The sequence below is a fragment of the Myxine glutinosa genome, unplaced genomic scaffold (genome assembly GCF_964187855.1).
Source record: "Myxine glutinosa unplaced genomic scaffold, kmMyxGlut1.1 SCAFFOLD_2598, whole genome shotgun sequence".
In the NCBI taxonomy this organism is placed as follows: Eukaryota; Metazoa; Chordata; class Myxini; order Myxiniformes; family Myxinidae; genus Myxine; species Myxine glutinosa.
Window position 1 is genome coordinate 3,255 of NW_027618692.1, and position 61,050 is coordinate 64,304.

Sequence of the window (61,050 nt, forward strand, 5' to 3'; positions counted from 1 at the left end):
CGTCCTTCATCCTTAAAGCTGTGCGCGCTCTTTCGTACATTGCCATCACCACTCCGATCAACCATTCCTCCACTCTTAACTTCCTCAATGCCCATGTCACTACTTCGTGTGGGACCCTATCGAACTCTTTCTCCAGATCAACAAACCCAAGAAACACTTCTTCCTCTTCTCCATGTACTTCACCTGCAACTGCCCTGCAATAAAAAGCATGTCTGTCGTTCCTCTTCCTGGCATAAATCCAAACTGCATTTCGTCGATCTTCACTTTTTTGCTTATCCTCTTCTCCAACACCCTTTCCAATACCTTCATTCCATGCTCTTATAACTTTAGCCTGGTGTTGGCTTCGCGTTAGGGTGCCGGCTAGGGATCCTAGGATCCTGGGTTTGAATCCCGGTCAACAACAACCTGCATTTTAAAGGCCATTTTCCCTGCTAGAGCGGGGGTTAGCCCGATCGATAAATATCGATGGTTAGCCCATCACATCTCTGCCGGTTTGAATCCCGGTCGATCGCTGAATTAACTCCAGGGGGGTTGACTCAGCCTGTCATCATTCTGAGTTCGGCAAATTGAGTACCAGCTCACTGGTAATTCCCTGTGTGTCGCAAAAGGTGACTAACAGGGTTGGTGGCAGGAAGAGCATCCGGCCGTAAAACATTGCTTCAAAAAGGGGACCACGGTGCCCAAAAAAGGCCAACCCCTGCTCTGTGGGGAAAAATGGCCTCTAAAGGTGGTTCTTTCTTTCTTTCTTTCATGCTCTAATAACTTTATCGCTCCATACGAACCACAGTCCAGAAGCTCACCTTTCCCCTTGTATAGAGGGACGAGGGTACTCAGTTCCCAATCCACTGGAATGTGGCCTTCTTTCATCACCAGATTACAGATCTCTGTCATTCTTTTCACACCCCTAACTTCCCACTGCCTTCAACATATCTCCCACAACTCCCGTCGGCCCTCCCGCTTTTCTACTCTTCATTGCTTTTATCGCTTCCTCAACTTCCTTCTCAGTTATCTTCTCTGCCGGTCCTAAAACTTAGTTACTCTCGATGTTGCCATCCCATTCATTCTCTGCATTTAACAGCATTTCCATATATCTCTTCCATCTTCCTTTAAGTCCATCTGGGTCCACAACGATTTGTCCCACTTCGTCCTTCAAGCAACTCGCCCCTATCACATCACACCTCTCTTTCGCTATCTGCTTTGCAATCCTGAATACCGCTCTCTGACCCTCTTCCGAATCCAAGCGTTCTCCGAACATTTTCCTACATGCCTCCTGCGCCTTTGCTACCTCTTTCTTTGCAGCCTTCTTGGCTGCCTTATAACTTTCATGCTCTGCATTTTCTGTCCCCGTACCCTTCGCGTTCTGCCACTCCTTGAACTTCTTCCTCTTCTCGTCAATCCTCTTTCAAACTTCATCATCCCACCACCATGTTTCCGAGTGCCTTGGTGGTCCTTTTGTCCATCCACATCCCTCACCAATGGCTCCCAACAGACTATCTTTCATTGACATCCAACCACTTTCAAGCTCAACCACATCATCCTCTACAACCAACTCAGCCTCTCTTTTAATGCCTCCCTCACTGTCACCTCTTTCAACCTCCACACCTTCATTCTCGGTTGTTACTTCACCCGCCGAGCTCTCCTCGCACCTGTCACCCTTATGTTGCAGACAACCAAGTGGTGCTGTGAAACAGCCTCCTCCCCCAGGATCACCAGGGAGGTCTCGCCTATGTCTCGCCCCTGTCTCGCCTATGCACCATCAGGTAGTCAACGGTTGTCGTCGACCCACCTGATGTGTATGTAACAAGCGTATTATCCTCTTTCTGGAACTGAGTATTACAAATCAACAAACCAGCTCCATCAGCAAACTTCAAAATCCTTTCACCTTCTCCATTCCTCACACCATATCCGTAACCCCCATGAACTCCCTCAAAACCGTCTATACTCCTTCCCACATGTCCATTTAGGTCTCCTCCGACCACAACTTCCTCATCTTTCACGTTTTCCATCAGTTTCTCTATTGCACACCAGAAATTTTCCTCCTCTTCAACCATCCGACTGACCTGCGGAGCATATCCCGCGATGACGTTCACCAAGAGCTTTCCAATCATCATTCTCACCATCATCAACCTTTCACTCATTCGAGTCACACTCACCACACCATCTACAAACTCCTCAGAAAACAGGACACCAACACCATGCACGCCTTCCGGGCAACCTTGCCACACAAACTTGTATTTCTGTCCCTGCCTACCCTTCACCATTCTCACACCACTTCCCTTCCGTCTCGTCTCCTGTACACAACATATGTCCACTCTTCTTCTGACCAATATTTCCACCACTTCTCCTGTGATCTTCCTGTCATTGTCCCTACATTCCATGTCCGAAACCTCAGAAACCGATCTCCACGTCGGGCATGAGACGTTTCATCATAAATGGAGTCATTTCCACCCTTGCTTTGATCGGGTTCCCCACCTCCATTTTTGACGAGAGGGGGTGACGACCCCCACGGGGGTACCCTGCCCATATGTAATTGTATATGTCTTGGTTCCCTTTTTGAGGCAATGCTTTATGGCCGGATGCCCTTCTTGACGCCAACCCTTTTAGTCGCCTCTTACGACATGCAGGGATGCAGTGTACCTATTCTAAACCGGGGTACACACCGGGAAGTTGAATCCGAACATGATAAATAATTGGCACACTATGTACTAGCATTTTGGTTCGGATGTTCCCGTGGGAAATCACGCAAATGGTAAAATACAGAAGCATAAATATACATTTAGGCATGTAGCCTTCGTCAAGTGGAATTGATTAATAAGTAGCAATTCGTTATAACAAACAGAAAACATTGGAGCGGATTTTCTTTACATGGAATCAGTAAAGTGCTCCAATGGGTTAATCTATGTGTGCATGGATGGGTCTAACTTACTTCTGCACTTTCCTTTGTCGAGAACGTTGTATTTTGAGAGATGTTGAATCAAATCAAATAATAAAAAATGAACAAGAAGACGTCATACGGAGCACGATACTTGCAAAATCCGCCCAGCACCACCAAGAAAAAAAATTCCATTGATGCAGCAAATTGTTCATTTCATCAAGATTAAAATTGACAATCTTGATCAAAGCTCAGGTCAACAGGAAGAAAAGTGACGATTTTTCAGATGAAAAATGATGATTTTGGAAGGTTGACCTTGAGTTGACCTTTGACCTTTTGACCTCAAAAATATTTTGTTTCCCTATTTAGTGACTCAATGTGCAAGTCCTCTTCAAATTTCAAGTCAAAAAGATGAAACTTGAGGATTTTAGAAATGTGGCCCATGTTGACCTTTTGGCCTATGTTGACCTTTTGGCCTATGTTGACATCAAGAATACTTGGTGGTTGAATTCAGTGACCAGATATGCAAGTCCTCTTCAAATTTCAAGTCAATTGGATGAAAATTGAGGATTTTAGAAATTTGGCCTATGTTGACCATTTGGCCTATGTTGACCTCAAAAATACTTGGTGGTTGAATTCAGTGACCGGATATGCAAGTCCTCTTCAAATTTCAAGTCAATCGGATGAAAATTGAGGATTTTAGAAATTTAGCAAAGTTGGTGACCTTTTGACCTATTGACCCCAAAAACAATAGGCTTCTGGTTTTTGACCAACTTTACCGTTTGGTGAAGTTTTGTGAAGATCGGTTGAAAATTGTGACCTGTAGGCCGGTTACAAACAAACAAACAAACAGACAGAACTTGGTGGTTGAATCTTGAATGGTTGAATCAAACTCCCCCCAAGCTCTCCCCCTCCCACACATCTCCCTGCTCTCAAATGTTATGTTTTTGTGCTTCCCCTTCTCTCCCCATCTTGTCTTCCGCTCCCTCTTTTTATATATTTTGTTTGTCTGGTTGATTTGTTTGTGAAATAAATGTTAGCTCTTTCACGAGCTTCGATTCAGTATACAAAAAAACAAACAAAAAAAACCCCACAAACGGAACCGACCTATATACTTGAAAAATCTTCGATTTTGCAAGTAATAAAAAGTACTTTCTTGAGCTCAAGGTGGTAATGTGTTTTTAGTTTATGTAACCATGCTCTAAAACTTGCTTGCAAGCTCAGTTTTGTTTTCCCCTCTTTCTTTTTCCGACCACCTCTATCTCTCTATCCCGTCCCTAGCTGCACTCCCCGGAGCAGGGCATCAGTGTGCTCAAACAGGTCATCGCTGCATTGGCTGTTGCAGAGGAGACTCTGAAGTTTGAGCACAGGTGTGTTATCTGGGGCGGTTTGGTCACATCGGTTCAGTAACGAGTGTACAAAAATGATGGGGGTAAATTGAGAAAAAAGTGTTGGCAGGGAAAGAATAAGCAACAAGTACAGATACATTCAAAGTACACCGCCCCTATGCCAAATAAATAAATAACATGCTCTAGCACATGCAGATTGTATTGGGAGGGAGAGGTATACAATAAATTGATTGATTAATTGTGAAATTAAAATAAATATATTATAATCGTAAAATACCACCAGTGGTATTAAAATAAAAACCACCAGTTTCATCCGAATCTGTAGCTTTTTGAAAACTATATAATTCAATTAATCAAAAAATAAATAATTAATCGATTAATTGACTAATCAATAAATAAAATTAATTGATTAATCAATAAATCCAAAATATCTTTTATAGCCCTGTTGTGGAACTAATTTAATTTAGCCTTGAAATGATTGACAGACTCAAGAATTAAATTGTCCCAACTTTTCAGAAGATGATTGACAGATTTTTAATTCGCGTGGAGGACTTTGCTTGGGTTACAAGGAAGATATACGTCAAATAATCCAGAAAACCACTTGGCAAGGATCCAGATCCAAGAAGAACACACACAAAACAATTCCTAAGCAAAAATCCTAAAGCATAGGTGCAGCACAGTCTTCTTATAGTTTTGTGAAGAACAGAGAGAGAGAGACAGACAGACAGACAGACAGACAGAGACAGACAGACAGAGACAGACACAGACAGACAGAGAGAGACACAGACAGAGAGAGACAGACACACAGAGAAAAAAAAAAAAGAGCTCATTTCGGGGGATGGGGGAACGAGATAAGAAAAGTTGCAAGAGATTCAAGAAACTTTTTCAAATTAACAATGAAGGCAGCAGCATTTTGTGGTCTCTCAGCGCCATCTGTTGGATCCATCCATGGTACTGCAGGTCTTTCCATGGTCGTTATCTCTTTTTCCAGCCATAAATGTCAAATAGTGATTGAAATGTTCAGCAAAGAATCTGGCTTGTCTTGCAATTCAGTACAAACAGGGTCTACTACTCTAAAGATAACAACTCGATTCCGTGACGGAGGCCATCTGGTTTATCCCAATCTCCTTTCATCTTGGGAGAGATTTTGGGTTACAGAAAGTACAATTCTCAGTTATTGTGAAGGTGCAGTTATATCTTAATGCATTTCCCATTTTGTCTCAGAACATTCCCATAACTTGTATCAAATTAATAGAGCATGAACCCACAGTTGTGTAAGCCGACAAGAGAAAGTGTGTGATTTCCATTTAAACAGGGAACTCCCACTGAATTGCCAGGCAATTATTTATTCTCAAAGGGAGAAAATGTTTTAATCAGTTACAATTGCTGACACCTTGCAATATAGTTTCAGAACTGCAATACACTTGCTCATATTCCTAAATAGAGAAATTTGTTGTATATAAGTTGAATCATATGGATTATGTGTAGTTAAACTTGAAATCATGAAAGTAAATATGAAAATCTTTTGGAGAACAAAGAATGCTTATGAAACTTTAATTATTGGTTCGGTACGTCATGCAACACGGATTGGACCTTCATAAACTTGATAAGAAAGTATTAAATATTTGTCCTACGACTACTTAATTAAAAGAAACTATTTCCTTTATACTTCAAACTGGCCGATGCGCCGATAAGCCAACCTCAGACGAGCAGGCTGGTCGCTCCAGGGGTTTGCACACGAGCCAGCCCTGCGAAAGTTTGTCAGCTGCAGACAGAGATCTCAAACCTTGTCCAAAGCTCTCAGACAAATAGTTGGACGGGTAGGTTTTATTAGAATACACTTAATGCTGATTAATATATGTGTTAATGAAGCTTAAGCAAGCAATTAAAACTATTAAAACTTAAGTGTTTGCAACAAATGGTGGAGGCTCAAGAAAACATCCACTCAGTCACACAAATTAAGCACACAAATAATTAATTTTCTTCCACAGCCCCATCACTTGGTCACTATCGTGTCCAAATATCAGCTTCATAGCTCAAAAGGCGCCTGCGATATTTCCCAGATAAAGAAACCACCTTTAGAGGCCATTTTCCCCCTCAGAGCAGGGGGTTTTTTTTTTTTTTTTTTTTTTGTATACAAGATCGAGGCTCGTGAAAGAGCGAGCATTAATCACACAGAAAGACAAACAGACACACAAAACAAGTAACATCGGGAGCGGTAGACAAGATGGGGAGAGAGGGGGAAGGACACAAACACAACATTTGAGAGCAGGGACCGAGAGACATGGAGACATCGAGAGAACTGTGGGAGGGAGAGGGCTTTGGGGGGAAGGCATGGGAAGGGGGGGGGGGGTGGGAGAGGTATAAAACATATGGACACTGCCAAGACTTCCAGGAAAGAAGTTGGAATTTCAAACAAGGTGGATCTGGGGTGAATTAGTGGGGGTAGAAAAGATCAAGGTTTTGGATGGGGGAAGATAAGAGATGGTGGTGAACAGCTGTTTTGAAGACCTGGAGGGAGGAGTGTGATTGAAGTGAGTGTGGGAGTTTGTTCCAGAGGCGGGAGAAAAGAGGAATGAAAGAGTGAAGGTGAGCAGAGAGCCGAGATTTCGGCAGTTTAACCATCAGAGGGTGGCTGGCAGATCTTCTGCGACCTGTAGGAATATTTGGGGGACAGAGCACAGAGAGAGCTGGGGGAGCAAGGCCGGAGATGAGTCGGTAGAAGACAGAAAGACCACCTACCTGCCTGCGGTGAGTGAGTGAAAGGCCCTCAGAGATAGCTTCATCGCGGGAGATTCCAATGATTCTGAAAGCTTTGGATTCAACAGCGTGAAGCCGAGCCAGGTGTGAGGCAGGAGCACCAGCCCATAGGGGAGAACAGTATTCCATTGAGCTGCGGATGAAAGCCTTGTATGTGGTGAGGAGCTCAGGTGTGCCTAGGAGGAGCTCAGGTGTGCTCAGGTGTGCCTAGGTTGGTCTTTTTCGGGCACCGTGGTCCCCTTTTTGAAGCAATGTTTTATGGCCGGATGCCCTTCTTGCCACCAACCCTGTTAGTCGCCTTTTGTGACACACAGGGAATTACCAGTGAACTGGTACTCAATTTGCCGACTTCAGAAGGATGACAGGCTGAGTCAACCCCCCTGGCGTTAATTCAGCGATCGACCGGGATTCAAACCCAGGATCCTAGGATCCCAAGCCGGCACCCTAACCGCTAAGCCAACACCAGGCGTAAATGAGAGGCCCAAATGAGAGGCCCAGATGAGAGAGAGAAAATAAATAAGTGATTAATAACAAAACTAAAAAATAATAATTGTAAAATAATTAAATTATTAATCTATTTGCTAATAGAATACCTAAACCACCATCGTTTCATCCCAATCTGTAACAAAAAAAAAAAAATTGAGTCATTAATCGAATAATTAAATAATTAATCGATTCATTGATTAAGCAATAAATCTAAAATATCCTTTACAGCCAAATCACTTGGTCATTGTCATGTCTAAATATCCGCTTCCTAACTCAAAAGGTGCCTCGATATTGCCCAGATGAGAGAGAAAATAAATAAGTGATTAATAACAAAACTAAATAAATAATAATCATAAAATAATTAAATTATTAATCAATTGGCTAATAGAATACCTAAACCACCACCGTTTCCTCCCAATCTGTAACTAAAAAAAAAAAATTGAGTCATTAATCGAATAATTAAATAATTAATCAATTAATTGGTAAAGCAATAAATCAAAAATATCCTTTTCAGCCAAATCACTTGGTCATTGTTGTGTCCAAATATCAGCTTCCTAACTCAAAAGGTGCCTGAGATAATGCCCAGAAGAAACAACAACAACAGGCATTTTAAGGCCATTTTCCCTGCAAGAGCGGGGGTTAGCCTTGCGGTCCCCATAACAATGTTCTCCATTTTGCCCTATTTTCTGCATCTCTCCTTGTTAACCGCCTTGCCCGCATTTCTTCTTCGACCATCTTTAGCCAAGTCTTTCTCGGTCTTCCCCGTCCTCTACTGCCTTCTACATTCATTTCCATCACTCTTCTCAATCAGTCACTTTCATCCTTCCTCAACACATGACCAAACCATCTCAACCTGTTCCTCTTCACAGCATCAATCACAGGCTCTATTCCCATCATCTTTCGCAATTCATCATTTGTCTTCCTCTCTCTCAACGATACTCCACACATCCACCGAACCATTCGCATTTCCACCCTTTCCAGCCTTCATTGCTGCTCTACGTTCATTAACCATGTCTCGCTCCCATAAATCATAACACTTCTCACACATGCAGCATACACCTTTCCCTTCAGCTTCAACTCTTCAGCCCCTCTTCGTCAGCACGCCACTCAGTTCCCGAAACGTCTTCCATGCACATCTCACTCGAGTAACCGTTGCCGAGTCTGATCCACCTTCTCCATTCTGCATGTCTCCTAGGTAACAAAATGTTTTCACACCTTCCAGCTTCATGCCGTCTCCAAGATCCAACTCAACATTTCCTCCATCTGCAGCTCCCTCTGTGCACACCTTACACTTGAATGTAGCTGCCACACTGGTTAATGACCCTCTCAAACCACTACATTTTTGATGAACCCACTCAGCGCACATTGTACATTGAATGGAGTTCACTCCGACACCCTTCCTGCACACAGCACACGGCCACTTCCCAGTTCTTTCCACCTCACCACATGCTTTACCACTTGCCATCACCTTCGTTTTTCCGATATTCACCTTCAGACCTTTTGTCTCCATACATTCCTTCCACTTGTTCATCTTCTCCTTCAGTCCATCCATACTTTCTGCAATCAACACCAGATCATCTGCATACAACTCCCACGGTAAACCCTCCTTTACGTTCCGAGCCAGCAACTCCATCACAGCTACAAATAGTAGTGGACTTAGTACCAACCCCTGATGCACTCCCACCTTCACCTCAAACTCACCACTGTTCCCGTCCTTCGTCCTTACAGCTGTGTGTGCTCTTTTGTAGATTGCCATCACTACTCTGATCAACCATTCCTCCACTCCTAACTTCCTCAATGCCCATGTCACTACTTCATGTGGAACCCTATCGAATGCTTTCTCCAGATCAACAAACCTAAGAAACAACTTCTTCCTCTTCTCCATGTACTTCTCCTGCAACTGCCTCACAATAAAAAGCGCGTCTGTCGTGACATGTCTTCTGCCCAGAAGAGAAAGGAAATAAACAAGTACTTAATAAATCGATAATAATTAAGTAAATAATTGATTAATCAAAAAACAAAAAATAATGTTTTTGCCAAAGCACTTGCTCACTATTGTGCCGAAATTTCAGCTTCCTAGCTCAAAGGATGGCTGAGATTTCGCCCGGACAAACAAACAAGAAAATACAAACAAGAAAACAAGACACCTGAGTGAAAACTCCCTTTCAGCACGCGTCATTGCCGGTACCCCTTCGTTGCCCGACGATGACGCCATGCAGCGTCTGGAGATGGCAAAGGAAAGGAGCGGTGTACAAAAAGCGTTAAGATGGGAATTAAAAAAATGTAAAGGGAACGTATGAAGGATAATGGACTGCCGTCAGGGGAAGGTGGTCAAAGAATACCATTTTTGCACAAATAACAAAATGAAAGGTTTACCCATTTGACAATCCCATACAAAGGCACACAGCTCATTGTGCTGGGATCTCAGGTTCGAATCCTATATAGTATATTCCATGTTGTTTCACCCATTGCAACATATCCCTGTATTCGATGTAAAACTCATCGCCCCTCCGGCCACCATCTCCCATGATTTTCACCCCGTCGTCTTGTCCATCTGCAGAGACCTGCACTGGGGTAACATTCTCATTCATGAGACTGACGAGGAAGAAACAGTGTTTGTACTCGGTGGTGAAACGCACACCATTGCCACACATGGACTCAAGACCAGGTTGATCGATTACACCCTATCCAGGCTCGAAAAAGGTTACTTCCTCTGTCATTGGGTATTATTGTCTTGTGTTTATCTCTTTGGTGTGCATTGTCAACTTTGGTCAAACTCTCGTTTCTCTCCCACGACCCACCTAGATGGTTTCACGGTGTTCACCAACCTTGCTACCGACGACACACTGTTCACGGGCCGAGGAGATTATCAGTTTGATATTTACCGCAAAATGAAGGCCGAGAACGGGTGAGGGATCAACATTCACAGATTCACTCTTTGAAGGCTCATTTGCTTTCGCGCCGTTATACGGCAGAGGAAAAGCGAGCTCGGCCGTTTATGATCGTGATCGTGGTCGTGCTTTGGGGTCGACAAGACACAGTGGGCAGAGTGCACAAAAAACTCAACTTGGCCCTGACTAGGCCGAATTGAAAGGTCTCAATGGGTTTTTTTTGTCCCCCGTCGCACCGCGGAGCCAAATAAAAGGGGGACTATGGTTTTCCCCTCCGTCCGTGTGTCCATCCGTCCGTGTGTGCGTGCTGGCATGCATGCGTACGTACGTACGTGCGTGCGTAAGCGAAGGATCACATTCGAATTTGGTGTGTGGGTGATGGTGGAACCCACGTCAAAATCCAAGATGGCCGCCACCATGTATGTCTGACGCCATGTATGTCTGAACCTTGTGAGCGGAATATCTTGAAAAATAAGCGAAGTACCAACTTCTAATCTGGTGTGTGGGTGTATCTCGGCATAAGGAAGAACGCTATTGAAAATGGGGTCGCCACGTCAAAATCCAAGATGGCCGCCACCCATATATATGTCTGAACCTTGTGAGCGGAATATCTTGAAAAATAAGCGAAGTACCAACTTCTAATCTGGTGTGTGGGTGTATCTAGGCATAAGGAAGAACGCGATTGAAAATTGGGTCGCCACGTCAAAATCCAAGATGGCCGCCACCCATATATATGTCTGAACCTTGTGAGCGAAATATCTTGAAAAATAAACGAACTACTAACGTCTAATCTGGTGTGTGGGTGTATCTCCGCATAAGGAAGACCGCTATTGAAAATTGGGTCCCCACGTCAAAATCCAAGATGGCCACCGCAATGTATGTCTGCCTTGTGAGTGGAATATCTTGAAAAATAAGCGAAGTACCAACTTCTAATCTGGTGTGTGGGTGTATCTAGGCATAAGGAAGAACGCCATTGAAAATTGGGTCGCCACGTCAAAATCCAAGATGGCCACCACCATATATATGTCTGAACCTTGTGAGCGAAATATCTTGAAAAATAAACGAACTACTAACGTCTGATCTGGTGTGTGGGTGTATCTACGCATAAGGAAGATTGCTATTGAAAATTGGGTCGCCACGTCAAAATCTAAGACGGCCGCCTTCCGTCTTCCACTTTGTCAACTCGCATCACTTCACCGACGGGGGACCTAGGCGTAACGCTTGTTTTGGGTTGAATCGACAATATTATAAAACTCCGTGATTATGTCCATCAAAACTGCTCTTAAACTCTTAAACGAGCCTCGATCTTGCAGACAAAAAAAACAACTGGAGGAAGGGGGTTAAAAAGGGATGACAGTCGCAATAGTGTATTCTATTAAACACATGAATAACATGATTGTTGTTAAAATAGGTACACGCTTGGGAAACGGGCCGGTAACTTGAGAAGCAATGTTTATTCTTGTGCTTGGAAAGATACTCATGATATGGAGGGAAAGTTTTAATTGATTTGAACAGAATCCAGCATTTAACGTGGCACTCGCAAAAGCCTTTGTAGCCTAAATGGTTGATCACAAGCGGGTCGGGATATACAAGAACCTATAGTATCCAGCCACTTGTCATGTGAGACTCCCCCCGCCGAACCCCCACCGTCCCCAAAATATCCAAACAGATAATCCATTTAATGACATTCTTTGGCCACTTGTTTTGTGGCAACCTACAAATGAAGAAGAAGAACCACCTTTGGAGGCCATTTTTCCCCGCAGAGCAGGGGTTGGCCTTTTTCGGGCACCATGGTCCCCTTTTTTGAAGCAATATTTTATGGCTATGAGCCCTTCCTGCCGCCAACCCTGTTAGTCGCCTCTTGCGACAAACACGGAATTACCAGTGAACTGGTACTCAATTTGCCGACCTCGGAAGGATGACAGGCTGAGTCAACCCCCCTGGCGTTTATTCAGCGATTGACCGGGATTCAAACCCAGGATCCCAAGCTGGCACCCTAACTGCTAAGCCAACACCAGGCTCTGCAACCTACAAATGAAACGTTCAAATTAACATAAATATTTTAGCACATGAGCCTCGTAACTCCAGGCCTGCGGCAGCTGTCCGTATGGATTTCTGACTTGCACTTGCAATACTGGATTCGTTCACCGCAAGAGGTAAATGCCCAACACCCGTCTTCACCCTAATTTCGTGTTCATGGGTTGCTCAAAGTTTGATACAATGTAATTTCAAGTCGAGCTTTTTTTCCGTTGTGCCTTATTAATTTGGTTCATTTATTTGTTTTCACAGGAATGAATGGTCGTCATTCCACCCTCACTCCAACGTGCTGTGGCTTCATTATCTAGCACATAAATTGGCCAAAACTATCAAGCATTGCAGCAAACAAAGTCGAACCCTTCGCTCTCGATTCACTGTATTCCTTCGAAATGGCTTGTCCTTCTCTTCTGCTTCGGATCTTCTGAGCGCCCCCATATTCAAGGATTAACGGACTTCCCAGCCTCCAGAGTTTATTTCCCAGTGCCATGTGGAGCGTGCGAGGACATGTATTCTGGTCATGTTCGTCCTGTGGCGCATACCTCGTGTACATTTTTAATGCATATATTCACAAAAGTCTTCAGTGTTATAACCTGCCAGTGTTGTTGACCATGACAGCTGTTTCTCTTTGGCTTTCATTTTTGATAATCCATTAAAATTTGTACACTTTTTCACTGTAAGCTGCCATGAGGGCATTTCGCACTTGTTGTTTGTCCCGTCACACGAAGTGCAAAACCGTGTGATCGACATCAACCTTAATACCGTTTTGACAACCTCCTCAGCCGATGGTGTCGTTTTGTGCATTAAACTTTTCTTTACCGGTAACACTTGCTTTCCGACTTATTTCCGTTCGTCTTATTTTAATCGCTTGGGAAGGGGTCTGTGAAGCATAAAGTAAATATACACTGCCTGGTTTATTTTTAATTTATAACAACCCAACAATTATCTATTTTTCTTGTCCTCACCCATTCCCCAGTTCTACCTGTTGCCAAATACATTTTATTCTTGAATTAAAGATGCTTGTACTTGTACTTACAAATTTGAATACCATAACCGTGATCAGCCTTTTTATGAAACCCCAATTAATCATTGGTATCTCCCGTGATGCAGCTGATTCTGATGGCCTTTCTCTCTCTCTCACTGCAGGCAGGTTGGTGGTCTTTCTGTCTTCTACCGACTCCTCTCTGGTCTAGCTCCCCCAGCTCTGTCTGTACTCTGTCCCCCAAATATTTCTTCAGGATGCACAATGTCTGCCAGCAACCCTTTTCTGGTGAAACTGCCAAAATCAAGACTCTGCTCACCTTCCCTCTTTCATTCCTCTTTTTTCTCACCTCTGGAACAAACTCCCACACTCTCTTCAATTCCACTCCTCCCTCAGGTCTTTAAAACAGCTGTTCACCACCATCTCTTATCTTCCCCCATCCAAAACCTTGATCTTTTCTAGCCCCGTTAATACACCCCAAATCTGCCTCTTTCAATCTCCGACTTCATTCCTGAAATTCCGAGTAGTGTCCACTTGTTTTATACCGTGCACCCCCCCCACTCCCCCACCCCACAGATCTCCTGATGTTCCTGTTCTCTACTGTTGTTTTGTTTGTGTGCTTCCCTTTGTCTCCTGCTCCCTTTATTATGTTTTATGTGTCCGTTTATGTTTTTTGTGTTTAATGCGTTAGCTCTTACACGAGACTCGACTTTGTATACAAAAAAATTTAAAAACCACTTATCCAGAACATTTGCAACATTATCATACTAAAAGATGCAATTTGGTGTCTGTCTGATGATTTTTTTGACTGCGATACATTCCGTCGTTACTTATCCAATCTCAACCAAACTTGACAGGATGACTAAGGGTTGCACAATAAAGGTTGTAGCGCATTCATTTGCCCCCCTCCCCGAGGGGGTTTTCTCCCGAGTGGGTTTTCCCCGCTCCCCATTGCCGTCAATTGGGTTGCGTGTTGAGGTGTATATCCATGTTAAGTTAACTTTATCGTGGCGATTTTCCAAAGACACTTTTAATAACAAAATTAATGATAATCGCATATTATTAATGTTATTACAAAACAATAACAATAGCGAACATAAGTAATAATAATAATTGGCAATAATAATAAGGATAACATGACTCCCCCTGCCGCTTTCGTAGTGAGCTGGTGTACTCGTAATAGCTAAATAAGAAATTACCTTTTGGTAAAATGTTACCCTGCAGTGCTGCCCAATGTCGAGGAAAATGATGTTTGTTAAATCAGGCTTGATCTGTTTCTAATGATGTTTTGAAAAAGATGGCAACTTATTAGGGTAAAAACAGACAGTCGTGAGGTAGTGTGAGCTCGTTATCACCGTCATAATATAGAGTTTGCTTAAAGTACCGCTTGCATGGTACGTTCCGGTAAATAAAAAGTGTTTGTTTGGTAAATGGTGCTTCAACCATCCCATTTCGGCCCGTTTCAAGTCAGAAGTTTCAAAGCAGATATGTCGAAGTGCACAGTCTACTCGGTGAAACACTTATGACGTCTGTGATGTAGTGATTGTTTATTAATGGACAGGTGCAGCCAGATAAGGCCAGGAAGCTTGATTTCTACCTGAGTGACACTGTGGTCTGGCTGAGGCCTAAAAACCAGGCCAATCTCTCAACAGTTGAGCTCAGTTAGACATCTTTGTATAAATGTGGCAAATATAAAAAAGTAAAACTTTTTTTGACAATTTGCAGTGTTAATCATCACAAGATTATTGTATTAGCACCTGAAGGTATTCTGTAGAAAGCACAACTGGTTCATCATTTTCTGAGTATGTCAGCATTGTATACTGTAAATAAGACAGATTTGCTTGCTAATATTACTGAGTAAGACTGGCTGGTGTGTATTCTGTTAAAAACATTTTACATGATTCATTTGCGTAGAGGCAGTGGCCAAATAATTTCTGGGAATACTGATATGCAGCTTTGGGCAGGAATTTGGGATTTGGTCAAGATGTCGGTGACAATCACCTCTGAAAGAGACCAATGCAGTCTTTGATGTAAACAAGTGGATGCTGCCATGTGATCCCAGCTCAACATCCTCCTGAGGGATGGTGAAGGTGTTTATGCGATGTACGATTAGCTCACCTACTCTTCCCAAAGGACACTGGGATCGATGATTGCTTTTGTGCAACTAGTAAATAACCGTCCCCTCTGGAAACCTGACTCTGTGAAGAAAGAACCTGAGATGTCCAACAAAGTCATTATGGGAGATGAATTGCCGTACCTACCCATCGCTTCGCTGACGGATTTAGTCGAAAGACAGCATGTTGCATTTCACAAAGATATTGCATATCTATCTGAGTCTCTGAGGATGTAAAATGAAATGTGTGTAAATTTATTTTTATAACAGTTCTTGCTGCTGTCATAGGGGTTGTGGTTGTTGTTTGTGTTACTTCCATATACCTTTATTGTTCTATTGCTTAGTTGTTCTGTATATAATATGTTCTGTATCCTCAAGTGTTCCTGCTGTCGTATAAATAATAAACGTCCCCTTTGGAACTGCTGCATTAAGTGCATATTCCTGCTTCTTCAATCTAAAAACACTTAAAATAGACAATTTTCTGATTAAAAGACATTTTTGTTGGAATCGGTACAGTATTAGCTTTCCAACCAATGAAATCGAGGACAGTCGGACCCCGACATTCACGGATCCAACGTATTCGCGGCTCGGTGCTTCACGTTTGCAGCTCAGTGCTTCGTGCATTCGCAGTTTTTTATGTGGGCAAACCCATCTCCCACCAGCTAAGCACATTACAGTTCTAAAAGCATCTAACACGTGTCACGCATAAAAAGCCACTGTAGGTGCGCAACCATGTGATTCGACATTATTTTCTCAGGCCTATTTGCGGTTTTTCTGATCTGCTTCTACATTTGCGGCCCTGTGCTTTGCGTATTCATAGTTTGACGGGATTTTTTTATTTTCCCCTATGAATTACGAACCGCAGGGAATCTATCCCCCTCTTTTCCCATTGAAACAATGCCCCCTATTCACGGATTTGACATTCGCGGCATTTTCCAGGAACATATCCCCCCGCGAATGTTGGGGTCCGAGAGTGTTAGCTTTCCAACAGTACCATTTTTATTATTCCACGACGGCAGAAGCTGCTACATTAAAACTCATGGCCTGTTCCTTCTTTTCCTGATGGACGAACAGACGCATCTCGTTTTAGTGATAGTAACACCCGTTTCCTCCAAGAGAAAAAAAAAGTTTCAATTCCCACTCCCTCCACCAAGAGTTAATAGTTCAGCCACATGCACTATTCTCTCTGTACAGGCAAAAATCACGTCTCCCCATTATCGCCAGGGGGTTGGGGGATTTTTTTTTTTCCATGACCTCACCCTAGGTAACCTGAGGATGTATGTATAATTTGAAGGCAATTGGCCTAGCCACTTCCGTTTCTATAATGATCAGAGATGCATACACACACACACACACAATTTCCTTATTCAAGTTTGGCATCCATGGCAGAAAGACTTCCATTGGGTTGGGCATGTAGGGTAGCCAGCTCATAGGCCTTTGTTGAAGTACACGTGGGAAACGGTATCGCCATATCTCTCCTGCACCACCTGACGCAACCTGGGCTCCAAGCTGGACACAGGCATGGAGCTTGTATGGTGCCAGGGAGAGGGATGAGAGGTAAAATACTTCAAATCAACAGGAACAAACAACCGTTTTCCAAATGTCTTGGTTAGCGATGCAAATTCAAAGCTGTAAATCAGACGTTCCAACAAGCACTATCAACGCGCAGATGCAGGACCATTCCAAATGGAATCATCCATTCAGCAAAAATGAAGAAGAACCTTTTTACTCCACCTTGTTTAATTCTAAAGTGTAATTCTGGTGGGTTCTAAAAGGTAATTTTAAAGGGTAATTATAATGGGTTCGAAAGGATAATTAATTCTAAATGTTTTTCGTTTCTCGGCTTTGCCCGTTTCATATTAAAAATCTCACCCATGTCCGAAGGAAGCAGTTCACTTTGGTATTTTAATAAGAAATATTTGGCGTCCCCAATTGAAATATGTACCTACTACTGGTCTGGTTGCTTTGACGGTTACCATGCCCAGGGAGTTGCTATAGCTGTGTCCAATAAGCTGATTCCCATGATAGTCGAGGTAACACCGGTCAACGAGCGTATGAGACTGAGGATTCGTCACTCTTGGTATTCCAATGCTGGTGCTGTGGCGAAGGAGATTGACCATGTGCTCATTGATGGTGGATGCTCTGGAACTGCAGGGTCTACTGGAGTGTTCAGTTCCTCAACAATGACCACAGGCTTGTTGTGGCAACTCTGAAGTTGCAGCTCAAATCCAAGAGAATGCTATCATCCCAGCCTCGGCTGGATGTGGGCAAGCTCAAGGAGGAGAGGGTAGCTGAGGAGTTTGAGCAGGTTGAGTGGGGTTTTGGGTGGGGGTCTGGATGCTTCGGGGGATCCTGAGGAATTGTGGAGTGCCTTCAAGAGCACCATCCTTGATGTTGCCGATAGCTGTCTTGGAACCCACCGTCAGGCGAAGAAGAACTTTGTCTCAGGAGACGCTTGATACCATCGACCAGTCACAGGGCCAGGTGTGATGGCAGAGCTGAACTGTTCCGGAAGCTGAGGCGTAAAACTGTACGCTCGCTGAGGGCGGACAAGGAGGCCTATGTGCGAGGAATCTGTGAAAGGGTAGAGCATCACTTGTGGACATGTGATTCTCGTCCTGCTTACAGAGAAATCTGTGCATTGTGTTCCTCTAAGCCTGTCTCTAGGTGTACTGTAGTTAGAGCAGAGGGTGGTGGCCTCTTGACAGAGGAGTCTGAAGTGAAGGCCTGCTGGGCTGGTTACTTTGAGCGGCTGTACCAGGCTGACCCACCGGCTGTCGAGTTGGATGTCAGGGCTGTTGCTATCCCAAATGCTGACCCCCCACACCTCCAATTAACTGTGAACCGCCTTTACTTGCGGAAACATAGGCGGCGGTGAACCGGCTGAAAGGGGGCAAAGCTCCTGGGATTTGTGGCATCCATGCTGAGCTTCTCAAGGCTGGTGGAAATGCTGTATTTGAGTCTTTGCATGCAGTTCTGTGCTGTGTTTGGAGCACAGGCATCATCCCAACTGACTGGAAGAGGGGCCTTGTAGTCCCCCTCTGGAAAGGGAAGGGTGATCACCAGGGCTGCAACAACTACCGAGGGGTGACGCTGCTCTTGGTGCTAGGAAGGTCTTTGCTTTGATCATTCTTGAGAGGGTTCGCCGCCATCTGCTCGAACACCAGTGACCAGAGCAGTCAAGCTTTACACCAGAGGTCAACGATTGACCATAGCCTTGCGCTTCGGGTCCTCACCGAACGCAAGCGAGAGTTTCGCCAGGGAGTTTCGCCTGCTGGCAGCCGATGTTGATCTCTGCAAAACATTTGATTTGGTGAATTGGGATGCCCTCTGGAGGATTCTTGGTCTTCGTGGGGTGCCACCAACGCTGATCAATCTGATCTCTGAGCTATACTCTGGTACTGAGTGCTGTAAGGTGTGGTAACTTCATCTCTGACTTATTTCCAGTTGTTACTGGAGTTCAGCAGGGGTGTGTACTGGCTCCCACACTCTTCAGCGCTTGTATGGACTGGATTCTGGGGAGGATGTCGGAGAGGTCAGGCTGCGGTGCATCGTTTGGGAGTGTCAATATCTCTGACCTTGATTTCGCAGATGATGCAGTCATCTTTGCGGAGACTCTGGATATTCTTACGGGGGCCCTCCAGGCACTGAATGAGGAGGCGGAACCACTGGGATTACAGATTTCCTGGGTCGAAACTAAGATACAGGCTTTCAATGACTTCTTGGATGCTGCTGTCTTGTCTGTGCCTGTTTGTGGCGAAGATGTTGAGGTCACGGAGAGAGTCACTTACCTTGGCAGTGTTATTTATGTCTCTGCATGTTGTGAGCCAGAGGTTGATAGACGTCTGGGTCGGGCCTGGGGAGTCGTGGATTCACTGGATCATGAGGTGTGTCGGTATATATACAGGAGGACAAAAGTCAGAGTTTTAAAGTCCTTGGTGCTTCCAGTCTTGCTCTACTGATGCGAGACTTGGACCCTTACCAAAGGCGAGAGAATGAGACTTAACTCCTTTGGAACCAAGTCTCTTCGGAGAATCCTTGGCTATTGCTGGTCGGACTTTGTGTCCAACGAGTGGTTGCCGAGAGAGACTCAGATGAGATTTGTTTCCTGTATGATCAGTGATGGCTGTATGGACATGTGGCTCGTGTTCCGGACGCTGATCTGGCTCACCAGATACTCTCAGCACGGGAGCCTCGTGAGTGGAGGAGGACAACGGGCCGACCGCGTGCCTCGTGGTTGCAGCAGGTTGATCGGCATCTCAAGGCGATAAGGATGGGCCAGGCATCACAGCCTGGGGGATGTCCAGACGGAGGCCCCTGGAGTACAGTCGGAAAGTATGCGGCGGCACGCTGTTCCGGTGCATGCTCCCATACCTGACCTGACCTTTCGAAGACAATGTAGGGGGTGCTCATCATAAATAAAAAAGTTATCAAGATGGCAGCGCACCATCTTCGTCAGGCGGCTGTCACCTCGCAGGGGTCTTAAGCCGCCATTTTGTTTCAGCCTGCTCAAAAATGCTTTGACTTGGAACAGGCCACAATGGTTTCTCTACGATAAAGCATTCAAAATTTATTTTTGTGCTTTCCTCACCCACATCATCGAATGCCTGATCTGCATACCTAGTCATGGCCAAAAATATTGGCACCCTTGCACTTTTTTCAAATAATGTACCATTGCTTCCAGAAAATTGTTGAAATTCAAAAATATTTTGGTATCCACAAATGTATTTCTTTGGTTTGCAGTGGAACAAAACAAAAAAAGCTGAAAAATCACAATCTTAGCTTATTCCACACAGAAATCCTAAAATGGCACAGAGAATATTATTGGCACCTTTTAGAAGTTGTTGGAAAAAAATAGATTTCAAGCAGGTGATTCTCCTTTACTTTGGAATTGAACTCACCTGTGGTGAGTTGCAGGTGCCTGCAATATAAGAATCACTCTTTCAACCAGTTTGAATAGAGAAAAGGAGCCATTCTGCTGTTTTGTGTCACTGTGTGTACCGCAATGAGCATGGAGAAAAAGAAAACCAGAGAATTGTCTGAGGAGGACAGACACAAGATTGCAGCTAAGCATGGACAATCTCAAGGCTACAAGTCCATCTCCAGAGACCTTGATGTTCCTGTGTCCACCGTATGCAATGTCATCAGGAAGTTTAAGACCCATGGCACTGTAGCCATCCTCCCTGGACGTGGCCACAAGAGAAAACTTGATCAAAGATTGCAGCGAAGAATTGTTTGAATGGTGGAGAAAGCACTTCGATAAACTGCCAAGATCAACAGATTCAAGCTGACCTTCAGACACAAGGTACGACAGCTTCAACTCGCACCATCCGTCGCCAACTCAATGAAAGGGGGTTTCAATGGTAGGAGACCCAGGAGGACCCCACTGCTGAGAAAGCCTGACTGGAGTTTGCAAAAACACACCTGAACAAGGCAAAATCCTTCTGGGAGAATGTCCTGTGAACAGATGAGACCAAATTAGAGCTTTTTTGTAAAGCACATCATCTCTGTTTACAGAACACAAAATGAAGCTTTAAAAAAAAAACACCTCTCATACAGTCAAACATGGAGGAGGTTCAGTGATGTTTTGGGTTTGCTGTGCTGCCTCTGGCACTGGCACTGGGTGCCTGGAATGTGTGCGTGGCATCATGAAATCAGGAGATTATCAAGGCATTTTGGAGCGCAATGTTCAACCCAGTGTCAGAAAGCTGTGTCTCCATCGAAGGTCATGGGTTTTGCAGGAGGACAATGACCCCAAAACACACTTAAAAAAGCACCCAGGAATGGTTCAAGACAAAACACTGTCCAATCCAGGTCTACATCCCATTGAACACCTGTGGGGAGATCTGAAAACAGCAGTTGGGAGAAGGCACCAATCAAATCTGAGAGAACTGTAGCAGTTTGCACAAGAAGAGTGGGCCAACCCCCCAGTAGAGAGGTGTAGGAAGCTCATTCATGGCTATAGGAAGAGCTTGACTGTAGTTATTTTGTCCAAAGACTGCTACCAAATATGAAGTCGAGGGTGTCAATAATTTTGTCAATGCCATTTATTTTTATTTTCTTATTTAAAAAGATATATTTAAGTTCTGAATCTAAAACAAAGGTTCTGTAATATTAACAGTGAAATAAAGAATTGTGGAGACCAAATACTTTTGTCAATTTCAACTTATTTTTTAGAAAAACTGAATTATTTGAAAAAAGTGCAAGGGTGCTAATATTTTTGGCCACGACTGTACGAATCGATTTTGTAGTTGCTATAGTTTTCAAACTAGGAGCCTGAAGCAATTTTGTGCATTATACGATGTGATTTTCCATGATTTCCTCTCTAGGACTAATTAAAGTATATAATCAAAATCTGTCGTCAGATTTGAGGATAGGAGGATTTGAGAAAACAGATTTGAGGATTCTGTTCTCTGGTCGAGCTATTCCATGAGCCTCGACTTTGTTTGCAAAAAATAAAATTTCAAAACAACTCACCAGGTTTGAGGGAAAAGCGAGCAAGCTGCTGGTACCATGAACGTCAAGCTGCCCGGACAATGGAACAAAAACACAAGAAAGTCTTAGCAAAATAAGGCCCGATTCAAACTTGCATTTGATTCAAACAACTTGAGTTTTTATTTTTTTGAAATGTACAGTTTAAAAGATTCTTGGTTTGTTCAGCAACATGGGGGTGGGGGAGGGGGGGGAATGGTGAGGGGGAAAATCAGATATACATTTTACACACACACACACACACACACACACACACACACACACACACACACACACACACACACACACACACACACAACCAGTAATTGCACTCACAAGCAGCCGACGAGGGTAATCTGTATCGGGGCATGAAGCACCCTGATTCTCTGCATGAGAAAAACAAATAATTAGAGTGAAGTCGATGGGCCACCATTGCAAATCCACACGCTTCCCACATACAGTGCATTCAGAAAGTATTCAGACCCCTTCACTTTTTTCACATTTTGTTATGTTGCAGCCTTATGCTGAAATCGTTTAAATTCATTTTTCCCCTCATCAATCTACACTCAATACCCCATAATGACAAAGAGAAAACAGGATTTTAGAAAGTTTTGCAAATTTATTAAAAAGAAAAAACTGAAATATCACATTGACATAAGTAATCAGACCCTTTGCTATGACAATTGAAATTTAGCTCAGGTGCCTCCCATTTCTCTTTATCATCTTTGAGATGTTTCCACACCTTGATTGGAGTCCACCTGTGGTAAATTCAATTGATTGGACATGATTTGGAAAGGCACACACCTGTCTATATAAGGTCTCACAGCTGACAATGCATATCAGAGCAAAAACCAAGCCATGAGGTCGAAGGAACTGCCTGCAGAGCTCAGAGACAGGATTGTGTCGAGGCACAGATCTGGGGAAGCCCACAAAAGTAATCTCTGCTGCATTGAAGGTTCCCAAGAGCACAGTGGCCTCCATAATTCTTAAATGGAAGAAGTTTGGAACAATCAGGACTCTTCCTAGAGCTGGCCGCCCGCCCAAACTGAGCAATCGGGGGAGAAGGGCCTTGGTAAGAGGTGACCAAGAACCCGATGGTCACTCTGGCTGAGCTCCAGAGATCCTGTGTGGAGATGGGAGAAACTTCCAGAAGGACAACCATCACTGCAACACCCCACCGATCTGGGATTTATGGCAGAGTGGCCAGACGGAAGCCTCTCCTCAATGAAAGACACATGAAAGCCCGCTTGGAGTTTGCAAAAAAGCACCTGAAGGACTCTCAGACTGTGAGAAACAAGATTCTGTGGTCTGATGAAACCAAGATTGAACTGTTTGGCTTCCGTCTGGCCACTCTGCCATAAAGCGCAGATCGGTGGAGTGTTGCAGTGATGGTTGTCCTTCTGGAAGTTTCTCCCATCTCCACACAGGATCTCTGGAGCTCAGCCAGAGTGACCATCGGGTTATTGGTCACCTCTCTTACCAAGGCCCTTCTCCCCCGATTGCTCAGTTTGGCCGGGCGGCCAGCTCTAGGAAGAGTCCTGGTTGTTCCAAACTTCTTCCATTTAAGAATTATGGAGGCCACTGTGCCCTTGGGAACCTTCAATGCAGCAGAGATTACTTTTGTAGGCTTCCCCAGATCTGTCTCTCAACACAATCCTGTCTCTGAGCTCTGCAGGCAGTTCCTTCGACCACGTGGCTTGATTTTTGCTCCGATATGCATCGTCAGCTGTGAGACCTTATATAGACAGGTGTGTGCCTTTCCAAATCATGTCCAATCAATTGAATTTACCACAGGTGGACTCCAATCAAGGTGTGGAAACATCTCAAAGATGATAAAGAGAAATGGGAGGCACCTGAGCTAAATTTCAATTGTCATAGCAAAGGGTCTGATTACTTATGTCAATGTGATATTTCAGTTTTTTCTTTTTAATAAATTTGCAAAACTTTCTAAAATCCTGTTTTCTCTTTGTCATTATGGGGAATTGAGTGTAGATTGATGAGGGGAAAAATGAATTTAAACGATTTCAGCATAAGGCTGCAACATAACAAAATGGGAAAAAAGTGAAGGGGTCTGAATACTTTCTGAATGCACTGTAAATCAAATATAAAAGATGGCAAAAAGTTCCACCAGGAATGGACTAATTTCAAATTTTGAGTTCAGCACCTTACCTGCATGAATCTGTATTTCTCCAAATGCTCCATTATTATGGGCAGAATTACTGAAAAGAAATGGAACACCTGAATGTCAAGCTTGAGTGTAAAACAGACACCACGCAACATGGCGAGCACAGAAACCGGAAACTGGGCGCCGAACTTGGGCGATTGTCTTGTCATTTGTACTCACTCATTCCCGGTGCTGCCATCGTCACGCGGGAAAGGACGACTTGAGAGATTCCTTTAATGGCTGCTTTCTGCAAAAGGCAAAATGGCGCACCTTTATCACCAGGGTGCTGACAATGTCTGAAGTACAGGAAGCTCAGGCTCAGGAGACGTCCAAGGCCTGACATGCAAAATGTCGGCCCGAAAGAAGCCAAGGTAACACAAATTGTGGACCACGTCTGCCTTCTGAGATGACTACGAAGGAGCTCGTGCCATTCTCAAAGATGGTGGGAGGATCAGTGCGAACAGAATTGAGAATTCCTGCCAAACTAATTGAGAATTTCCGTCATTTCCTCGAGGATGACCCGGGGAAAATGTACGGAGCAATGGCTCGGCCTTCCGTCATCGGAATGCAGGTTAAAATTTTCCTACCAGCCATTTGCGAAAAGGAAACAGAAGTAACGCTCGAGCCAACTACGTAAAACAGGAAAAACACTCAGAGTTCCACCGATGGGCACATTTCGTTAAAAATGTAATATTTTGAATGGAATTGATACCTGAGAATACCCGAGCTCATTCCCTTCCTTTGTTGTCACCTTGATTCCATTTGCAATTTCCCTGCACACAGCAACACAAAGGTCATCTCTTTGCCCTGCAGGATTGCAAATAGTGTGCGAACTTCAGACAAGTCAGTAGCGATAGAGACGTATGTACACTACTGGTCAAAAGTTTTAGAACACCTCAATTTTTCCAGTTTTTATTCAAATTTACGCAGTTTAATGTCTCAATGTACTCTGAAATAAAGCATAGAACAAATAAACAATTGGAGATAAAAAAAAAATCATTGTGTTTAACAAAATTTAATTTAAATTTTTGAATCAGCAAAGTAGCCACCTTTTGCAGATATAACCGCCGAACACACTCGTGGCATTCTTTCTCCAATGGAAATCAAACATTGTTCGGGAAGTTCTTCCCAACACTGTTGCAGAAGTTCCCACAAATGTGTTGCACTTGTAGGTTGCTTTGCTTTCACCCTTCTGTCCAGTTCATCCCAAACCAGCTCGATGGGGTTTAAGTCTGGAGACTGTGCTGGCCATTCCATGATTTGAAGCCGACCATCTTGTTATTTCCTCGAAGGTAGTTTTGACATAGTCTGGAGGTGTGTTTAGGGTCATTATCTTGCTGTGGGATGAACCACTGACCAACTAGGCATATACCAGAGGGTATTGCATGGCGCTGCAAAATGCTGTGGTAGCCCTTTTGGTTCAGGGTGCCAGTCACTCTGTGCAAGTCGCCGACTTTGGATCCAGCAAAAGAGCCCCAGACCATCACGCTTCCTCCTCCATGTTTGACAGTTGGTGTCACACACTGAAGAACCATCCTTTCGCCTCCTCGACGGCGTACAAAAACCCTGCGTGATGAACCAAAGATTTCAAATTTTGATTCATCGGTCCATAAGACCTTCTTCCAGTCTTCAGTAGTCCACAGGCGGTGCTTCATGGCCCAGGCAAGCCTCTTTTTCTTATTTTGCCATCTTAGCAATGGCTTTCTTACTGCCACTCGACCTGTCAAACCTGCAGCTCGAAGTCTTCTCTTCACAGTTGAAACTGAGACTTGCTTACTTCGACCAGTGTTAAGCTGTGCTTGAAGCTGTGAGCTGTGTGTGTGAGCTTGAAGCTGTGTGTCCTATGAGCTGCCTATCACGCAAGGTGTTGACTCTCAGAAACTTGTCTTCTGATTCTGTTGTGGCTTTGGGTCTGCCAGACCTCTTCCTGTCAGAGTTTCCTCCAGTTTCCAATATACTACTTCCTGCAGTGCAATATTGTCCAAATAATGCTTCAGAGGGTGTAATAACAGTCTGTTCCAATACTGCTTTTATACAGACAGGGGGTTTGTAATCAGGTAATCAGCAAAAGGAATTGTTTGCATCAACTTTCAAGGCTTAATTTACTTACATTGCTGCAGAACAGCTGTAAGATGTTAACCCATTACTTGTTCCCTGAAGAAGGCCTTTTTTTTTTACAACATAACTGTAATTTACATTATTTTCCCGTTTTTGCTAACCTAAACTTTTTTTTTTAACCTCGAACAGTTTACTGCTTACCTTTGTACCATTTCAGGTTATTCACTGGACATTAAACTGCGTAAATTTGAATAAAAACTGGAAAAATTGAGGTGTTCTAAAACTTTTGACCGGTAGTGTATGTACACACATGCAAATAAGGAAAATCAATACGTTAAAATGTAAAACTTCCGATTTAAATGAGAAATGAGCAAGTGAAGGCCAAAGTGTACCCGCGTGTGCGAAGGGCAATCTCCGAGCATCGAAGAAAAATCACCAATTGGCAGAAATTTGATTTATGGAATCGTTCCTCCCAAGTTGGGCCTATCAAGGCTCATGTACTGAAATAGCTTACTCTCTTTGATGGTGCATGGAATTCCCCTGTTTGGAAGTTTATAATACAGTCTTCTATCATCAGCTCCTCCATGAGCCTTGACCTTTGACCTTTTGAATGCATGCAATCCTTGCTCCAGAATCACAAATGACATCATCCTTCTAAGAACTACAAGCCATAGGTTCTGATTACTGCACAACATGTTTATGGTCTTAAGCAATCTGTAAGACCACCTGCTTATCCTTTCCACAAAACCACTGCCTACCTGACTCTACTGCGGGCACCATGTGTCCTTCTGTACAGCACGAGCACTGTGCAGTCAAATCAAATCATGCAACGTTTTCGACAAATTCCATCCCCAATGCAATCCGATGGTGATGAAGGTGACGGATATCATGGTAGGTGTTAAGAAAACCAAAGCCGTTGGAGCACCAGGACATTGCTGGGCTCCATCGGGGAGCACGTACTGCTGCCGCATCATTGGGATGTTCACGAAGTTTGCGGCCGCCACGGCTCCGAATGGCACCCAGCGTGCGACGAGGGAGGGAGCTTTCTGCAAAAGGGCCACATGGGGTTTGGTGAGGACTTGTTATTCTACATGTGAGACAATGCAGTGAGAGAAATAGGGATGAACTGAATGAATGAATCCTCCAGACACCGACATGACACAGGGAAACCCAGGCGCAGGGAGGAGACGGCTCGGTCCGCCAAGCCTGTGCCGTCTCCACATCCCCGACAAGAGATAATCAAAAATAAAGACAGAAAAAAAGAGGGGGGGGGGGGGAGGATATAAAACCCAACTTTCTCACCTCAAATACAATAGGCAAGTAATTTGGCAAATTTTGATGTAAAAGTGCATTTTTCCAGCAAAACATTATGAGGAGCTCTTGCCAATATCATCACCAACCTTTGTGTACAGATTGAGGCCGAGGGCAGTAACCAGTGCCGCACTTGTAGCAGTGACGTAGGCAATTCCAATTTGTCTAAAAACAACAGAGAAAACCAATGCACATAAACAAAAAAGCACAATGCAGCGGGGTGCAGCGTACACCATGCTGTGGTTCAGCAGAGTGGAGCGTACACCATGCTGTGGTTCAGCAGAGCGGAGCGTTCACCACGCCAGGGTGCAGCGGAGCTTTTTTTTGAGATCAGATACAAGATGGCCGACTGACGGCTATGACATTTTATGTCTTTTTCTTCTTGTTTGCAGTGGAGTTTTAAGCAACTAAGCCGAACGAGTGTGAAAATAGGGCGAAGGTCTATTACTCATGATACAATTAAAGCCTCTAAACTCGAAAGCGTCACTCGTAATAACCTATCCCACGGCCATGAGGAGTGGTGCTACATAGCACAGATTTACGTAGAGACTTTACATCTACCCCACCTTCGGAAACTTCGGGGTGTAGAGGGAGCAAACCAAGTAGCTACAATCTTTGTCTTATGGCCCATAGTCCCCCGAGCAAGTTTGGTTGAGATAAGACAAGTAACAACCAAATGCAACGGCCACAGACGTGCAGACAGACAGACATACAGGTTCCATGTGTGTCGTTTGGTGAAATTAACCCCCAACTCGGCTGCTCATCGACTTACTTTCCAGTGATGGGAGAGGCTGCATTACGATTGGTGTAATTCACCAATGCGTTGAACGACTGGTTCACCCATTGCCAGAATACGACAGCCGGGGCAGTTCTGCAGAGAAAAGGGGAAAAGATAATCTCATGCTTGTCTGCAATGATCATACCTCGCTCGCTCAAGTGCACACAGGACAATGAGACATACAGTGCATTCTGAAAGTATTCAGACCCCTTCACTTTTTTCACATTTTGTTATGTCACAGCCTTATGCTGAAATCGTTTAAATTCATTTTTTCCCTCATCAATCTACACTCAATACCCCATAATGAGAAAGAGAAAACAGTATTTTAGAAAGTTTTGCAAATTTATTAAAAAGAAAAAACTGAAATATCACATTGACATAAGTATTCAGACCCTTAACTCAGTACTTAGTTGAAGCACCTTTGGCAGCGATTACAGCCTCGAGTCTTCTTGGGTATGACGTGACAAGCTTTGCACACCTGGATTTGGAGATTTTCTGCCATTCTTCTCTGCAGATCCTCTTAAGCTCTGTCAGGTTGGATGGGGACCGTCGGTGGACAGCCATTTTCAGGTCTCTCTAGAGATGTTCGATTGGGTTCAAGTCAGGGCTCTGGCTGGGCCACTCAAGGACCTTCACAGAGTTGTCCCCAAGCCACTCCTGTGTTGTCTTGGCTGTGCGCTCAGGGTCATTGTCCTGTTGGAAGGTGAACCTTCGGCCCAGTCTGAGGTCCTGAGTGCTCTGTTTCAGGTTTTCATTAAGGACATCTCTGTACTTTGCTCCGTTCATTGTTTCCTCAACCCTGACCAGTCCCCCAGTCCCTGCTGCTGAAAAACACCCCCACAGCATGATGCTGCCACCACCATGCTTCACCGTTGGGATGGTATTGGGCAGGTGATGAGCGGTGCCTGGTTTCCTCCAGACATGACGCTTAGAATTGAGGCCAAACAGTTCAATCTTGGTTTCATCAGACCACAGAATCTTGTTTCTCACAATCTGAGAGTCCTTTAGGTGCTTTTTTGCAAACTCCAAGCGGGCTTTCATGTGTCTTTCACTGAGTCGAGGCTTCCATCTGGCCACTCTGCCATAAAACCCAGATCGGTGGAGTGTTGCAGTGATGGTTGTCCTTCTGGAGGTTTCTCCCATCTCCACACAGGATCTCTGGAGCTCAGCCAGAGTGACCATCGGGTTCTTGGTCACCTCTATTACCAAGGCCCTTCTCCCCCGATTACTCAGTTTGGCCGGGTGGCCAGCTCTAGGAAGAGTCCTGGTTGTTCCAAACTTCTTTCATTTAAGAATTATGGAGGCCACTGTGCTCTTGGGAACCTTCAATGCAGCAGAAAATTTTTTGTAGGCTTCCCCAGATCTGTGCCTCGACACAATCCTGTCTCTGAGCTCTGCAGGCAGTTCCTTCAACCTCATGGCTTGGTTTTTGCTCTGATATGCATTGTCAGCTGTGAGACCTAACATAGACAGGTGTGTGCCTTTCCAAATCATGTCTAATCAATTGAATTTACCACAGGTGGACTCCAATCAAGGTGTAGAAACATCTCAAAGATGATCAAGAGAAATGGGAGGCACCTGAGCTAAATTTCAAGTGTCATAGCAAAGGGTCTGAATACTTATGTCAATGTGATATTTCAGTTTTTTCTTTTTAATAAATTTGCAAAACTTTCTAAAATCCTGTTTTCTCTTTGTCATTATGGGGGTATTGAGTGTAGATTGATGAGGGAAAAAATGAATTTAAACGATTTCAGCATAAGGCTGCAACATAACAAAATGTGAAAAAAGTGAAGGGGTCTGAATACTTTCTGAATGCACTGTAAGTAGAAAAAGTAGAAAAAGAGACCTCAACTCACCTGTAGAACTGGAGCATGGCACCCGTGATTGCCATACCTCCAGGCACTTGGAACGACATGCGGCCCAGGATATTCATGCGCTCGCCCGAGTCGGGATGGAATGCCGAGTCGTAGAGTTTCTTGGCATAGTATTGCTGCTCCCGGGTGGTTCCAGGTGGGACAACGCCAAGCCTCAGCACCAAAAATGTGAGTGGGCAAAAGAGATGGTAATAGCAAGGAAAGTGAATGATCATTTTGGTGTAAAGTGGAATCACGGAACAAATGCCGTCGTAATTTCCCGTCCTTTCCTATGATAATTGTACCAGCTCTTCATTGGAATGACAAGGAAGCAAGGCTGCACCTTTAAAACTAAGGGTCCTCAAATGACGGCCCACGGTCCACATCCAGACTGCAGGCATCACCAGTCTCGACCGTTGAGCTAATCCTAATCCCCCGTCAATGGATTGATCCCATATTGCTAATTTAGCTGCTAAATTATTCCTGAGTTAATTCCCTCTGATGTTCTTCGATTCTATCTGCCCCTAATTGTGTTAATAGCCTCTGGTGTTTATCCATTCAGACCAACTTGATAAATGATAGGGCTGGCAGGATGGCCTAGAGTTACGCACACTCGCCTCGAAGCTGTCCAGCCTGGGTCAGAATCTCGGTCTAGCTATAAACTGCCAACTTAGTGTATCACAGGCAGGGTGATTCATCAATGTATGTACCGTCCATCGGACGGATGTTAAACGGGCGTCCCGTCTGCCAGCATTAGTTGCTGCACGTTAAAGACGCCATGATGTCCTTCACAAAGAGGAGGCGAGCTATCGCTGGCACCCTGGACAAATTACAAATTCCTGCCCTAACTACTGCTGGGAAGGCAATGGCAATGGCAAAATTGCTCAGGAACCTACTTCGGCGGTACCGCACTATGCTGACTGTTCATAGTTTGACTTGCAATAATTATAAATAAAAAAATTGATAAACGTTGTTGCTACTATAATACTCGTCCTTAATGACTCTAATTTCCTGAAAGAAGAATGTTACTGGGGATGGGAAGCAAATAGATTAACTTTTATACGATAACATTTTTAAGGGGTGGTGTCCACAGAATGTACCTTTTACTCGTTATCTCGGCCACAGAAGGTGGATGGAGGTTATGTTTTCACCCCTGTCTTTGTTTGTCTGTGAACAAGATATCTCAAAAAGTTGTGGACAGACTCGGACAAATTTGGCGGAGAGGTAGTGTATGTGACATGGACGAAATGATTAGATTTTGGTGAAGATCCGGATTTGGATCCGGCTACTATAATTTTTTAAGTGCTTCTTCACCATTGGAAGTTGGGACCAAAAACGACATATAGCAGGATATCTCAAGTTGTGGACGGATTCGGACGAAACTTGGTGGACAGGTTGCGTGTGTGACAAGGACAAATCGATTCGATTTTGGTGAAGATCTGTATGTGGATTCGGATACGAAAATTATTTAATGCTTAAGTGGTGATTCTTCACCATTGAGAGATCAGACGAAAAGCGATATATGACATGATATTTGAAAAAGTTATGGACGAGTTTGTTAGGTGACAAGAACAAGCCGATTAGGTTTTGGTTCAGGTCCAAATCGAGATCCAGTCTATCAGTGGGATACAAAACGTAAACTCTTCAGCCTGGCAGAGGTTGCACCCCACCGAGTGCCATTCTATTTCTTGTTACTTGCGAAAATCAAAGATTTTTCAAGTAAATTGGTTGGTCTTGTGCGTTATTCTGTCTGTTTGTCTGTCTGTTTGTTACTTGCCGGAAAAGATTCCGTCAAGTATGTTGATCGGTTCGTTTGTCTGATTGTCTGACTGTCTGTTTGTCTGTCTGTCTGTGCGCAGCACTACGTCTACACCATTGCACATAGAATCGCCAAACTTTACACACATATTTGTCTTGCCCTGGAATAGACTATGCCCTATTTTAACTCTCTCGGCCCAAGGCCTCCATTATGACGTCATAATTTGATAATTCGACAAGTACAAAACTTCATCCGATCAAGATGCAATTTCTTGAGCGACATGATGGTATAAACTGGTGGAGAAAAAAAATAATGATGACGTTATCGGTCACGTGGTTCGGCCGCCATGTTGGAAAAACCGAAAAACTTTGCACCTCTATATCTCCGAAAGTGCTGAATAGAAAAAATTGAGACATGGCTCATTGTAAAGAACTCTCCATGGGGAATAAAATATGTTAATGATGATGTCATAGGTGCCTCCATTATGACGTCATAATTTGACAAGTACAAAACTTCATTCGATCAAGATGAAATTTCTTGAGCATAATCTACTAATCTAGGAATAAATTAGTTTAGAAAACAAACAAAGATTACATCATCGGTCACGTGGTTCGGCCGCCATAATTTTCCAAGATGGCCGATAAAAAAGTACATTCCGGCAAGTCCCCGGTCTCTGACTGATTTTTCATTTGTCTGTCTGTCTGTTTGTCTATCTGTCTGTCTGTCTGTTTGTTTGTCTGTCTGTCTGTCTGTCTGTCTGTCTGTTTGTTTGTCTGTCTGTCTGTCTGTCTGTTTGTCTGTCTGTCTGTCTGTCTGTCTGTCTGTCTGTCTGTCGCCTACAGGTCACAATTTTCAACCAATCTTCATGAAACTTCACCAAATGGTAGAGTTGGTAATAAGCAAGAAGCCTATTGTTTTTGGGGTCAAAAGGTTAATAGGTCAAAATAGGCCGAAGGTCACCAACTTTGTCAAATTTCTAAAATCCTAAATTTTCCTCAGATTAACTTGAAATTTGAAGAGGATCTGCATATTTGGTTAAGTAATTCAACCACCATTTATATTTAGGTCAACATAGGCCAAAAGGTCAACAAAGGCCAAATTTATAAAATCCTCCATTTTCATCCAATTGACTTGAAATTTTAAGAAGATTTACATATCTGGACACTGAATTCAACCACCAAGTATTTTTGAGGTCAACATAGGCCAAAAGGTCAACATAGGCCAAAAGGTCAACATAGGCCAGATTGCTAAAATCCTCAATTTTCATCCGATTGACTTGAAATTTGAATAGGAATTTATTTGAGGTCAACATAGGTCACAAGGTCAACATAGGCGGAATTTCTGAAATCCTCAATTTACATCTGATTAACTTGAAAATTTAAGAGGATTTGCATACCAGGTCACTGAATTCAACCACCAATTCTTTTTGAGGTCAACATCGGCCAACAACTTATTTTACGGATTTCGCAAGTATTGTGCTGTGCACGACATATTTCTTGTTTGTTTGTTTGTCTGTCTGTATGTTCGTGAGCACGATATCTCAAAAATTTGTGGACGGATTTGGATGAAATTTGGTGAAGAGGTTGGGTATGTGACCAGGGATGAAATGAAATGATCCACATCTGGATCCGAGAATTTGTTATGTGATTCTTCACCATTGAGAGATAGTGCCAAAACCAATATATAGCACAATATCTCAAAGCATTATGGACGAATTCGGACGAAACTGGATGGACAGGTTGGGTGTATGACAAGGGACAAGGGCGAATAAATTCAACTTTGGTGAAGATACGGATACAAGGATTTTTTTAATTCACAAGTGATTTTTCACCATTGAGTGATAGCATGATAAACAATGTCTAGCATGATATTTCAAAACGTTGTGGACTGATTGACAAAACTTGGTGGAGAAGTTGGTTAAGTGACAAGAACACTCCAATTCAATTTTGGTTCAAGTCTGAATCCAGATCCAACCCATCAGTACAGCCTGGCAGAGGTATGCTCTCTACCGAGTGCCGTTCTAGTTTAAGATGTCGTTTTATGGTTGTGTGGCCCACGAGATGCTAGGGAATTTTGGTTCGGTCCCATGATTGAAATATTTGAGAACCCACGAGACATATCTCAAACATATAACACAGTGTGGTACCATGCTCTCCTTACCAAGCTTTCGCCATGCTCTCCTTACCTGTGGTGTCCAAGGTTATCTTCTTTCCTGGGCGGCTAACCTCCGATACCCATTCCATTAGCAAGGAGCTATCAATCCTTTCATCTCCTCTCCCAGTAGTAGAGGGACTGTCTCAAAAGCACAAAAGCAGTGTCCTGGACCCAATCGTGTTCCTCATACACATGAATTATCTCTCTACTGCCATGGAAAGGATCAAATGCTGGTAGAACATGTCATTGGATCCACGCACGTCTCACGTTCTCACAATGTCTCTCTGGAACGATGGTCGAACAAATCGACATGGTTCAAAGGTCAACCACCAAAATAATTTCAGCCTCTCAAACTTCTGAGCCTTGCCATCAGCCTTAACCTCTCTTTGGCAGATACTATTCCAAAGCCAGCCTCAGACTGCCAAAATCATCCTCCATTGTGACATTCCCTTAATTTAGTAAATTTGAACAACTGACGAGATGCATGGCTGTCCTTCAACGTTTAGTTGAGTGTTGCTCCCCTCCTTAAGGGTTGGTGCCCCCACTTCATATTTGTCTCCCCTGGATGATGTGGAATCCAAATCTCTCGATTTCTGCACACAATACCTTCTGCCCTCTCTTCACAGACAGGCTTGGGACCTCTCTATTCTATACCCAATGACCTCTCTCTCCAAGATGCACATGTTCCTCCAGCAACCCCCTTATTCACTCCTCAACCTTCACTCCTTTGTTCTTCTCTTCTCAGCCTGGTGCCTGGTGTTGGCTTCACGGTTAAGGTGGCTGGCTTGTAGATCTTAGGGTCCTGAGTTCAAGCCCCTATTGTGCCAATGAATTAACACCGGGTGGGTTGACTCGGCCTGCCATCCTTCCGGTCGGCAAAATGAGTATCAGATGAGGCATTGCACCAACCCCCTATTACCTCTCTCTTCCATGAGCCAAGGTTTTGTATACAAAAAAGCACGTTACTGTCCAGGAAACAAATTGTGCGAGCTCTTATTGCTGCACCTAAAGCCTGGTGTTGGCTTAGCGGTTAGGGTGCCGGCTTGGGATCCTAGGATCCTGGTTTCGAATCCTGGTCGATCGCTGAATTAACACCAGGTGGGTTGACTCAGCCTGTCATCCTTCTGAGGTCGGCAAATTGAGTACCAGCTCACAGGTAATTCCTTGTGTGTCGCAAGAGGCGACTAACAGGGCTGGGGGCAGGAAGGGCATCCGGCCATAAAACATTCCTTCAAAAAGGGGACCACGTTGCCCAAAAAAGGCCAACCCCCGCTCTGCGGGGAAAAATGGCCTCGAAAGGTGGTGCCCCCACTTCATATCCTTGTTCCCTCTTATTGCTGCACCAAAAAAAGTACGTCCTCACGTTTTGCGGAGGGAACTCACCGGCTCTGTGTGACCAGCTGCTTGGCCTCGTCCAAAGCAGAATTAGGCAGCAGGACCGTGCGGACATCCGTGATGTTGAAAAAATGCCAAAGGCGACCCGTAAATGTGTCCTGGTCCCAGCGTGGCACGTCGATGTCAAATCGAGTCGGATCACTGGCCATGGCTGCAAACACAAGGACAGAAGTTTTACGGGCCGCAGAAGACCTTGCTCATACAAAATCACTTGCTTGCCAACGGCTCACTGGTGACTTGCCAAAGACAAACGTAGATATCAGTGTACTTTTACATGAATTACTAGGACATCAGTGGAGGATGGACAAACACGTTGCACATGTCATTTCAACATGGGTTGTCCAATCACAATACGGGCTTCAGATGAGAACGCTAATTACAGGTCAACCCGAGGTGAACACTCCCTGGGCCTTAGTTTATGTTTACACAGAGTAAAGCTAGACCTAGATAGACTACGACAACACTGCAAGAGCTGGGGGTCGCATGTACGCGTGTTAAACTTTAATGGGACTTTCTAATCCCAAGTCAGAGTCAGAATGTTTAGCCCCTTCCTTGGGTGGTGACTGCTGATGCATCTCACTGTGCAGACCGCTATAGATAGAAAGTATAAAGTTGCACCAACTTGTGTGTACCTTGATGCTGCAGCAGTACCCTCACAGCCGTGCGTGATAGAAAATGGAGAAATGGTACCCACTTACCAGTACAATAACAATTGTCTTATCAAATAAACTTACTGGACACCAATCTAGTATTTGGTTGTAGGCCATCCATAGAAATTGATGGGACCGCAGTGGCGGGTGGAGATGTACAAAAGGTCATCAAGCGAGGTAGACCAACATATACAAGGAAGGTGAAGTTTCACAGGAAACCAGCTAAATAGGACCACTGTTATGACACACAAGATGGCCTATGAAACTAGGATGGTGGTCTTGTAAATGTGTTAACATTTAGTAAACCATCCGGTACTGTGGAATATGTAACGACTCCATATGGGGTCTACAGCATGCCCCCATCATCATGTGGCAAAGCTCTACCGATCTAGGTCTCCAGTGAAGACAGGATGAAGACTCGAGCCCATAAACAACACCATAAGGGGAAGAGACGCAAGATCAGGATGTTTGACAAATGCAGGATGCGATTGGACAGGCTGAAGACATTGGGGTTATGGGTTGATTTCCGACTGCTTTTTTATCCCTGACATTGCACTTCAAATTGCTATCCCCAAGGTGGGGGGTGGGTGAAATCATCTCCTTTGTTAAAATATTTTGTGTTAATAGTGACGGAATTAGTGAAATTTTAACGTCTCACATTTCAAAATGATAAATGTACTTTTACGGTTGTGGAAATATGGCTTTCTCTGGGGAAAGCATCCAGGAACATGTAGGGAAGTTATTTCATAAGTATATGTGATTAGATAGATCCCTGCCCTTTGTACAGAGGATTTGAGGGTGGGGAGGGGCAATGCGTTGTGAGATTCGCATGTTTCATCCCTGGTGTGATTTTTCCCCTTTCTATCTACTTTCAATCCCTGAATCCACTTTCAATCCATCCTTCAATTAATCACTAATCCCTCACCCCTTTCGCTTCCATGTCTCTATTCCCCAACATGCGTTTACCCCATTGCCTCTCGAACCCCGTACCCCACCTTCCCTCCCCCCCCCCCCCCCCCCCATTCTCCGGAGACTCCTCTTACCGCATTTATCATCAATCCACCAGTTCATCCCTCCCTCCCAGTCCCTCATCTTTCCGCTCCCCAACCTCCACTTTCCAGTCTCCCCTTGAAACCCTTCCCTCTTCATTCAACTTCCATCCGTATCCCTTACTGTTTTGACCTCCGAGTCGCCATTCCCGTACCTCCCGAACAGCCTTTTAACCCCAAACGGGCGAACAAACTCTTCATCGTGTGGAACGCAAATAATCCTAAGGTTTAAATAAATTCCTTTCCTCCTTTCCCTGCATTTTTCCAATTTAAAACACATCATGACACTTTTTAAGTCATGAGTGGCTCACAGCGCTAAAGTGGAGAGAATCGCACCTGAAGATTCTTCCAAAAAAGTGTCCACTGGTTGGTAGCGGGGGATTCTTCTGGATGGAATTCAAAGACTCGGCACGTTGAGAGCCAATGAACAGAGCCCACGAGAGGTAGGAGGGGCCTCGGGACATCCTTGCCACGCCTCGTGTCTGCCTCGATAAAATGTGAATGGACGAACAGACATTGAGCCGCCAGGAGGACAAGAGCCATTGGAGAAATCCTGCCCTGAAAAAGCCTCCGCCAAACGAGAACCACTGTGTTTGCCTGCACGAGCCTCTGCCATCTGCCTGTCTGAGCCATGAGGGCTGCAGCTATTGCTGTTTGCCGAACCAAGGGTGGTGTGCCGATCAATATGGGTGAATGGAGCACAGGGTCACCTGACTCGGCAGCTCCAGAAATAATGGATGGATAGACGGGACGTTTTACCCCACTAGTTTGCTCCAACGAATAGCCGACTCCCACCCTCGGTTTTGCTCGGCCGTACGTAATAAGTAGACAGGGTGTGGAGTCGAGAGAACGGTTCCCTAGTTGGGGTAACCAAACCACCAGTAGGAAATGCAATAATTAAGAGCGAGGACCCTGCTAGGTTTGGTGGCTTCAACCGGCATCCACGGTTGCTTAGCAACAAGTCAGGCCATGGATTTATCATTGGGAGTCGGTCTGCGAGATCCCGTCATGGTAGCCCATGACTTTGAGGCCGCAACGGTACCCTGCTTCCTTTTTAAGTGAACTCATTTTGAAAAGCTTGTTCGAACCACACAAACAGCACAAGATCAGCAGGAAATCGTAGTAACATGATTTTTACCTGTGACATGTCGCAGGTCTACAGGAACTCCACATGGTTGTTGTTATTGTGGTTCTTGTTGAGAGTTGATTTTTCAAATGTGCACCTGTTGGTCGGATAGCTGCCAGACCATTTGTCGCTTGACTCCACGCACCATGACACCCAGAGATAACAATATGGCCGCCATATTAGTTTTTTCTGGTGGCCCGAAGACATCAGGCCTGTAGGCCACTGCTGATTATACACTGCCCGGGTTTGTTGCGTCAGATTAACATTGACTTTGTTTGGGTCAAGCGCTACTCACGATGAGGGACCCCGAAAAATCTAATGATATGTGGAATAAAAATTAGCAAGGTTTAATCAAGTGCAAGATCGGTCGAGTTTTTGACATCCGCTGACTGTCATCTTCCTGCACATGAGTGCATGTGTGTGTGTGTTTGTGTGTGTGTGTGTGTGTGTGTGTGTGTGTGTGTGTGTGTGTGTGTGTGTGTGTGTGTGTGTGTGTGTGTGTGTGTGTGTGTGTGTGTGTGTATGTATGTATATATATATATATATATATATTGTTACGGATCTCTACGTCGGCCTTTTTCCCCTTAAGAAGGGGGGATTAATCCCCTTGTGTGCGACTGACCGACGTGAGTCCTGAAGTTGCCCAAGCTCCCTCCGGAGAGGCAGGTGAGCAACCCCGTTCGCGACCGTGGACAAGATGTTAATTGCCGAGTGGATTAGCAGCTCATATTAGCAGCTCGCACGAACCATTAGCAAGTAACTGACCCGATTCTTAACGTTGGCCAAATCGTGCCACAGGTGTTCAATGATGGAAACCTCTAAGACGAACGGATGTGAAGAAGAAGAAGGCAAAAGTAGGAAGAACAAATATGATTTATTACTACTATTATGTACACAATGAAAAGAACCAAGGAGAAGGAAAGATACGAAAATAAAGACAGAAAGGATGGAAGGACCAGAAGACACAGTGCAAATACTAACTTACCTATACAAACTTACTTATACCCCAGGACAAGACACACAAAACAGACGACAATCAGACTTACACAAATGGGGAATGAAGGCAGGAACGAATGGCTGGAAGGAGAGGAAGGTTCAGTTGGGGCAGGAGAATGGTCGGGCCGGGAGTGAGCAGCCGCCGCCCCTCCGCACTTGGGTCCACACGGCCGGGATGCTCGCAGCAACACGTTGGAGCTTGTCGTGGCAAGGCTGGTTGGAACAGCGTCTCCTTTCCCAGAGCTCTCTATTCGGGCTCCTTCACTCTCTGGCTCCCTCAATGACTTCGTTCTTCACCTCTTTCACCAAGCAGTCCCTCACTGAACTCTTGCGTGCATCTCTCCCTCAATCATCTCTGGTGGGGGCGTCGCGTGACGGGTTATATAGGCCACACCCTCGAATCTTTGCGAATCTCCCCGGTCGTTCTGTCTCCGCCCTCTCAAGCCAAACCCCTCATCCTTGGTTGGTTGATCGGGGCTGGCTCACTCCTCCCTCCGATGACGAGGGCGGAGACACGCCTTTCTTCTCCGAACCGACCGCGTGTTCAATGGAGGGCGAATGCAGTTGGCAATTTTATTTTATTTTATTTTTTTTATTTTATTTTTTTTTTTGTATACAAGATCGAGGCTCGTGAAAGAGCGAACATTAATCACACAGAAAGACAAACAGACACATAAAACAAATAACATCGGGAGCGGTAGACAAGATGGGGAGAGAGGGGCAAGGACACAAACACAACATTTGAGAGCAGGGACTGAGAGACATGGAGACATCGAGAGATCTGTGGGAGGGAGAGGGCTTTGGGGGGAGGAATGTGAAGGGGGGGAGGCATGTGAAGGGGGGGGGGGGGTGGGAGAGGTATAAACATATGGACACTGCCAGGATTTCCAGGAAAGAAGTTGGAATTTCAAACAAGGTGGATCTGGGGTGAATTAGTGGGGGTGGAAAAGATCAAGATTATGGATGGGGGAAGATAAGAGATGGTGGTGAACAGCTGTTTTAAAGACCTGGAGGGAGGAGAGGGATTGAAGGGAGTGTGGGAGTTTGTTCCACAGGCGGGAGAAAAGAGGAATGAAAGAGTGAAGGTGAGCAGAGAGCCGAGATTTCGGCAGTTTAACCATCAGAGGGTTGCTGGCAGATCTTGTGCGACCTGTAGGAATATTTGGGGGACAGAGCACAGAGAGAGCTGGGGGAGCAAGGCCGGAGAGGAGTCGGTAGAAGACAGAAAGGCCACCTACCTGCCTGCGGTGAGTGAGTGAAAGGCCCTCAGAGATAGCTTCATCGCGGGAGATTCCAATGATTTTGAAAGCTTTGGATTCAACAGCGTGAAGCCGAGCCAGGTGTGAGGCAGGAGCACCAGCCCATAGGGGAGAACAGTATTCCATTGAGCTGCGGATGAAAGCCTTGTATGTGGTGAGGAGCTCAGGTGTGCCGAGGAAGGACTTCGCACGACGGAGGATGCCCAGTCGGCGACTGGCTTTGGAGGCCAGCTTGGAAATGTGGTTTTCCCAAGAAAGATCATGGCAGATAGTGAGACCCAAAAGCTTGAGTGACAGAACTTCTTGGAGAGGATTGTTGAGAAAGTAGATGGGAGGGTTGTCCAGTCGATCTTTTCGGAGAGACATAGTAAGAGAGTGAGATTTGTCAGGATTGAAAGACATGTTCCACTTGTTTGACCAGTCTGTGATTTTGTCCAGGTCTTCAGAGAGTGAGGAGGCTGCAGACTGCCGATCTGAGGGAAGAGGAATGGAGCGGCAGAGAGTGGAGTCATCAGCAAAGAGATAGAGAGGATTTTCCAGAGAGTCAGAGAGATCATTGATAAAGACCAGAAAAAGCACAGGGCCCAGCACACTTCCTTGGGGAACTCCAGCCTGAACAGGAAGGGGAGATGAGAGAAATCCATTCAGGGCCACACGTTGACTACGACCAGAGAGGAAGTCCGCAAGCCATGCATGGAGATTTCCATGGATACCATAGGAGGAGAGTTTGGTGAGCAGAGCTGGGTGCCAGACCGTATCAAAGGCCCTTGATATGTCAAGGGAGACAGCTCTGATTTCCTGTTTGGCATTGAGGACCTCCATCCATTGTTGAGACAGCAGAAGCAGCATGTCAAGCTTGACATGCTGCTTGACATGACATGTCAAGCTTGACATGACACCCAAGCTTGACAAAATTGCGGACAAATGGGGAATTGAAAGGGAATCTATCTTATTTGAATTCGGTGCAATGTAGAGTCAACTAATGGGAAACACAGCCTTCAACTAATACACATAATAAAGAAATAACTATTTAGAAGGGTATATGGTTTGCTACGTGTATGTATATGGACTAACTAAGAGGACGACCTTTGACCTTTACACACAAAACAGATATTTACAAGGAATCATTACACTACTTAGGGTGATATTTACAACAATTACAAATCCGCAACAATATATATATATATGATAATTTATATTTTAATTTCAATGTAACAAGCCGCTGTCACACCTTGACGTTTTAGCCAGCGTATGCCGACGTATGAAAAATTTGGCTACGTTAAGAGCACGCTGGCATACGTCGTAGTACGCCGAGCTCGTCGACAAATTTTGTGCATGCACAAAATTTGTCGACGTATGCCAGCGTATGACTCACACCAGCACTCAATTTTGAGACGCCGGCATACGCTGGCTAAATTGTCAAGGTGTGACAGGGGCTTTATCAGCTTCATGTCCCTATTGTTATGTAAAACTTGTAAGTTGGAACAGTGAGAAATAACAAAATTAATGCATTGTACATGACACCAGATTTGGCAAACGTATAATTCCTAAAGATTTTTTAGAAGTTGTTTTAATATACGAGTAACGCTATGGTTGCCAACCTATGGTCGTTTGTGCGTGTTCTATCCTTTTAACTGCTGAGGGTCAAGCAATGAAGCAGCTCATACCCTGAAGGATCATTTGAAGTGTTTGGTACGATCCGGCCGAGGTATATATATATATATATATATATATATATATATATATATATATATATATATATATATGTATATATATATATATATATTGTTACAGACGTGGCTTAGATGTTAGTTTACCGAGCGGTTTTGGTATGACCACGTCTGCACAAGATTGTACTCGATATTATACCCGATTGTGCCCGAACGTTGACGAGTCGCGCGATGCTGGCTCAATAAGAAAAAGAAGACACCCGGCTGGATTACAATAACACAATACGACACCAATGTTTCAATTCTCAAGACCTCCGGAGGAGATTATATTCGTACGGAAAGGTTAGATTACAAGGACGAGAGGTACAATCACAGAAAGACAGGCACTTAGACACACTCTTATATTGACCCCGGACAGACGACAGACAAACGGGACAACGGCTGACTCACACGGGGGTTGATCGCAGGAAAGCGGGTATCGATGGCTCCAGGTCCTCCTGGGCTCGGGGCAGGGTACAGTACGGTCCGGTCCGGTCCAAAGATGCGGGGAGGTATCGTCGCGCTGGGGGTGGCGGTGGCTTCTCTCTCCAAGCTGAGGCGCATCTCACGTCACATCCGGCGCGGGGCCGCGTATATCCGGCGGGGAGTGACACGCCCTCGGCTCGTTAGCGCCGCCCCAGATGGAATCGGCACGTTGCTTCTCATTGGGTGCGTGGGGGGGTTACTGGCTCCGCCCCTGACGAGGAGCTGACAGCCAGCCCCTTCGGGGTAACGCCGTGGAGCGCATGGTCATGGCGGGTAACCGAGCCGGTGTGAGGACGCACACTCCCCGCCCCTCTGTTGTTGTAGTCGTAGTTGTAGTTGTAATTGTTGTTGTAGTTGTTGTTGTTTGGGGAAGAAGATGGGAGGAGGTATGGGAAAGGTCCTAAACTCACTACTGATGCCATATAATCACATTCTGGTGCAACGAAGAGTCATAATTAATGGAGACGAGGCCTTAACTGACATAGAATAAGAATAGCTAGGAAGATGTCCGAAAGTTGTCTACGTGTGGTGCGGTGGACCTGGGCACGACATTTAATGGGGGAATAAGGGGAAGGTCGGCTCTACTGAGTGTTATTTACATGCAATGGGACTAGGGAATGGGGGATTGGGGAAAGTTGGGGAGTATTGGAGAAATAGGGGAATATTTACAAGCGGATATGGAGGCCAAATTCCATATTCGCAACATTGCACCCTTCTCTACCCTCGGGGCGTCCCGACCCGATAAATTTTTACCTACTTTAGTGTGGCACGCAATGTAGTTCCCTCTACTATTAACTCTACCCTGAGTGCGACAGTTTTACAGATATTCACAAATGAGTAAATATGTCCCCCTGCGACGTTGCACCCTTCTCCTCACAGAAACACACCCACAGGATAACCGAATCCGGAAAGAATTCTCAAACTACACATACAGCCGGTAGGGAGCATTATTTACAAGACTACGCTGCTATTTACACTACGATCCAGGACCTGTTTTTGGAGGAACACATGCAGATGTTATGCATAGAGAGAGCGCGCTTGCCAACATCGATACACCAACCCACGAGTGCTCTGTGGCCGACGGCCTTTAATAACGTGCAGAGCACCCTTCCCGAGCATCAAAAGCACCACCCCACCACCAATCGGTGCAGTCACCATTGTTCATTGGAATAAAAATAAATTCGACAACCCCTAACCCTGCAGGTGTCTCTTGCTCTTCGTGTGGCCTTCAGTGGTGTTAATTAACAGTGGTTCACCTTTATGGCATAGGTGCCACGTTGACCCATAGGTCCATCCCCGGGTGGTGCTTGGCCGCAAACGAACTGCGGTCCATTGTGGGTGGCCACAAACATTGCGGTCCATATGGTGTATCGATCCCGGCAGCAAACAGCGAAAGTGCAGGCCCACAACTGCGCAGCCAGCACCTCTCTCTCCTCTCTCTCTACCCCAAAGCCAGATCCTCGGAGGTAGGAGACAAAAGAAGAAACAAGTGAGTAAGGTGGTAAGGGCGCAAAAGTGCACGCAATGTAAGGTGATGCACACTGGGGGCACATGGGAACCAGGTGAGACAGGTACGTTCCTATCGTACGCCCCCCCCCCCCCCACCAGGTAACCTACATGGCCCCTCCCTTACCCCTTACTGTATCCACACAACACAACACTACCCATAAACATCTACTTTACAAATCAACAAACATCCCTACTGTCTTCCCCGTTCCTCCCATAAACCAAATTCGTCTTCTCTCCCTCCTAACCAATCAAATTTGCCATTTTCAACTCTCATCAAAATTTGCCATTTTCAACTCAACATCAAAATTTGCCATTACCAATTCATCATCAGTCCCTCCTAGGGAGGGAGAGATGGAATCACCCCAATGTCTCATCCACGTCGTGATGCGTCTCACAAATCCTCACAGCAATCTCATTTCCTGCACAAAACAAAGAAAACACAGGTGTGGAGTCATCATCATCACCACAGGTAAGTGGCTGCGTATGGTGCGACAGGTTCATCAATCCTAACTATCTCCTAAATGACTTTAACAACTTTACACTACCCGGGGTCTTTCTCCGGCCAAACCATTGGCCCTCTTACACTATGGGTTCTAAAAACCAATTCCCATTGGCCAAACTGTGGTGCTCTTCAATTTGGGGTCTCACTCCCCCGATTCATCTCCCGGTGCCCTCGTACAATTTCTGGGCTGCGACGTGTACCTCTCCCAGTGGGTCTACCCACCTGCACACCTCCACCACTGCAGTTGCCTCCGAGCTTACCTGCTCCTTACCCTAACCTAACTACCAGGGGAAGGCCCTCTGGCTCTCTCCCCACTCCGTGCCCTCTCTGGCACTGGGCTGCCCGATCCACACCCGGGATCCTCAGGCACCCACTCACAACTACCGGCTCCCAGAGCCCACCTGCGGCCTCACCTGGCCGACATCCTCACAGTGGTGGAGTGCCCAACCAACTACACACACTAACAGGCTACACGCCCAGCCATTTCCACAACACTAATGCACCCATCCATGTACCATTCTTTCACCCGCACCACAAATGCCAATATCCAACCACAATTTACCTGTACCCTCAACCTAACACTTACACTACCCGCCCCGGGTATCCGTGATGGGGGTCCACTCTTCCCCCATTCACACCTTCACACCATGCACACCACTCCGTACCACTTACTCCAACTCTCTCCACACACCTGTATTTGCACACCTGTGCTCTCACACCTGGTGCCACCTGCACCCTTCTCTCCCCAAGCGCATTCGCGCTGATCCACACACTCACTACTCACACACTGCTCCACACACCTGTCCAGTTGCACACCTGTGCAATCACACCTGTTCCATCCTCACACACACACGGCATCATCTCATCTAACTACTCCCTTCTGAAACTTGCGCTTCCCAGTCGTCCCTTTAAACTATTGCGCTCCCTCGTCATTATCATCCATGCTAATCTACCTGCGTCCCCACTACAGGTATCAGTCACTAACTAATCTTAACGTTACCTAAGGTCATCTTCTCTAGATCCCTACACACAATATCCTAACCCACCCGGGCTAGTTTTCACTGCCATACACCCCATAAGCTATTGCTCCTTTGCCCCCACACATGGGAAGGATGGTGGACTTGCCATCCCACCACATCGGGGGTCTCTCACTACCAATTTTGCACATCAAATTTCAACAAATTAAAAATTTGGCCAATCACTGCCCATCATCTGCCAATCACTACTGCCAATCATCAAATTTTGTTTTTCTCTAATTTTGGGTCCAAAACACTAACCTCATCACCCAGTCTACTCACTAATACCTCTCGGTGCGCCAATCCCTGTCCAAAGCCCGGCTTCGTGAAGCCAAGCAATGGATGCTGGTTGTTTTGTGCCAGCGGCTGGATGCGTCCGGCACTCGGTGCAGGGACGGGGGCTTACCCGGGCCGAGATCCCACGCACCACCTCGGCGTGGAGCCATCCAATGCCCCGATCTAGACCTGCCGGCACGTCTCACCAAAAAGTGGTCGCCATGACGACCCTTCCTATCCAGCTGCCCGCTCCACCTAGTGGAGCCTGGACGCGGCCGTTCAAAGCGAGGCCCGGCACGCACCGAGGGCCCGATTCGGCTATAAGTCGTTCTAAACTCTACCCCGTCTAACGTCGATGCTTCACCTGGACGCTTACACCCCGCAGCCCGTTCCTTGCTCACACATCCAGCCGTGCCCATGCTCCTCGTACCTTTCCTTACACACCCAGGTGCACCCATCCCACTCACAGCCTTGGTCACACACCTGACCACCGAACACTTTGGCACACATTCGTTGCTCGCACACCTCACCAATACACCGCTTCGCGCCCCCTCCGCGGTCACCTCCTCTGTGACAATTACAGGTGTGCCCTCATTCGCACACCCAATCACGTACCTCACCACCAACTCCAGCGTGCATTCCCACTCACGCTCTACCATTCCAGGTGTGCATCCTTCCATCCCCGGTGTACATCCTCGCTCACCTGTCACAACTAACTCACTCTCCTTGTCACTCTCACTACTCTCACCACCACTCTTGACAACGCACTCACCCTTACTCTTGACAGCACACTCTTTCCCCATGCACCTGTCCGTCACACACCTTTCTCGCGCACACTCTCCCGTTACACCCTCTGTAACACTCACCACAGGTGGACACTCTTCCTTACTTCTGACAGCGCACTCTTTCCTCATGCACCTGTCCGTCACACACCTTTCTCGCGCATACTCTCCCGTTACACCCTCTGTAACACTCACCACAGGTGTGCATTCTTCCTTACTTCTGACAGCGCACTCTTCCCTCATGCACCTGTCCGTCACACACCTTTCTCGCGCATACTCTTGCGTTACACCCTCTGTAACACTCACCACAGGTGTGCATTCTTCCTTACTTCTGACAGCGCACTCTTCCCTCATGCACCTGTCCGTCACACACCTTTCTCGCGCATACTCTTGCGCACACTCTCCCGTCACACCCTCTGTAACACTCACCACACCGCGCTTCCACGTGCTTCCTCGCACACGCGCTACGACCGACTCACTCTCGCCAGCACCCTCACTCCTTGGCACACACTTTTTCCTCACACACCCCAGAGTCGGACTTTCTCGCACACCTCCTCTTTCGCACACCAGACCTGTCGCACACTTCACCGACGGCCTCTCACGAACACCCGGGTCTATCTCGACCCCCAAGCTTCTTAAATCCTCTGGCGCATCATACGCACGACCATATTGGTCACCACTTACACCGGGTCCTCTTCCTCTTCGCTTCTCCTCCATCACCTGCGAATCCCTCATCCGGTTAATGAGCACATCATCACGATCCAAACACAGACTTTGGACCAATTCTTTTATCTCCTCTTTTATCTCTTTCTTATCCCCTCTCCGTCGCTTCTTAATTTCGCTCATCCCTTCTTCCACTTCTTCTAATTTGTGCTTCACCTCTTTTATTCCCCGGTACGTCTCCTCAAGCTCATCCTCTAAGGCTACCTTGACCGTTTCCAGGTGCGTCCTCACCTGCCGGTCCTTCGTCTCCATTACCTCTATCACCTCGTCCAACCTCGTTGTCAGTCCCTCACGTACCATCTGACATTCCCTCTTTGTCGCTATCAAGTCGTTTTTTATGTCGTTTTGTGTCGCTTTTAAACCTCCTAATACCGCAGTGTTCCTTTGAACCTGCTCCACTAACTCCGTTTGTCCCACCGTCAGCTGCTCCACCTCCTGCGTCAGGTCCTCTATGCCCCCTTGTAACTTTACAGTCCCCTTTCTCACCTCCTTCTCCATGTGCTCCTTACAGTGCCTCACCTCCTCGCGCACTCCTCCGACCTCCTCACTCACTCCTCTTCTGATCTCTTCTCCCATCACTTGCATCTCCTGCCCAGATGCCACCCTCATCTGCTCCATTTCCTCCCTGTGAGCATCCAGTTTGGTTTCTACCCCCATTCTGACCCCCTCTATCTGCTGCCCCATTTGGTTAACTTCCCTTTCCGCTTGGTCCCTCATGTCCCTCAATTTGCCTTCCATACTGTTTTCTAACCCCTCTAACCCATTTTTCACTCCCTCTATCTGATTCTCCTGGGCAGCCATTCTATTTTCTACCCCCGTTAACCCCTCCTGTATTTCCCCTAATCTATTGTCTAATCCCTTAAAATTATTGTCTAACCCCTCACCGGTACCCCTCGCTTCGTCCCTCATTACCCCCAATTGGTTACTCTGAGCATCCATCCGGTTCCCCATTACCCCCATACTGCTTTTCAAACCTCTAATTTGGTCTCCCAATTGCTCACTATTCTTTTCCATTCGCTCGTTAGTCTGGGCCATAAGGGCCTTTATTTGCAAAAAAAACAAGTCCAAATCCACCAGGGGCGCTGTCACGGTCGCCGGCGCGGTGACCAGCGAGGCGCCATTTCGCGCGTCTGCTACTTCGTGCGTGACGGCGCTATTTTGCGAACCTGCCGCCCTCACTGCTTCGCTCTCCTCTTGTCCCTCAATTTGGTCCTGGATCGACCCTACCTCACTCTCCTTTACCGGACCCCAGCCGTCTTGACCCGCCATAGCGCGTTCGGTTTTTATTTTTATTTTCGTAAAACAAATTCAAATTTCGCCGTTATAATTTCGCGCGGGAAACGCGCTCCGAATCGATTCTACTTGTTACCAATTTGGGCCTAATAAATTTAGTCCCGGGTTCGAATTCCACTCCTCGACACCAATTGTTACAGACGTGGCTTAGATGTTAGTTTACCGAGCGGTTTTGGTATGACCACGTCTGCACAAGATTGTACTCGATATTATACCCGATTGTGCCCGAACGTTGACGAGTCGCGCGATGCTGGCTCAATAAGAAAAAGAAGACACCCGGCTGGATTACAATAACACAATACGACACCAATGTTTCAATTCTCAAGACCTCCGGAGGAGATTATATTCGTACGGAAAGGTTAGATTACAAGGACGAGAGGTACAATCACAGAAAGACAGGCACTTAGACACACTCTTATATTGACCCCGGACAGACGACAGACAAACGGGACAACGGCTGACTCACACGGGGGTTGATCGCAGGAAAGCGGGTATCGATGGCTCCAGGTCCTCCTGGGCTCGGGGCAGGGTACAGTACGGTCCGGTCCGGTCCAAAGATGCGGGGAGGTATCGTCGCGCTGGGGGTGGCGGTGGCTTCTCTCTCCAAGCTGAGGCGCATCTCACGTCACATCCGGCGCGGGGCCGCGTATATCCGGCGGGGAGTGACACGCCCTCGGCTCGTTAGCGCCGCCCCAGATGGAATCGGCACGTTGCTTCTCATTGGGTGCGTGGGGGGGTTACTGGCTCCGCCCCTGACGAGGAGCTGACAGCCAGCCCCTTCGGGGTAACGCCGTGGAGCGCATGGTCATGGCGGGTAACCGAGCCGGTGTGAGGACGCACACTCCCCGCCCCTCTGTTGTTGTAGTCGTAGTTGTAGTTGTAATTGTTGTTGTAGTTGTTGTTGTTGTTTGGGGAAGAAGATGGGAGGAGGTATGGGAAAGGTCCTAAACTCACTACTGATGCCATATAATCACATTCTGGTGCAACGAAGAGTCATAATTAATGGAGACGAGGCCTTAACTGACATAGAATAAGAATAGCTAGGAAGATGTCCGAAAGTTGTCTACGTGTGGTGCGGTGGACCTGGGCACGACATTTAATGGGGGAATAAGGGGAAGGTCGGCTCTACTGAGTGTTATTTACATGCAATGGGACTAGGGAATGGGGGATTGGGGAAAGTTGGGGAGTATTGGAGAAATAGGGGAATATTTACAAGCGGATATGGAGGCCAAATTCCATATTCGCAACAATATATTAAATCATAAATATAGATAATACTAGCCGAAAGCACCCAGCGTTGCCCAGGTTCTTTTTGAACGAATTTACTACTATAATTCAGCTTTTACTCGTGGCCATAGAAGATTGACTACTATAATTCAGCTCAGCTTTCAATTGCGAAATGAGCCCAGCAGGGCCGAAGCGGCATCGACCAGCCTCACCACCTAGCCTATAACCTTCCTGGGGCCCGTCCCAACATTTTTGGTTCTTTTTGAATGAATTTACTACTATAATTCAGCTTTTACTCGTGGCCGTAGAAGATTGACTACTATAATTCAGCTCAGCTTTTAATTGTGAAATGGGCCCAGCTCGGCCGAGGCGGCCTCGACCGAACTCGCCACCTAGCCTATAACCTTCCTGGGGCCCGTCCCGATATTTTTGGTTCTTTTTGTATGAATTAACCACTATAATTCAGCTTTTACTCGCGGCCGTAGAAGATTGACTACTATAATTCAGCTTTTACTCGCGGCCGTAGACGATTGACTACTATAATTCAGCTCAGCTTTTAATTGTGAAATGGGCCCAACCCGGCCGAGGCGGCCTCGACCGGTCTCACCACCTAGTCTAAAACCTTCCCGGGGCCGGTCCCGACATTTTTTGTTGCAGAGGTTTCCTCCTATCTTTCACCGTTCAGGAGATTAGCCCGTGCAGACAAACAAACAAACAAACAAAAACTTTCTTTTATATATACAGATAGTACAGGCATTTTACGAAAAATAGCTGTGCAACCTCACACAAATTGCAACAAAAACAAACAACGAATTTTGATTCCTGGATATGTCTTCCATCACATGAAAAAAGTCTTAAGGAATCGCCTGGGGGGTAAATTATGAAAATCATCAATGTTTAACCCTACCAAAAACGGATTATTTTTTTTGCCACAAATCAGTGTTCTTGCATAGTTGTTCAAATGACTTATTAGTATATACCATGCTTAATGTTTTGTGAAGAGGATTTAAATCAATGAAGAATTCAAGTTCCACCGTTTGCCCTTCACGTGACTCGTGGTGGTCCCTCTCGGCTCTCCCCCCGTTGGTATTTTTGTGCACATAAGATTGTTCACGGTTCTGTTTAAATATTATTTAAATATGTATAACCTTTCCCCTTCAGTGTTTTACTCAGTGGTATTTTACAACACACTGTTTTTCTTCCTATTTAAAAGGCTTTTCTCAATTTCCTCTCCAACTCATTCCACCTCAAAAAAAAGAAATTCAATATCTTATACGTCTCCCTCACTACATGGTCTAAATTCACATTCATTCCATCCCTCCTCCATCATTCTGAACCGGATTGCTAACTTGAAAATCACAACAAACCCAATTTGTTTTCAATGTTCGTCTTTCATTAATCATCCACTTTCTAAACTCCCCTCTTGCCCCTCCCATCCAAATCCCTCCCCTTGCACCTACACTCCTAAACTCCCCCCTTGCCCCGCCACTCTTAAACTCCCCCCCTACCCCTCCACTCCTGAACTCCCCCCTTGCCCTTCCACTCCTGAACTCCCCCCTTGCCCTTCCCCTCCTAAACCCCCCCCTCACTCCTCCCCTTCAAAACTCCCCCCCAACCCCTCCCATTCAAATCTCCCCCCATACCATTCCTCTCCAATTCTCCCTCCTCCCCCCTCCTCCTCAAAGCTGCCTCCTCCCCACTTCGTCTCCCTTCTATCTCATACCTCCATCCCCCCCCAACCTTCTTCTTTCCTCTGCCCCCCCCCTCAAACAACCCCTCTCTGTGCCTCATCCCTTCACCTTCAAACCTTTCATCCTCCTCATCCTTCCCTTTCTTGGAACTCTTCTGCAATCGCTGACACACTAACAACTGCTCTCCCTACCTCCCCCTCTCATCCTTCATCTTACCCTACTCCTCCCCTCCCCTGTCCTGTACCCGATGCTCCCCCTCTCTCTTCATTAACGGTATGGACCTCAAACATCCGGGGCCTTCGCTCAAACCTGACTGATCTCTCCATACAGGTTGCTTCTGACAATCCAGACTTGATCTGCTTAACAGAGACTTTCCTCCTTCAAGATGTCTCTGATTCCTTAATATCTCTTCCTGGTTACTCCCTCCTCCGGTATGATAGACCTGAGCCTCGGCCTGGTGGTGGGGTGGCTATCTTTATCAAAAACTCTCTTCCTCACTCTCCTTGCACTGCCCTCTCTCCTCCTCACCCCCAGGAGTACCTCTGGCTACGGCTTCCTCTCCGCTCCCACCTTTTGTTCATATGTGTTCTGTACCGTCCCCCAAACAGTGATGACTCCATCTACATTTCACTGTCTGACAACATGGACCAACTTCTATCCACTCATCCCAACTCTCTCTTCCTCATATGTGGTGACTTCAATTGTCATCATGCCACCTGGTTGGGTGTGGGTTCCTCTCTCACCAGTCATGGCACCTCAGCAAAGGACTTCTGTGACTCACTGGGATTGACACAATCTGTCAATTTCCCGACCCGGATCTCAGCCAATGGAGTATCTTCTCTTCTAGACTTGGTTATGACTAACTTCCCTGCTAATGTCTGCTGCTCTTCTTCTGCTCCAATCGGTTCTTCTGATCATGTGCTTGTCAAAGTGGACATCTCTCTGGCCATTCTCAGAGAGCCTCCTCAGCGTCGACGAGTCTGGCATTTCACTCAGGCCGACTGGGACGGTCTTCAAGCAGCCATCAATCGTCTGGATTGGTCTACCATCTCCACTGCCTCTGACATCAATTCTTCCTGGGAATTCTTCCAAAGCAAACTGATCTCTCTCATGCACAGATTTATCCCATCTCGCCTTCAGTTGTCTTACCCTTCCTCCCGTCCATGGTACACTGAATCTTGTGGTGAGGCAGTTGCCCTGAAACAACTTGCCTTTGCCTCTTGGAAGGCTAATCCAACTGAAGGAAATCTCAGTTCCTTCCACCAAGCTCGGAACAAGTGTGTGTCTACCCTCAGGAGTGCCAGGAAGCACTATCTCTCCTCACTCAAGAATGAACTCTCAAACCTGTCTCCTTCCTCCAAATCCTGGTGGCGTCTGGTCAAATCCGTTTCTGGTGTTTGTTCCCCCTCCATCCCCTCCCTTACCTCAAATGGCCACACAGTTGACATTGCACGTGACAAAGCCGAATGCCTCAACTCTGTGTTTGCCTCAAAATCCTTAGTCCCAAACCCATCTCTCTCTGTTCCCACCTTTCCCAGTCGAACCAAACTGCTCCTGGACTCTGTGACCTTCTCTCCTGACAAGGTGGAGGAGTTTTTGTCAAACCTCGACTCTGATTCTGCAACTGGACCAGATGGCATCAGCCCACGTGTCCTAAAATCCTGCTCTGCCGCTCTATCTCACCCTCTCTCTGTTCTTTTCACCCTATCTTTTGCTCAAGGTCATCTGCCAGCATCCTGGAAATCAGCAAACATTACCGCTTTACACAAAAAAGGTGCAAAAACAGATCCTTGCAACTACAGACCAATCAGCCTGCTCCCAATTATCAGCAAAGTCATGGAATACATCATTGCTTCGGATATGAAATCTTTCCTCTTCTCCAATGGCTTGATCTCTGATCATCAATTTGGTTTCAGACCAGGTCACTCTACTCTGGACATGCTGCTTCTGCTGTCTCAACAATGGATGGAGGTCCTCAATGCCAAACAGGAAATCAGAGCTGTCTCCCTTGACATATCACGTGCCTTCGATACGGTCTGGCACCCAGCTCTGCTCACCAAACTCTCCTCCTATGGTATCCATGGAAATCTCCATGCATGGCTTGCGGACTTCCTCTCTGGTCGTAGTCAACGTGTGGCCCTGAATGGATTTCTCTCATCTCCCCTTCCCGTTCAGGCTGGAGTTCCCCAAGGCAGTGTGCTGGGCCCTGTGCTTTTTCTGGTCTTTATCAATGATCTCTCTGACTCTCTGGAAAATCCTCTGTATCTCTTTGTTGATGACTCCACTCTCTGCCGCTCCATTCCTCTTCCCTCAGATCGGCAGTCTGCAGCCTCCTCACTCTCTGAAGACCTGGACAAAATCACAGACTGGTCAAACATGTGGACCATGTCTTTCAATCCTGACAAATCTCGCACTCTTACTATGTCTCTCCGAAAAGATCGACTGGACAACCCTCCCATCTACTTTCTCAACAATCCTCTCCAAGAAGTTCTGTCGCTCAAGCTTTTGGGTCTCACCATCTGCCATGATCTTTCTTGGGAAAACCACATTTCCAAGCTGGCCTCCAAAGCCAGTCGCCGACTGGGCATCCTCCGTCGTGCGAAGTCCTTCCTAGGCACACCTGAGCTCCTCACCACATACAAGGCTTTCATCCGCAGCTCAATGGAATACTGTTCTCCCCTATGGGCTGGTGCTCCTGCCTCACACCTGGCTCGGCTTCACGCTGTTGAATCCAAAGCTTTCAGAATCATTGGAATCTCCCGCGATGAACCTATCTCTGAGGGCCTTTCACTCACTCACCGCAGGCAGGTAGGTGGTCTTTCTGTCTTCTACAGACTCCTCTCCGGCCTTGCTCCCCCAGCTCTCTCTGTGCTGTCCCCCAAATATTCCTACAGGTCACACAATATCTGCCAGCCACCCTCTGATGGTTAAACTGCCGAAATCTCGGCTCTCTGCTCACCTTCACTCTTTCATTCCTCTTTTCTCCCGCCTCTGGAACAAACTCCCACACTCACTTCAATCACACTCCTCCCTCCAGGTCTTCAAAACAGCTGTTCACCACCATCTCTTATCTTCCCCCATCCAAAACCTTGATCTTTTCTACCCCCACTAATTCACCCCAGATCTACCTTGTTTGAAATTCCAACTTCTTTCCTGGAAGTCTTGGCAGTGTCCATATGTTCTATACCTCTCCAACCCCCCCCCCCCCCCCTTCCCATGCCTCCCCCGCAAAGCCCTCTCCCTCCCACAGTTCTCTCGATGTCTCCATGTCTCTCGGTCCCTGCTCTCAAATGTTGTGTTTGTGTCCTTCCCCCTCTCTCCCCATCTTGTCTACCGCTCCCGATGTTATTTGTTTTGTGTGTCTGTTTGTCTTTCTGTGTGATTAATGTTCGCTCTTTCACGAGCCTCGATCTTGTATCCAAAAAAAAAAAAAAAAAAAAAAAAAAAAAAAGTTTATAAAGAAATTCAGAACTTGACATTGTCATCATCATCATCATCATCATCATCATCATCATCATCATCACATGGCATCTGCAGCGAGTTCGTGCACCCAGATCCCCTGCAGTTTCCACAAGCTAGAGTACACTCAATGTTATTTTTCTTGCATGTGCATCTCAGGGTGCTGCAGTCAGCCTGACAGTTGCACCTGATCACCTGCAGCAGTTTTTCAGGAGCAGGAGCTAGGGCTATCTGGAATGGCACAAACCCCTCGTCACACTCCTGCCACCCCCACTGTTGGACGAAGTCCATCTGCCGATCCCTTCCATTCTTGAACTTGCAGGTACACACGCAGGCTGTGGTACATTGCTGCTCCTGCTGTTGGTGGCAACATCTGTGGTTGAACGGGAGATGAGCTTGAAGCCACCTTCTCACAGAAGCGCTGATGACGGAGGAAGTCCAAGGTGTCAGTGGGTTTTCCATTGTAGAGGATCACCAATGCTTTTGCTCCTGCATCTGCGACATCTTGCTTGGAAGCAAAAGGTGTGTCAAACACCTTGGCCTGGTCACGGAATGCGCTGCTTGCTTTGAATCGCTTGAGAGACGCTCCCTTTCCGATCCCATGGAGGCGAGATGTTGTGTCGCATCCAGGAACTGCATGTATAAAGAGCACGTGCTTGCATATGTCTGGACCAAGTAGTTGTTTTGTAGCTTTGATGTTCCAAATGTGAGGCTGCTTTCTGTTCTTTTTTGGCTCAGGACAAAAGAAGATGTCATGGGATTCCAGACTTGTATGGTAGATGAGGAGGATGAGGAGGTCTGTGTCATCACCAACGAGCTCAGTGTTGGTGGCAGCAGCAGACTGCACGGCCTTCTGCACAATCAGGAGGTCAGCATCCCCTGAAGCATGGTGCGTCTCACAGTATTTTTTCTGCAGCTCTTCACTCAGCAAGAAAATGAATCGCTGCTTATTCTGTTTGTTTGCAAGGAACTGCTCCTTCGTCATTGTAAGAGGCATGTCAGCTGCAAATGTCACAGTTGCACCAGCATTTCCTTTCGATCGTCTCTGGTGTGTCATGTCCTTTGTGTTGGTGCTCTCATAACCATCGAACACGACAATGGCATTTCCAAACCTCTTCGTCACATATTCCGTGTATTGGTGACAGATGTCTTTGTATGTTGCTCCGCAAGACCATGGGATGCATTGAAGAAGTGCCCCTCCATCCAAGACATACTGGGTGTCATCATCTGGGATAATTGCAGGAACATCAGATCTGAGGAGATCCCTGATGGCACCAGCAAGGGCTGGCTTGTGTGCTTCTCTGAGAAAAAGAGAAGAATCAAAGAGCGTTGGTGGATAGCTGCATAGTTCATGCTTGAAGGCTGACTCTAGTTCATCAGCTTTTTGCGCAACTGTAATTAGTCTCTGGAAGAGAAACTGTGGGTCAACCTGGACTTGATCACTATCAATCTTGACAGACGACTTCATGCCGAATGTGACTGCTTGGTCTTTCTTCTTGAAGGTGTACTCAGCTGTTGTTCTTTCATCCATTGACCTCAATATCGATTCCCCAACCGACTGAGCTGAATCGACGTTAACAGTTGGGTGGGCATGGACTCCAGTGGCAATGCTCCGCAGACTTGAGTCATTGCTGAATGGATTTCACTCTTGTAGATACTTGAGAACTGACAGAGTGCCCTTCCAGTCATGGGCTTGTCTTGCTGTGGTCATGTCCTTGTTTTGTTCGCCGGTGTTGTAGTTCACCCCTGTGAGCTACTGCATTGCCTGGTTTACTTCTGCACAGGCAGGCATCAAAAGCAGCCACAGCAGGCGTTGTTGCTCCATCATTCCTCGACCACGTGTGAGCCCTCCGCTGGTCTTCAGACTTCTCATCAAGACCTGCTCAATGATCAGGTCGGAAGTAAGACCTGCCCACAGGCGATTGCTTCGTCGAATCACGTGGAACCCCTCTTCAAAACGTTGCTGGACATCAGGGTGTTGAGCCTTGAGGTCGGACATCTGCTGCAGATACAACCTGGCCGATTTGGTATACAGATTGTGACCCAAGGATGCTAGATAAGGCAGCATGTCTTGGATGGCCTGTAGATGTAATGCCCAGTTTCCAGTACGCTCCGCAGTGATGTATTTGCGTAGGATGTCTAGCATGTCTGTGTACTGAAGCCAGAGCGCAGAAGTTCTGGATGACATCTTTGCTGACTCAGCATACTTCTGAAGGTGGTCTTTGATTTTTTTCCAGGACATCAGACAGGCAAACTTCTTCAGCAGACATAGTCCCTTCCATAAGTTTCTTATAGAGGGAACAAGCTTCCTCCAGTTCCGGATTCTTGATTATGCCTGCAGACGGGTCATTTTGTTGTCTTGCAGCAGGTTTGGCAAGGTCAGGATCTTCATTCTCATTGCTAACTGATCTGTCAGAGAGACTATCTACTTAGTAAACATCAAACACTTCATATTATCACAACTGAAAGATGCCCATTGCAAAAAAATATAACATGGAAAAATATTGCTCTTACTGCTACTGCACGCTTTCTTACTAGGACCTTAACACTACTTATTTTACAAATTTTGGTTTTACTTAAAACGAAATCTTTTCAGAAGATACACAAGAATATCCTTTTTGACTCCAATAAAGAATGAGCATGACCTCTAATCATCAAAATAAGATCAGAAGCAGATTCCCCACTGCAAAAAAAAAAAAAAACTACATAGATGCATTATTCATTATTATTTATATCTTGTCCCAAAATGACCTTGATGGTGACCTCGTAGGGTTTCTGTGACCTTATATCACCAAAATAAGATCAGAATTTGATTCCTCGACCCCAAAAACCCATAAAAAGTGGTATTACTCATGATCGTTTTCCTTTTGATTTTTTAAATAACAATTGTCACCAAGACGGATAGCGGCCATATTGGATTTTGCCGATTTGAGAACTTCCCCCCCAGAGGATCTCTTAAGACTTTTTTGGGGTCAGAGGATATATTCAGGGACACAAAACAAGTGAGCGAGTTTTTGTTGCAATTAGTGTGAGGTCTTAAATACAAAATGCCTGTACTAAGAAGATACTAGATAGATAGAAAGAAGATAAAATATATAAATATGTCATTTAAAAATATATTAAAATTATATATACTAGGGCATTGCCCGTACTATATCTATATCTAAAATTATATCCCCCCCCCTCTATTTACATGAAATGGTTTGGTCGCATGCCTGCACGTCCTAGCTTATATATAGTACGGGCATGCCCTAGATATAGATAGATAATAGTATAAAATATATAAATATATATTGAATTTTAAAAAAATTACAATTATAATATAATAATTAATATTATATATAATAATTATTAATATAACTAGTTCCACGCGTGAGAACCAAGATGGATCGATCTTCTGCCTTCTGGACCACGTGGCGATCGATGTCGCCACGCGGAAAACGCGACGCGTTACTCCCATAAACGTGACGTCACATTCTCCCGAATCCCCAAAACAAACCGTTCTGGGAAACTTCGGGATTTCCCTGCAGCCGCAGTGATTTTTCTTCCCAACTCACCTGCGCTCCTGCACGCCAGGAAAACCGGAAGAAGAAACGTTCTTTTGTAACTCGACCAATAGAACTCGATCTGCTGCGCAGAGGATTAACCAATCACAGGACACATTGTCCAACTTCGGCCAATCAGAGCAGGAGCCGGTCCAGCGTTCGACCAATCGGAATAAGGAACGCCTTGATAGGACAAAACACCTCCTCTTTTTGTTCAATCGCGGACCGCGGTAGTTAGTGTAGCCAGGTAGGGTACAGTACTTGTACAGTTAGTAGCGCGGTTTTCACAGTTAACAATTATCGCAAGTCACGAGTTTGATAAAACATGATATATATCAATATGTGCCCCTCTCGGATTGTCATTTTGGCGCTGAAAAAACAATCAAAACTAGAAAATAAAATAATTTGGAGTTTGAGATTTAAAAAAAAAAGTGGAACTCGAGGCAGAGAAAGTAGAAGAGCAAGTGGTGCAGGTCGGGGCGTGGGAACAACGCATGTCGGGGGGGTAGGGGGCGCCCAGCGCGTGTACAGGTGGGGAGGGGGAGGGGGAGGGGTAGGGCGGCGTGCATCCAGGTGGGGAGGGGGAGGGCGGCGTGCATCCAGGTGGGGAGGGGTAGGGCGGCGTGCATCCAGGTGGGGAGGGGGAGGGGTATGGCGGCGTGCATCCAGGTGGGGAGGGGGAGGGGTAGGGCGGCGTGCATCCAGGTGGGGAGGGGGAGGGGTATGGCGGCGTGCATCCAGGTGCGGAGAGGTAGGGCGACGTGCATCCAGGTGGGGAGGGGTAGGGCGGCGTGCATCCAGGTGGGGAGGGGTAGGGCGGCGTGCATCCAGGTGGGGAGGGGTAGGGCGGCGTGCATCCAGGTGGGGAGAGGTGGGGAGGGGTAGGGCGGCGTGCATCCAGGTGGGGAGGGGTAGGGCGGCGTGCATCCAGGTGGGGAGGGGTAGGGCGGCGTGCATCCAGGTGGGGAGGGATAGGGCGGCGTGCATCCAGGTGGGGAGGGGTAGGGCGGCGTGCATCCAGGTGGGGAGAGGTAGGGCGACGTGCATCCAGGTGGGGAGGGGTAGGGCGGCGTGCATCCAGGTGGGGAGGGGTAGGGCGGCGTGCATCCAGGTGGGGAGGGGTAGGGCGGCGTGCATCCAGGTGGGGAGGGGTAGGGCGGCGTGCATCCAGGTGGGGAGGGGTAGGGGCGGCGTGCATCCAGGTGGGGAGGGGTAGGGCGGCGTGCATCCAGGTGGGGAGGGGTAGGGCGGCGTGCATCCAGGTGGGGAGGGGTAGGGCGGCGTGCATCCAGGTGGGGAGGGGTATGGCGGCGCGCGTCCAGGTGGGGAGGGGTATGGCGGCGCGCGTCCAAGTGGGGAGGGGTATGGCGGCGCGCGTCCAAGTGGGGAGGGGTAGGGCGGCGCGCGTCCAAGTGGGGAGGGGTAGGGCGGTGCGCGTCCAAGTGGGGAGGGGTAGGGCGGCGCCCGTCCAGGTGGGGAGGGGTATGGCGGCGCGCGTCAAGGTGGAGGGAGGGGTAGGGCGGCGCGCGTCCAGGTGGGGAGGGGTAGGGCGGCGCGCGTCCAGGTGGGGAGGGGTAGGGCGGCGCGCGTCCAGGTGGGGGAGGGGTAGGGCGGCACGCGTCCAGGTGGGGAGGGGTAGGGCGGCGCGCGTCCAGGTGGGGAGGGTAGGGCGGCGCGCATCCGGTGCTGGGCAGGTATGAGTGAGAGCAAAACATGAACGTCACTGAGTAGAGCGCACACCTCCACCAGGTTGAACAGTTTACGTATTGTATCCCACTGATAGTCGGGATCCTGCATTCGGACCTGAACGAAAAAAACAAAATCTAATCAACTCTTCCTCGTCAGACACCAAACCTCCACCAGGTTTTGTCCGAATCCGTCCACAACTTTTTGAGATATCCTGTTCACAAACAGACAGACAGGTGAACACACAACCTCCATCCACCTTTGACGGCGGAGGTGATAAGAGTTACCGAGCTGGGTTTCTTGTCGAGGTTGAAGATGATGATCCATGAAGAATCCCTATTTCCATCTTCACAGGTGAGCAGCTCCGATCAGGGATTCCCTGTTAAAATGGCCCGATGTGTGGTCACCAGTAAACCACATTTAATATTTACGTTGATGATGTCAAATTGACTGAGAAGAATCAACTACACACTTGATCGATCCTTCAGTAAAACAATTTATTCTTCAGAAAACAATAAATAATAATTCTTTAATTCATTTGGAGAATTCATCTCCAGTCACTGAACAGTCTCCAGCAGCCCCCCACCTGGTATATTGGCAATCCTCCCCACCTGGTGTATTGGCAATCCTCCTCAC

At 46.3% G+C, this 61,050-nt stretch overlaps 2 protein-coding genes across 3 annotated transcripts; one reads left to right on the forward strand and one right to left on the reverse strand.

The window, feature by feature from the left end:
* Nucleotides 1–4,153: 4,153 nt before the first annotated feature.
* LOC137414354 (serine/threonine-protein kinase haspin) lies at nucleotides 4,154–15,918 on the forward strand (the record flags this gene model as incomplete). Its single annotated transcript, XM_078769448.1, has 4 exons — nucleotides 4,154–4,242; nucleotides 10,028–10,170; nucleotides 10,273–10,375; nucleotides 12,648–15,918. Coding segments are annotated over 4 exons (531 nt in total), but the record flags the coding sequence as incomplete, so codon positions are not given.
* SFXN2 (sideroflexin 2) lies at nucleotides 14,905–58,801 on the reverse strand. Of its 2 annotated transcripts, none has more exons than XM_068099844.2 (12): nucleotides 58,683–58,801; nucleotides 35,419–35,581; nucleotides 30,126–30,296; nucleotides 28,264–28,362; nucleotides 27,581–27,656; nucleotides 27,141–27,226; nucleotides 24,835–24,895; nucleotides 24,303–24,369; nucleotides 24,128–24,177; nucleotides 22,295–22,344; nucleotides 21,965–22,012; nucleotides 14,905–17,014 (listed from the first exon to the last, which is right to left on the reverse strand). In XM_068099844.2, exons 2-12 carry the CDS (start codon nucleotides 35,577–35,579, stop codon nucleotides 16,915–16,917), a joined length of 969 nt encoding a protein of 322 aa, XP_067955945.1. In that variant the 5' UTR covers nucleotides 35,580–35,581; nucleotides 58,683–58,801; the 3' UTR covers nucleotides 14,905–16,914. The 2 variants fall into 2 exon arrangements, with proteins under 2 accessions (XP_067955945.1, XP_067955955.1); XM_068099854.2 differs by having other exon boundaries at nucleotides 58,741–58,794.
* Nucleotides 58,802–61,050: the final 2,249 nt, after the last annotated feature.

What these genes read in the sequence shown, in the direction of transcription:
- SFXN2 (XM_068099844.2), bottom strand. Translation starts at nt 35,579, where the DNA reads ATGGCCAGTGATCCGACTCGATTTGACATCGACGTGCCACGCTGGGAC. An exon ending in CAGCTGGTCACACAGAGCCG is followed by an intron (nt 30,297 to 35,418) that starts GTGAGTTCCCTC and finishes TTTGGTGCTGAG; the next exon opens with GCTTGGCGTTGTCCCACCTG. An exon ending in AGAAATACAGATTCATGCAG is followed by an intron (nt 22,345 to 24,127) that starts GTAAGGTGCTGA and finishes TTTCTCATGCAG; the next exon opens with AGAATCAGGGTGCTTCATGC.